Source organism: Schistocerca serialis, chromosome 5, assembly GCF_023864345.2.
Source record: "Schistocerca serialis cubense isolate TAMUIC-IGC-003099 chromosome 5, iqSchSeri2.2, whole genome shotgun sequence".
Lineage (NCBI taxonomy): Eukaryota > Metazoa > Arthropoda > Insecta > Orthoptera > Acrididae > Schistocerca > Schistocerca serialis.
The window spans coordinates 2,637,008-2,709,096 of record NC_064642.1 but is presented as its reverse complement, the minus strand read 5'-3'; the positions used below and the strand labels follow the sequence as shown (position 1 = coordinate 2,709,096).

Sequence of the window (72,089 nt, the reverse complement as noted above, 5' to 3'; positions counted from 1 at the left end):
TCGATCTTCTCTTGCTTTGTCATTCCATTTGCTCTTGTATAATGTCTGAAACAGATTTCAACTCACTCACATCAATTTCTGCAATGCTAGTGTCAGATCCTGCCCAGCTGCTTTGACCCGTGGCATCATCAAGATGGCAGAAACCCCTATTCTGCAGACCATAGATAACAGGTCTATGCCTATCCCGGCGTCACAGAACTACACTTTTCCCGGGTGAAAATCCACTTTTTTCGAATTAAGTGACAATACACTTTCCCTCGTGACTGTAAAACTTATCAATCCTTTGAATAGCTAAGGCTATATTCATGAGAGAAGACCTTACTGCAACTTTCAAAAATGAACCGCTGGCGATCCCCCCCCCCCCCCCCCCCCCTCAAAAATGTCTTGTTTTGGTAAGATCTTTGATGTGCAAAAACATGTACACTGCATACTTCCATATTAGGATACACTGCATATTTTTGTATTACGAAGATATATATTTGAATTACACCAAACAGAGCACATCAGTTTCTGAGGCATTGAAACCAATATTGCAATGTGCTTTTGTTGCCAATCATAGCTCATGTCATTAATTCTGCAATGTGATGATATCAGATAGTCAGAGCATTGGACACGTGATGGAGTCAGCCAATAACAACATTACTGCTAAGCAGCGTGAGCACACAAATACAAAAACTTGATGGTTTAAATTAATACACATAGTGTACCTACAAAAAAAGATAAGCTTTCACATATAATATTGCTCTTTTTTGCATGTGTTACACTTTGTGATACATCATAAAAATGAGCCAGTAAAATTTTAAATAACAACATAAATGTCTGGTCTTCTGAGCTCAAAATTTTTCAAAGTTGCTAGTTCCCAAAGTGTTAAGTTTTAAAAGAGAGTCGATCATTCTGTGATTTAAGAAATTCAAAGCACATTTTCACACACAACATAATTCTTCTTGTATAAAATGAAATTTACTTTGAAAGCAATGCTTTTCATACCACCATTCACACTATTTCCTACGACCTGTTAGATTTCATTCCAGCAGTTGCCAGTGAGCGGCAGAAAACAGGTGTTACTTTGCCTGCGCAGCTATGACGATGTAGGCAATCCACATGTTCATTCTCATATAGCATTAACCCGGCATTGAGGAGGTGAGAAATTGTTACACCAGTTGTGACGTGGGTATGAGATACTCGAAACTCTGATGACAAATTTTTGATACAATAATTGAGTATTAAGTAATTTTTTACCTGTGATATTAATAATGGTGTCTGTTAAATAATATGAATATGTAACATACTGTGTTTATGATACAAAACCTTTCTTTGGGGGGGGATTAAATAATTAAGTGCCTTTTTCTCAGGAAAAGTACAAGTTTTAGAAGTTAAACATTTTTTCATACAAATTTACTGTTTCTTTGATTAATTAACATAACAATATTATCTTCTAATCATAAAACAGAAAATAAAAGGTCTTGTGAGATCAAGTAACCTCAAAACCAACATTACACCTACATATCAGTACATAAAAATCGTGTGCTCCATAAGTATTGGCTTCTCACACTTCGAACAACAATGTATTGTTTTCCTGTCTTTCTTTCTTTTTTTTCTTTCTGTCGCCACACCTGACATACCAGTCATTTTCTTTGGAACTGGCGATGAAGTTTCTCCCAACCAATCAGCAATCCTCTTTCGAATTTCCCTTGGAAGACATATGTTTTCTTGTCTAATGCGAAGGCTATCATTTATCAGATTCAAACCTAAATTACAAATGAAATCTCGAGACTTCATACGTGTTTTTCCATCTTTGTTATTTTCTCTGTAGACTCTGCTGGCATTTATGGCAGCCATATTCAGTATACCATAAAAAATTGTCATAGACCAATGTTTGCTGTTGCGGGCAAACATCATAAGTGGCACTCAGTTCATCTGCAACATTGATACCAGCTTTAGTTGCATTGTAATTAGTAATCATTTCCTGTTTTCTTTTATCGCCTACTGATTGATCTATGTTTTTATCATGGTGTAAAGTTGGCATAACCAAAACAACTTTTTTTTTTTGTATGTAGGACACCAATGTAATGTCATTCTGGAACCCAACTCAAGAATTATATACTTCTGTTCCTTTTTTGAAAATCTCAGGTACATTTGTCTTGTTTTTACAGACTGTGCCTAAGAAGCCAATGAATGTTCTTTCAAGAGATGGATCATAGGGGGGTAACTAGTAAACCAATTATCAAACATCAAATTCTTATTTGTTTTCAATATTGACTCCACTAAATGGTTTACAATATCATATGCTTTATTACTAGGCTGTTAAGGTCCTGGTGCGCTGATATGAAACTTCCCCAGGCTGTGGCTAAGCCATGTCTCCGCAATATCCTTTCTTTCAGGAGTGCTAGTTCTGCAGGGTTCGCAGGAGAACTTCTGTAAAGTTTGGAAGGTAGGAGACGAGATACTGGCAGAAGTAAAGCTGCAAGGATGGGGCGTGAGTCGTGCTTGGGTAGCTCTGTTGGTAGAGCACTTGCCCGCGAAAGGCAAAGGTCCCAAGTTCGAGTCTTGGTCCGGCACACAGTTTTAATCTGCCAGGAAGTTTCAAGTCAGGCTTCGTTTGAATAATTTTACACCTGTTGCATCTATTTCCCATCCTTCTTTTCGATCCGAGCTCTGGACCGGCACTGGCGAAGATAAAAAGAGATTTACATTTTTGCTTTTTTTTTAGTAAGTCATTCAAAAGTGTCAGTACATTTTCTCAGATTTAGTTCCCAATGATTAGTAATGATTCTTTGTATGGTAAGTCTCAAAGCAGGGTACAGCACATAATGGAACATTGCAAGTTTTGCATTGGTATCCAGCTTCCCGGTGCACTTTTCTGTTTCGTGCAAACCGTGCACCTGCGCATTAGCATACTTTTCTATGAGTGTGTGTTTGAGGTTTACGGGCGCTAAACAGCGAGGTCATCAGCGCCCTACTTTTCTATGAATGTTCACTCACAATAACAGCCGTAAAATGTCTCTCAGTGAATCGCAGAGGATTCTTGTCATTGTAGCGCCTTCCCCTACCAGCTTTTTTGTGTTCTGTAGCATATTTTTCTACAATCTCTATTACGAGAGAAAGGTGAAACTCTGCGAGTGCCATTTTTTGCCCTGTGAGCAACCGGTGGAGAGCATGAGCATTTAGAATGCACAAATCCAGAATGTGAAAAAAATATTTCTTGTACCATTTCACAGTCTTACGCACTGATCCCTTTGAGCTCAGTAACATGTCACAATAGTCAACTGCACCCATACTAGAATTGTAATCTACAACACATTGTGGTTTCTTTATTCTTTCGCCAGTATGTCTGTCAGTCTTCTCTGTTTCGACCATCTGTGTTGTGTGACTTGTGGTCAACGTGCACACCTCTCTCTTATCGCACCACTTGATAGCAAGGAACTTGTCAGTGGACTTAAACTCAGTTTTTCCTCATTTTAATTTCTTCTGCAGTTTTGGCATGTTGCACCTGTTCTTACGAACAGTGCCACATGCGGCTGTTCCATGGTTGTGAAGCGAGAGGAACAGGTACGGCCTGGAGTACCAGTTATCGACATACAGAATATGATCCTGTTCCAAATACGGTACCGTAAGAGTTGCCACTATGTCGCCACATTTTCCCAAATTGTGGAACCCAATTTCTGTTGTTACGCCTGTGTATGTATATACAATAAAATCCAAAATATACCCACTCTGACAGTCACACAGTACAAATGTCTTTATTCCGAATCTGCTTCGCTTGGTTGGAATAAATTGCTTAAAAGATAATTGTCCTTTGAACGGCAAGAGACTTTCATCTAAACAAGGCTTGTGATGTGGGCGAAATGAATTATGAAATGTCTTATGAATTTTGTCATCAATTGTCCTAATTTTAAATAGACTGTCGCCTCTAGTACTCGCAGAGTTATCACTGAAGTGTAACATTCTCAGAAGTAGAGAAAAATGGTCTCAGGACATAATATTGCTGACTGGTGTGTTCAAAAGTGTATCTCTGGACAAATAATCACTTAATTTTAACTTCTTAACTTGCGCCATTAGAAGGCAAATAGCAACAAAACAATACATTTCCTCAAATCCAGTGTCTTTCCACTTTGACAGTCGAGAATTCACAGATTCTGTAGTATTTCCTCTGGTGTAAACGTAAAAATGGCTTGTTTTGTCTGCAATAAATTGCATCAGTTCTTGAGACATAAATATCACAAAAAATGAAAGAATGCTTTGGTCAGTATCTTTTAGTATCTAATTGACATTTGCGTCCTGAACTCGAGTCATCGAAGTAATGGTTTAACGGCTGGAAATCAGTTTCTTTCCAGCCAAATGTGTCACTTAAGCACGATCTTTTCCAAACCGTTTCACTATCACTTTCTGATTCCTCGGATTCAGAGGAACCGATGACTGTGTAGGGGTAATTTCACTACATAAAGGAAAACGCTTGCGTGGCTTCTATACTGGGAATAATCACTTTTATTGTACCACACAAAAACAATATATACATACGTGAACGCGGGAAATGAACACACTGTTTCCTCCAAAGAACCTCACCGCAAAAAGAATGTTTCAGTGTCCTGTCGACTATCGACTTGTCACTCCACACAGTCCCCCCACCCCCCTCTTCAAGTGCGGAGCACCCGGTATGGTGGGGTACTTAAACTTCACCTCTCGGCCTGCCCGAGTGCGGATAGTGCGGGTGCGGGTGTGGGTGCTGCTTGCTGGTTCCGCTGCTGCATTAGGTCCCCTGGTGTGGAGCTCCGGTGGGTCACAGCTGTCTGGCTCTGCGGGAGGTGTGGGTTCATTGCGAGTTGTGTCTGAAGTTGTCTGTGAGACTGCAGTCGGTGCTGTCATTGTCCAAGTGGGTTTTACCTGCTCAATGGAAACCTCGGTCAAGTTTCCTTGGAGGAGGATGTCCATTGTGTGTGTGCCTCGCCCTAGCACTCGGTACGGTCCAGTGTACGGTGGCTGTAACGAATGACGTACCAGGTCTGTGCGGAGCATGACGTGGGAACAAGTATCGAGGGACTGGTGTACAAACACTGGGTGCGTGCCGTGCTGAGACGTCGGGGCTGCACGTAGCGTCTCTACCTGCTTCCTCATTTGTTGCAAGAGGTGGGGTAGTTGTGTCTCATCTGGGAGAGGAACTGGTGCAAGGAATTCTGCTGGAACATGTAGTGGTTCTCCATATACCAACAACTCTGCCGAGTAACAACTGATGTCTGTTTTTAATGCGGTCCGTAACCCCAACAAAACCAATGGCAACACTTGAGTCCATGAGTCCTCGTGGAACATCAGGGCAGCCTTTAAAGTCCGGTGCCACCTTTCCACCAAACTGTTGCTGGCCGGGTGGTAGCTAGTTGTCCGGTTTCGTTGGAAGCCGCAGACTTTCGACAGTTGTTGGAACAGTGTCCACTCGAATTGGCGTCCTTGGTCAGTGGTAACGAAAAATGGGTGCCCAAAACGAGCCACCCAAGTTTCCAAGAATGCCCGTGCCGCAGTCTCTGCAGAAATGTCCCTGATTGGTGTGGCCTCTGCCCACCGCGTGCAACGATCTACTGCTGTAAACAAGTACCTGTAACCTTCCGAAGGGGGGGGGGGGGGGGGGGTCCAACCGAGTGAATGTGTACATGCCCAAAACGTGCTGTTGGGGTTGGGAATTGTCCTATTGGAGTGTGAACATGGTGTCCCACTTTGCTACATTGACACTGATAGCAGTTGCGGGCCCACTCCCGTGTATCTTTCTCGATTGAAGGCCACACAAAACGGTTCGTCACTAACTTCACTGAGGCATTGGTTCCTGGGTGTGCCAGGTTGTGAATGCTGTCGAATACCTTTCGTCGCAACTGGGGAGTGATGGGTATGGTCTAACCGTGAAGTTGTCACATTATACCTTAAATGGGCTGCAGGGGGTGTCCACAAGTTGTAAACATAGGCCAGTGGACGAGTCCACCAACAAGGACTGCAGCTGCGCATCTAAAGCCTGTGCCCTTGCCAATTCAGAATAATCCAACATTGGACTTATCCTGTTAATGCATGAGAAATAGTCTGCCACAATGTTGTCAGCACCATGGATGTAATGCACGTCTGTCGAAAACTGGCACATAAACTCGATATGGCGGGCCTGGTGGGGGAACATGAATCACTGATTTTGTAGAAAGCTCCCACGACAGGTTTATGGCCGGTGTATAGGGTGAATTGCCTGCCCCCAACGAAAGGGCGGAAGTGCCTGACACTTTCATACATTGCGAGGAGTTCCCTGTCGTATGCACTCCAACGAGTTTGACCATCTGTAGTTTTTGTGAGAAAAAACTTAGTGGCTACCAATGACCCTTCACTCTCTGGTGCAGTGCTGCACCGACTGCGACTTGGCTTGCGTCCACTACTAGGGCTAGCTGAGCTCCTGGTGCAGGGTGTGCAAGCCCCACTGCGTTGTGAAGGCTGTTTTGCAGTGCCTTGAAAGCAGAGTCCATCTCGGGTGTCCACGGGAGTGGGCGCTTGCCAATTTTGTTGTGTCCGGCCAAGGCATTGTTGAGTGGCGTCTGGATTGCTGCAGTCTTTGGTATGTCCTGCTCTGCCATCGGGATCTGATTATAAGCCTTACGGCAATCTAAAACACTGAATGTGGGCACCCCGGCCTGTGAATGGGTGAAATCCTGTATATGTGGCACAGGGTATCTGTCCGGAACAGTTCGGGCATTCAAAACTCGACAATCACCGCACAGGCGCCATGACCCATTCTTTTTACGGGCAAGGTGCAGAGGAGAGGACCACGGACTGTTGGATGGCTGTGAAGTTCCTTCTTGCAGCATCTCGTTGAAAATGGCCTTGGTTTCCCGCAAGCGATCAGGTGCAAGCCTGTGAATGTGTGAGGAGACTGGTGGGCCTGGAGTTGTACGGATGTGGTCCACCGTCTCATGCTTTGTCCTGTTCTTTCTTGTTCCATGTTGTGGCTTGGGTGTCGCCTTTGCAGTTGAAACAGCATGAGCCTGTTGTGCCGTCAACTGTTTTGGTGTCATTTGAGCCACCTGCAGGTCAGATTCCTTCGTCGCTATGGTGTCCACCCAGGTGGGTGCGCTGAGGTTATCTACCCTCGGGCATGCATGAGAGGTCGGACATCCTTGTATTCCCAGAATAACCCATCTGTTGGCAGAATGGACAAGTTGTGACTTGCATAAATCCACAGACAATGCATGTTTTGCCAGGAAATCATGCACCTAGTATAGGTTGGTCGATATCGGCCATAATGAAGGTCCAATTGCATTTTTCTGGTAGCCCAATGTCCGTTGGCAGTATTTTCTGTCCATATGTGTGGATGACTGAATTGGTGACTGCTTTCAAAGTGGTCTCTCCAGCACGTTTGTCTGAAGGGAAGAAATCTACAGGCAGAGTGCTGACATCTGAGCCGGTTTCAACCAAAAACATCCAACCTGTAGAGCGATCAGGAACGAAAAGTCTTTGTGAAGCTGCGTACCTTACAGCAGTGGGAGAAGTCGATCCGCATAATGTAGGCTCGTGCTGAAACAGGGGTGTTCTCCTCCCATGCGTCTGTGAGTTTAGGGGCAGTTGCTTGTTGTCACGGTCGGCTGCGCCTAAAGCAGGCCGTAGGATGCGTGTGGGTGCGAGCACAGCGTCTTACACTTCGTAGCTTGCGCACCACAACGCTGGTGGAACCAGCAATACCAGTGCCATTGTTTGCGTACTGCGGCGGACGCGTCGGCTGGCGACGCCGCGTGTGTGTCAGCCGCCACAACGCCGCGTGGCTCTAACTGCTGCAGCTGTGCGGTCAGCTGATCGATGGCAGCACGGAGAGATCGGAAAGCTTCGGTCGCGTCCGGCGCTCATCGTGGCAGCACAAGCTGGAGGCGTCGTGTCAATCGGCTCCGGCCGTGCTCGGCTGGTGTCGTTGGCCGAGGTGTTTGTGGAGGCGGCCACTGTGGCGCGCGAGTCGAGCAGGCAGTGCGCTCTATCGGCCACTTGCAGCAACTCGCTTAATGGCCGGCCCTCGTAGGCAGTTAAGGTTAAGCACACTTGCGGAGGTAACTGCTGTTGCCAGATGTGCGCAAGTAATGTGTCTGAGAACACGGAAGCGTCCACTATAGCACGTAAATGCCGGTAAAAGTCTGAAGGCCACCTGTCGCCGCGTTTCTCGTGGTACAGGAGCTGTGTTATCCGCTGGTCCACAGGTTTTGTGCAATGCAAAATTAACGCCTTCTTGAGGGTAGCGTAGGCTTGTTGTGGTGGGGGTTGCATAATTATATCCGGTATCACTGACGACGGATTTTGGTCCAGGTTGCATATCACTAGCGTGAACTGTTCAAAACCATCGACTATTTGTTGTTGCACGAAAATGTTCTCCATAATAGTGAACCAAATTTCCGGATGTTCGGGAACACAAGGCGGGGGCCGAATTTGTAACCGCGACGAGGGTGGGCAACGAGAGCCGGCGAGTGGAAAGCTTGAATCTCGTGGGAGTGGCACCAACGCGGATGATGAAAACGCGAGCACATTTGGTCCGATATCGGCGTGTCCTGCGGGCTGGTTGTGTGGGGCAATATCCTGTGGCGGTGGTGCAGGAACCACTGGTTGGAAACGTAACGTCGTGGATGAAGTCGGTATGAGATGTAGGAATCCGTGGCACTGTGTACTGAGGGGTTTGCTGCATCATGTCGAGCTCCTTCTTGATATTCTGGATGACACCGTCGATGTCGCGGAAGAGGTTCTGTGCAGATGGCATGCCGATACGAGACGTCACGGAAAATATCTAAAGAAACTCGTCTACTGTCACACCACATAGTTACGGGGTCTCCACTTACGTAGGGGATAATTCCACTACATAAAAGAAAACACTTGCGTGGGTGCTATACTGGGAATAATCACTTTTATTGTACCACACAAACACAATACATACATACGTGAACGCGGGAAACGAACACACTGTTTCCTCCAAAGAACCTCACCCGCAATGGAATGTTTCAGTGTCCTGTCGACTATCGACTTGTCACTCCCACAACTGTATTTCTTGCTCTCCCTTCTGATGTAAAGGGCTGAGGACTACAGCTTAAAGATTCTGTTGAAGACTCATCACTGCTACCAACTGTTGAAGACTCATCAATGCTACCAATGTCAGATAACTCCCACTCACTGTTGCTCTTAGTGAGCATATCCAGGATTTCTTTATCTGTGCAACCACGGTGACGTGACAATTCTCACATAGAAAACTGAAGAAAACACAGGAATCGAATTCTGAAAAGAGGAAACACAGCAACAAACATACACGAACTCTTGAACTATACAGTCAGACCACTGAACAGCTACTGGAAAAGCGGGGCAGAAAGACCGCTCTGCATGTTTAAACATCTGTAGCACTCAGGCAGCTGTGACTCAGCGCGCCTAAACTCGTCCCTAGTGGTGGAAAGGCTAGTGGAGCAGCACGCGTCAACACGTTCTTAGTGCTGTAGGGAAGACCCGAGGGCAGCGCTTATGCATGTCAGGCACACCAGGGGAACGGCGAGGCATGGCGAGTTAACACGTCCCCAGCAGTCAGAGGGTTAAAGAATCAATTGAAAAGTGCCTGTTTCCCTATGAAACACGCACTGCCACAAAGTTAGCCACTTTTTTTGACCCACGCTTCAAGAAGTTAGTGTTCCAATCTTCCTTGTGTGCTGAAGACGCGAGAACTACGGTGATGTCAGAAATACAGTGCATCTTGAAGAAGCAGGAAGAGAAAGTTGTACAGACTGTGCAACCAGTTGCTGGCTGTAGTTCCTGGGGTGCAGGATTACTAGATTTTATGGCAGACAAATTATAGACCCAGAGGCCATCATCAGCTGCAGTTCATGCCACAATTTGTGTACATCAGTACGTTGAGAATCCATGTATGCCTCAGACTACAAATCCTGTGGAATACTGGTGCAGGGAAATCGCACGACAGGGCTAAGCGACAATGCCAAGTGGTACTTGAGCATTCCAGCCTCAACTGTACCAGCGGAAAGGGTATTTTCAAAAGCTGGAAAAAATTATTTCTGACAAGTGTAATTCCCTTCACCCAGAAACAGCCAGAAAACTATTTTTCTGAGCGAAAACAATAAGTATTTATAACTTATTTGGAGTTTAATCAATTACACATTATTATTTAATGTAGTTACTGTTAGATATAACAAAATTATTTTTCCTTTTATATGAAAAAATATATTGGCCTTTCTTCGTTATTCTCAATTTCCCTTGCTGCCTCCCATCACTCCAGACTCCACTTCTTGATAATGATTGATAATTCTGGATAGAGGAAAGGATAATAATTACATGTAGGGATAGCTGCAACGCTTTCTTTAGAAATTGTTTGATGTAACTAGAACAAACAGAGCAACAAGAAATGATGAGGAAACAGAACACTAACAACACTCCCTTGTTTCCCACATATATACAGTTTTTGGAATCACTGCTGTGGACAGACTAATCAACAATGTAACAGAAGGTCTAAAGTAGCTTTGAATGTGCTATTTTCGTATTTAATGTTGTGATGTGGATACGCTTGTCTCCGGTTAGACTTCCTTCACACAGGCCTGCTACACTGTCTGTGTTCCCTATCCTCAAATTGATTTCACAAAACAAGTGACAAATTTAAATGAGGATGGGACACTGTGTAGACGGTAACTCGATAGTTTCTAACAGAAAGCTATAAGGACAGCCCTTGGTAAAAGGTATAAGACATGTGCAATAAAGCTTTACAAATGTGTTACCTTCTAGAGGGGAAATAAAAGAAAAAAAAGCCACCCTTTTGTAGTAGAAGTTTGAAAGAAAAAGAAATTTTAAACATTTATGGAGAATGTTTCCCATTGGGTGGAATCAAACTTGGAACCTTTCACTCCACGATCTACAACTCTACCAATAACACTACGATGCCAGCCGCTTTATAAGGTCCAATATTTGAACGTCACTCTCCGTATAAGGCTGTTGTACAACTTTTATCAATAAATGTGCAGTTTCACAACAAAATCCTATTAGAAAACTTCAATCATTGTTTGTGTTAATAGAATTTATGCCCGGAAACAGCGCGTTTTCACGCTATGCAAATTCTACTGTAAAATCAAACAAATACGGCAAGATTCATCTGCAATATGGCGTCTCCTCAATTTGACCTGTCGAAGCGGAGGAAGCCAGAGGCTCCGAATGGAATGGCGTGAAATCTCTATCTCCAAAACAACCGCTCCGTTACCAGCACTACGTGTTGGTCATCTTTTTTTCGTCCAATCTGAAATACTTGCATCTCGTAATTGTAAAATTCGTAGTCATCTCTTATGAATAATGTATGTCTTCATGTTTCTAATTACACATTCCACACGAAATTCCTGTTTCCATTTCATATATAAATTCTTAATTATTGTTATTTTATGAAAGACTGTTAATAAAGGTTGCTTCAAGTTAACAGATTTATTGTCAGGAATTATAACAATGTTAAGCTGCCACACGTACTGGAACTAACGCACGCAGCTTTTACACGCGTCGCTGCTGAACGCTGGTGGGATATAGAATGGCTCGTCATAAAGAAGAGGAGAAAATGCGACACCTGTGTGGCTTCTGTTGTTGATCAACTAGTTATCAACGTAGCAGATGACCTGAACTCGAATGTATAAAGAGCCAAGAGATTACCGGACGACTGACTGTAATTAATACCTTCAGCGGCTTCAGTAATCAACAATACAGTGAAATCTGCAGTATGCTGCTGCACCACGCACAGCTCGCTCAGAAAAATTACCGCATACTTAAGACAGGAATTTTCACTACTTGTTTGCAATTACAATACTGTATTACGTGAGAACGGGAGCATTTTATGCTTTCCGTCTTGTCACCTAAGAGGCGTGTGGTAGTGCTGGGGTTTGCAGATTATTATTTCATTCTCTTTAAAAAATAAATGTCATTCGAAGCTATAGTCTTGGCTAATCCCTTTTACGTTTGAACGCAACTGCTGACATCACTGCTGGTTGGTTGGACCAGCTGGCTGGACAAAGTCGTCCAAGTTAAATGCGCTGGTAAGGCAGTTGTCCTGCATTATCCCTCAGTCTATGTGCGTGTAACACAGCATAAAACATGTACTTACAATTGTACTTGATTACACTTGACACAGCTTGGCTTCTGCTCCATGTGAAACAAAATCCAGTGAGTTTCAACCAAATGACGAACAACACACGCTGTGATGTTTACATCAGATTTATTCTTATGATGGTCACGGTACGGTAAATTTCGTAAAATCGATTGATAGTACCAAACAAAACTTCCAAAAAATAACGTTTACAGTATTGAAAACATGATGAACTAACAATTCAAAAGCCAAAAATTAATCGATAGTAAATAACATACTGCCAATGCAGCAAAATACGAACTTCCACAATTCCAATAACACTCAGTCCAATACCACACCAACATCAAACAATTTAGAAACAGACAACCCTATACGCCCTTCGCAAACAATCCATTTCACATGCCGCACCTCAATGACATCACAGTTGTCACGGGTAAAAGCAGACGAGTGAAATCGGACCCTTCCATTGACCATACATGCCCATTCAAAACAGATGTTCATCCACATCTCTTCCTTCAAATCAGAACTGAAACAGATTTGTCGGAAAATGTTGCCCTTACAGATTGGTACACATGCTGTAGAAGTTGCTTGCTGCAGCCAACACCTGAACATATGTGCTACGGATGATTGTAATCATATGGCCTGCAGTGACATAGATAAATGTGGGTGAATTGCAAATAAAACAATGTTGTCTTGATTTAGAGTCTAATTATTTCTGAATTGACACTCATATGACTCTTAGTATCATAAATTTCCCAGGCTGTTCAGTTTAAGGTAAGCCAACTTCCTTCTAATTTTAACTTTCTTCCATGAAAAATCACACAAGTAGACCATAAATTAGTGAACATAAATGTGGTGGTTTCTGTGAGTCCCTGCAGAACAGTTATCTGTGGTTTTTTATTGCTCCATTTTTCTTATTGCTGTTCATTTGAGTTCTACTACTACTTTTTTAAATAACTTTATGATTCAAAATGTAATAACTCTGTTAGATAGTTGTTCATTTATAGAAAACCAATCAATAATTTTATAGAACATTCCATGTTTGTTTGAAAACTTGATGTTCTCCATTGTGTGATAATTTTATTGTTTATATCCTGTGTTTAGTACATGACAAAGTGATTAGGAACCAGCTAAGCATCAAGCTAACCAACTGTGAAGAGCAATTTTTCAACTACACCACTGTTTGTTAATACAGCACGTGGATTCAATCTGGTTTTAATGCATCACTCTCTTGCAAGCTAACACTTTGCTAGACCTCATATCACTATAAAAAAAATTCAAAATATTAAAGTCAAATGAAACAGTGGAAAGCAAACCAATACACACAATTCATTTGGATATAACTGAGTGGCTTTAGATGCACCCAGTTTCTAAAAATAAACATTTAGTCCTCACATGTCAATCTCGCTTACAACAGCTTCATCCCATGGACCATATATGTTATCCTTGTGGCACTGCCATTTCACAAAACATAATGGACACACTGCTGTGATAAATATCACAGAACAGATAAACAGGAAAGTCAAAATTGATGACACAGTAAATAAAAAATAAACAGTTACAGTGACCATGCTACCTACAGTGATCAGAGATCCTCTCACATTTGACAATAACATTGGAAGGAGTGCGTATAATTCAACTGCAACTGTTAACAGCACAAAGGCATGGAATGGTGAAGGCAGTCGTGACGCTAAGCATATTGAACCAAATATGGCCGCATTCAGAGACAAGGCGCTAGATACAACTGCTGCAGGCACACCATAATCGAAAAATATCAAGTGAACACAACTCATTATCGTGGTCATCGCATATATTGTGTCTGTACTAATTGTCTCGGTAAGTGTTTTCAGAATAGGGGACAGCACGTAGCCAAAGGAAAGAAATATTAGAACTGTGTGCAAATCTCCCCAAAATACTGTGCTATAATTTACACTCGTATGTACTGCTCTGAACAGCAGGTAACCTATTCCTGTCAGTATGCTGCTGCACACGAATACTTTCTCCGGTGTAATCCATTCGTTGTTGACGTACACGAATATTAAAGCAAACCATACAACGATGCATAACTGGCGTGCAACTAGTCCACCCCCTCTGATCGCCTCTCCATACGACACACCTCGAGAATGTACATTTTTCTTCAATTCTTCCAGAAACGATGCATCTGTGTAATTGTCTGGATAGCCTTTGTTTTCATACAAATTCTTCTTCCACGCAGATCTTGTTGAACTTTTCTTAATAGTCATCGAATGTCGTTCAGATAAAACGCATTTTAGTCAATTACCTCACAAAACACCAAATTCCCACCCATGACTTGTCAACACAACACAGTTAGCTAAACGCGCATCCAAAGACCTGCTTTACACTTACCACACAGGCGTCTAAAGCTAGCGAAATGAGGGATGCTCAACTACCGGACCTACCGATAGATGGCTCTTCCAGCTGATTACTATCGTCTGTATTGCCCGCCATATTTGAATTTGCCAAGAAGTTTCTCTCGGTCTGTACGGTGTATAAGGAATTAAGGATTATCGAAATGGTGATTTCTTGTTCCGCTTTCAATTGTGCGAAGCGATGGAGTAAGGAAAGTGACTTACCATTTCACAGGTGATAAGACTGCCGATACAATACGACAACAATACAGACTTAGTGCGTTTGCTAATTCGATGTTTTTGAACAGGTTTCCTCTAAAGCACCCAGAGCTGCTAAAGAAGTGGATTACTTCCGTGAAGCGGAAAGATTTTAAACCTAAGTCTTGCAGTTTTCTTTGCGGAAACCTTTTCCCACAAGATGATTACGTAGTGAGCCCTGGAACGTGGAAGAAACGTCTCAGATCCGAAGCAGTGCCATCAATTTTTGACTTTCCGACACATTTGATGCCACCAAATAAGCAGCCACGACGACATTTTAGGATTTTGAGTGACTACGATGCTTCTCCATTTGAGGTAGCTAATTAATTTCCTTGCTATGTGTGTGGTTTTGACTTTTGTGAATTTATTTCGTACGGACACAGATGGGCTACATAGGTCTACGCAATGTTGTAATACAGTTCCATATTTTTGTTTTTAGCGTTCTGTCCTGGAATCCGTGCTTGATTTGCCCTCTGCAGAAGCTACTGATTTCGTGGAGAACGTTGTCAATGAGAATTCTTCCGTGGAAAGCATGTCCCATTTATCCAATGCAGAAGCTACGAATTGTGTCGAAATCGTTAGTATAAGGATGTTTTCACACCCCCAAAGTTTACTTATAATATTTTTTCATCAAGCCTTGAGTTATTTCAATCATATATAACGAAATTGTTTCTTTATTTCAGAGTGCAGTTGGTTCTCAAGTAATTGATTGTGGTATACAGCCGAAAGTAGAAATGGAAGACAAGCGACCGAAACTTGCAATTTTTTCTCAGACATTGTGCACGAATTAAAACGTAAACTGAAGTGTGTCCGTGAAAAACTTCGAAGAAGAGAGAAGAAAGTGTTTTCCATGGATGACATCATAAGTTCATTGAAGGAGAAGGGGCATCTTCCTGAATAGTTACATAACTTCCTCAATCATCAGAAAGGAACACAAGTGGAATTAGTGTGCAATTTAGTGGACAACTCTCTCTCGTCAAAGGGTAATAGATACACAACAAATGTGAAAATGTTTGCGATGACTGTGTACTTTTATTCACCAGCAGCATATGAATACCTGCAAAAATTAATGCCTCTGACCCATAAATCATTGATTCCCAAAAGGGGGGCAAGTGTCGACTGTGAAACTGGCTTCTTGAAAGATGTTTTTAAGTAGGCCTACATTGATTCGAACCCAATTGTAAGGGACCAGTTCAGCAATTCATGTCTAATTATAGACAGTGTGGCACTTAGGAAGCAAGTAGTTTGGGACCAAGGAACTAAGCAATACACAGGTTTTTTAGAGTTTGGTGGGGAAGTGCCTCAGTCAAAAGAAGTAATAGAGGCATCTGAGGCTCTGGTTTTCATGCTTGTCTCTATTAAAGGCAAATTTATATGCTCGATTGCATATTTCTTTATCAACGGTGTACAGGCAAATAATCAGGCCACACTGATAAAATCCGCTTTAGAGAGGCTGCATAGTTCTGGCATTAGGGTTTGGTGTGTTACATGTGATGGCTGCAAGGTAAATATAAGCACTTTACGTACACTTGGCTGTACTTTAAATTTTTCCAAGGGTGATTTTAAGAGCTACAATGTTTATTGTATCTTGGGCATGTCATATGATTAAGTTTGCCAGAAATGCTCTAGCAGAAGTATCTGCTATTGAGTCTCCAACTGGCATTATTAGATGGCATTTCGTTGAGCAATTGAACAAGGTACATCATCTCCAACTGGCACTATTAGATGGCCTTTCGTTGAGCAATTGAACAAGGTACAACAAGAAGAAGGTATGACATTTGCCAACAAACTATCAGGACAACATATAAGTTATGTAAATAGAAAAATGAATGTTTCATTAGCCTGAGTTCTAGTGTGACAGATAGTATAGAGTGTTTGAGGAGGGTTGGTGATCCAAATATTAAAGGAAGTGAAGCAACAGTAGAATTTTTGTATAATATTGATAGGATTATTGATATTCTGAACTCCAGAAATCCATTAGGTAAAGGGTATAAGAGCCCCCTGAGACTTGACAACAAATCTTATTGGCTTGGTATTTAAAAAAAAAAAAAATTAAATTAAAAAAAAATGATTCAAATGGCTCTGAGCACTATGGAACTTAACAATTATGGTCAACAGTCCCCTAGAACTTAGAACTACTTAAACTTAACTAACCTAAGGACATCACACAACACCCAGTCAACACGTTGGTATTTTCAGACACACTGAAAATTATATCAAAAGCTTAAAAATCATTGGTGTTCCATTGCTGCTCCATGCAAGAAATATTTTTGCTTTTGGGATAATTTTCAATGTGCAATCAGTAAGGCACATAGCTCTGACAAGTATGCTTCGTGTTGAATCTCCTTTGAAGTATTTGCTAACATATAAACTGTCACAAGACCACATAGAGCTTTTTTTCCCCTGCATTCGGTCCAGATGTGGTTGGAACAACAATCCAAAAGCATACCAGCTCAAATGTGCCATGAGAAAGTTGCTCTTGGGTAACAGTGTCACTGCAATGAATGGGAATTGCTCAAATTTTAATGTGTGTTGTTTGCCACCTGTTTATGATTTTCATGCAAGAAAGCATGTAGTAGAAAGTGATGAAAGTGCTGCAGAAAATGAAGTAGAGGAGTGGTGTGCACTTCTTGATGATAAGATTAAGTTCTCATTTCACAAGTAAAACATACTCAATTATATTGCAGGGTATGTGTCATTGCGCCTTTCAAGGCAGATCACATGCAAAGACTGTCTTCACATACTGAAGCCACCAGTAGTTAAATCTGCATTAGAATGTGATTCTCTCTATGCTTTTCTCAATATGGCCAATAAAAATGGATATGTAAATTTTGTTAAACGGGGAAAACTGGTTAAAACAAGTGACTGCATGTACTCTGTTGTAGAATACTCAGAAACTCTTTCAGATGATTGTGACTGCTGGGGATATGTGACAAACATATACAGGCCAAGATTTTGCATTGTGTTAAAAATAAATTTGTAGATTACCCATTTCCTGCTCTTCATGATTACCGTTATGAAATTAGGATTGAGGACTTACATCAGACTCAACTTGTTTGTAAGATTGCATCCCTATACTCCTGCATACGCTTAAAAACATGTGGAAAAAAAGCCTGCTGAGAAAATTTTAAACAATAAATCAAGTATAAGGCAGAAGTTAAATAAACTCATATTGTTTAATCATGTATAGTGCTCAAATTGGAAAAATTATGTAATGGGACATTCCATGCAGATGGGTGCGACATTTTGACAGATTTTTTAAAACTATTTTGTCCATAGATTTGTTGTTGTGTAATGATGAACTTCAAAAGATGAATCACATTGAAGTAAAATTAAGTCTTTACATCCTGTGTAGATATTGTAACAAAATTATAATTGTTTATTATACAAGCTTATTTTAAGATGTTTGGTGTTACAAAATATGCACTTGCATTAAAAACGGGTGATTTTTGTGAAATTAATGAAAAAAATGTGCTGAGACTTATTTGACAGATGGCTTTCAGTGTGAGAAAATATGTCCCTCAATAACTATGTTAACTTGAATTTTTCACTTTAAGAAAACAGTTTAATCACAGGATGGGTGTGATCTAATGAAGTATGCAGTGGCCCTATGTTTCAAACAGTAATGTTTGTGGATACTCTGCAACATAAGAGCAATAAAATTGTTACTCTGTTAATTCTTGTTTTAATACTTCCTATAATGAACACAATGTTCCAGTTGATCATAAGCATTCTTATTACTTTATAACCATTCTAGAATAAGGGGACCTGAGTCAGGCAAAACCTAATTTTCTGAATTTTGTCCTTATTTTGTTAGGATGTCTTTCTATTATATTTTCCTGTGGAAAGGAGTGGGGGGGGGGGGGGGGGAAGAGAATGCAAATAATCATATAGAACTATCTTTCTAGCATTGCAAAGTATAGAATACAGTGATTACAGGTACACGTGGAAATTTCAGTATTCATGTTACATGCCTAATTTTCATTAACATTTACCTTAATTATACGGTTACACTTTTTGCTGATTTGAACTGTGTACTACATGTTAAAAAGATTTTGTTTGGTCATAGTAATAAAAGCATTTCATTTTGTTAGTTCTTATGTCCCATACGGAACTGAAATTATCGAGTTATGATGACAAAGGAAGGAAATAACATTAAGGAATCTTACTTCACAGAAATTATGTAACAATGGTTACACTTTTTGCTTGTTAACTTTAACATAAACCATTTAGTTTTCCATTAAGAGTGAAAGCAGTTGCACGAGTCACATAAAGAACAAAGTTTCCCATAGGGAACTAAAGTATTTTACGTTTGAATTATTGCAGACCCAAAGTATTGTGATCTTCATATTTCTATTTAAAAAAGTTTGTAACTCAAATTCACAGACATTTTGGAATCTGTACATACACGTGTGTAGCAAGGTACTTTTCATGTGCCATGTGGAACCTTTAATTTTCTGGCTTAAATATAATTTATTTCATGAATTACCTTTAATACTAGCACTGTCTGAATGCATTATTTACCATTTAGAAGAAGAAATATTAGTGTACAGAATAACAAACCTCATGAAAAATGCGAGAGATTGTTCTGTACAGAACTTGGAATGGCTCGTAATGAATAGCAGGTAAAAAAGAAGGCTTCTATTAAACGTTCAAAGAAACCAGTCAGTACCTCTTAATTCGCCATAGAGGTGATACAGTAATAAAACAATTTACTTTTTTCAGAATTTCTGCTAAGTATTAAAAGTGTGAAGACCTATTCAATTAGTATTTGCTTTACCAATAACCTGTAGTACAAGCACACGTATAAGCAGATAATTATGGGAGTCAAGAGTTATGTTAAAATTAAAGATACTGACTATTATTACTTGCTTACAAAGCATTGTAGTTGCTGTACAATTTATGCTGTATGTGGTGTACCCAATGTGATTCCTGGAGTACATAATATTCTGTTATCCTGTGGGAGTGCACTGGTACCACACCTACTGAAAGTACGTTTTGTTGTGGAATAGTTGTATCAGGTGTCTGTACCACAAAACAGATCTCCACTGTGACACCCTCATGTTCTTGGTATGCTATTAGCTATTATTACAGGAATACTCTTCACATGGAGGAGGAAGCATAGTGAGATTTTCTTTTTCATCATTTCCAACATTGTACACAACTTTCTTGCACTTTTATGTTATCACATTTTTCCCTTGATAATCGAAAAGAGAGAGAGGGGAAAAAAATTTAAGCGAGCTTATTAACTGAGAACTCTACTTGCGTCATTTGTTATTTTCAAAATGTTACTCTCTTTCCCAATACTGTCCTATTTCTTCAAACCAATTTTGAATTTCTCAGATTATTACATATTATTTACTGTACATTGTCCACCAATACTTCTGTTGTTACCAGATAGTTTGTAATGTGGCACTACGTTTGTGCCACTGGTATTGGCTAGTGCACTTTTGCAGATAAGAAAATCGACTGGACTAGATTGTCCTGTCAGTATAGGACAAATTCAGACAATATGGAACTTTTTACAATAAATTTGCAATATAATGTCACCCTTGTCTCACACTGATTGTAGCAGCCATTGAGGTGCCTGTCTGGCCAGCTTCTGCAGCTTTCACTTTCAGGCTTGTTTTTTGCTTGGGCCGTATACTGACAACCACTCATTCCAGTGATTGACACCATGGCAAAGACTGGAACCAAGATTCACAGAAATAGAATTCTGTGGTTGCAAGGCAAAGTGTAATTAATTTTGCTCACTGACATGTTTTGAATTCAATTTTAAATTTGTTTGGGTGTCAGACTGGAAAATTAGTTTTAAGACACGCCAACCTTAAAATTAACAGCTGTGATCGAGGTTATTTTCAACAACTTCCTTCACTCCCTACACCATCATGGATCAGTCCAATACAAGTCATGCATTTAAGAGGAGCCTTAATGTTGGGCTTTGAGTTTATCTCATTCAAATGTATTTCTTGTCTCGTATCAAAGACTGAAGCACTGTTAAATACTGGTGCTTCTACCATATCACTCAGTTTAAATACACCGTGTCATGTACAGGCGTTAATAAAATCATGGCATTTAAATTACTGATCAAAGGGAGAGCCAAATTCGTAAGCGCATGTTGCAATTACAGTGTCAGCATGGCAATGCATCACTTCAGATAAAGAAAAATAACATTTTTTTCTGTTTATACGTAAGTAATACTTTAATAGTTCAGTTGTAATTTCTGTTGTCAGTAAAGATACCCCTCAGCAAACGATGTCAACTTTTTTTCAAGAAACGTCTTCACTGTTGTCCACACTTGATTTTCCGAATTATACCAGTAGTTAAAAGTTTCGGCAAGTAAGGTAATTTGTTGACCTCCATTGAATCTTAAATAGTGTTTTAAAACGGGCAAATAAGTAAAGCACTCATAAAATGGTAAACAATTTATAGGTCCGCTTGTCAAACTTTCAAAACACACTCGAATTTAGGAATTTCATAGCAGAACTGTCACTGTTTTTTCTCGCTAGATTAGAAACACTTCATTATGTTGATGTGTAGATATCTAGAACATCCAATATAAAATACTTATGAGGGCGCAGAACGAAAAACATTTTCATCCGTGTTTTGACACTTCGTTTGTTTGCCAAATTCAGATATGGCGGACACTCAATTATACAACGTCTTGCCGGCACGCGCTAGAGCCATCTATCGGTAGGTCCGGTAGTTGAGCATCCCTCATTTCGCTAGCTTTAGACGCCTGTCTTACCACACGCTACGTATTCATTTGTTGCGACGAGCTTGTTATCTTTCGTATGAACTTCTTTGTTGTGAAATGTGAACTTCTGCCTGTGTGTCACATGGACTCATGGAATATTTGTAAGGGTTTGAAAGTTTGGTTGTTATTCTTGTGGAACTACTAGTAGTATATGAAATGAAATGTCTTTCTCCGTGACCAAGTGCTAATAACAGTACGTAAAAAAGTGTCCCTGATATCGCAACATACCAGTAGAACAACTGTTCGGAGACACCGGCGTAAACCTTATATTTGCAACAGTTTTAACGCAAACTTGAAGGTTTGTACATATGATGTAGGGAGCCTTCTGTTTGGGATAGTGTGATGTGTTACAGGTAACCAGAGATGCAAAATACAAACGAAATGGGTTGCTGTGCTCTGAACTTTCTGCCACATACTAGCACTGAATATATGTAGTAGCAATGATAATGTTACTAACGTGTGTAGAGCCACGTAACTGTTCAGAAACCAGAATCTGTAGTTCATTATATTCGAGATAACGATGCTGATTATTATAAACAAAATTGTTAATATAAACATTCTCGTATAGTCAACTACAGTATGTAAACTTTTCTTGGTTGCTTATAGGAGGAATTGGGATGGATGGAGAAGAGTAGTTCTAACTACAATCTAGACTACTACTGGGAGAGGACGTTTTGTCTCAGGTTCAGCAGTCGCTGCAGCCATGCTTTGTGCTACAAACAGAACATCTGCCCTCAGGGTGGGCCCTGAGCCTACTTTTTCTGTGTAGTACCGTAAACGGGGAAAACTTTGCCACAATTTTTTTTCATCCTACCAGCTTTCATAATGCAAAAGACGTATTTCAAACTAACCTAAAAGATAGGTGTTCGTCGCTAGTATCATATTATGGTTACAGACAACAATTTAGGTATGTACTTATACACAAAACCCGTTTGGCAAAGTAATCTGACAAGTCGGTCAACTTTGTCAGCTGTTAAAATAAATGGAAATCATCAAAACACTACAGAAAAAGAAATTTAAAGCATTGAAAGCAATTTACACATTAGTAAGAAACACTTTAATGCAAAGATAATTACAGAGAAGGTTATACAGAAAGGTACACATAAAAATTCAAATCTTAAAAATTAAGTTTGACTTTTCATCAGAAAAGAAAGTTTTGCCCTATAGAAGAAGTAGATAGACTCATCACTGATGTAATGGCAGTTGCTGTGTGTGTTCTGTTTCAGTCCCCCCCCCCCCTCCAGTTTGGTTTGTTGCAGAGGTACTCTGAAGAAATTGACAGTTCATAAAGTGTGATTTGTCGAACAGATTCTCCAGGTGCCACATCAGTTCTCCTCCTCTTCAGCCAACTTTGACTACAATTCTGCAACAGGCTTGAATGTAATTCAAGAGTGTGCCATTACCATCAGCTCTCCATCCAGGATTCTAGACTAAGCTTCCTCAGAATGTAGTGGCACAATACCACATTTCTTGACTCCTGAAATGTTAGATTTCATTTTCTTCTCTTCATCCAAATCAATGAAAAGTTTAGCCAAGAGTTTGGAAAATGCAATTTTTTCAAGCGTCTTGGAACTAGATGAGCGTTTGTCTTATAATCTGTCAGTATGGCTGTCTATTTCCTTTTATATGGAGCGAAGACTGAAATGTCCAGAGGTTGATATAAATGAGTTGACACTGGGAGCAAGAACACAAAGTGGATGTTGTGAGTTATGCATACCTTGATAACTGTTACATTTACATGCCTGCTAAGATTGCCCATGGCAAAAGTAAATGGAGAAAGCACGTTTCATAATGCAGAGCATCAAACTTGTCACATTTTGCTCCTTTTGGTCATCCTAAATTCACATATCCCAAAACTGCTTTGAACAATAAAACAAGCGAGAAGGAAGCAGTTCTCATGTTGCCAAAGCTGCAAATATTAAAGAAATATCTGTTTTGGTAGAATTTATAACTCTTTCTGGACACTTGTATCATCTATGAAATATTTTTTTGGACCCTGGTTCATCAGTCAATTTTTTCTCATTGTAGTTTAATGTGTAGGATGGAGGTGCTCCTTCTAATGAGTCTTTCTAATGCCTAAACTATGTTTTAATTTGAACTACTTCATTAGCTCTAGTGCAAGAAATATTTTGGCTTTATGTCGATTCGTGAAAGAATGGCACCAGCCATCACCAGGTAATGTATTTTTAAATTGTGTAACCTGCTTCCCAGTCAAATCCAAGAGGTTTTTCATGATGAGCTGTAGATCAAGAGCATCAAGAGGCATTCCCCAATCTGTACAAATGAAGATTTGTTCAAGGATCTGTTCTTCTTCACTGCACTGTGCAGTCTGACACCGTGGTCTCTGTAAATGGAAACACTGTACTTTGTTTTCAATTGTTCTTCAGGAGATATTGAACTCTTTCTGCTGCTGTTCCACTGCTCATTTGTTTATTAATCACTACAGATATAGCTGTTCTATTCTATACCTACGTGTTCCCTGTTTGGGTCTAATGAGGCTTGTCATTTTAAGAACCTGTACAGAGACACAAAAATGGGGTCTAGTGCAGCAGGGGATACAACCCGTCGACTTTGAACAATGACGTCATTCCTTAGTCATAGATCGTAATGTCTTCACTTCGAGGAATAGATAATAAAGCAGTTCTGTGTTCTAATAAGCACTATCATTAAAATAATTGAATGTAAATCTAAAAGCGATCGCTTGATATTGGGTGCATTATTAAACGTGTGACTCAATTAACTTAATTATTTGTTTCTTATTCGGCCGGTACTTAATATTTTTCGAAATGATATTAAGGTAATGTGGATTATTAATTTTTTGTTGTAGAAAAGTTGTAGTGTCTTATTTTCGTTTAGCTTTTGCTGTTATGTTTCAGTTTCGTTTCTTTACTGATTGCTTAATGAAGTAGGATCAGTTTATTCTATCTCGTGAGATTTTTTTTTAAAAAAGCCAAAAAACTCTTATTACGTACTGAAGGGAGCTAGAACACTAAGAAGAATCGCTTCTCGGCTTTTGACAAGATATTGCTTAATAAAGTAGGATCAGTTTATTCTATCTCGTGAGATTTTTTTTTTTTTTTAAAGTCCAAAAAACTCTTATTACGTACTGAAGGGAGCTAGAACACTAAGAAGAATCGCTTCTCGGCTTTTCACAAGATATTGCTTAATAAAGTAGGATCAGTTTATTCTATCTCGTGAGATTTTTTTTTTAAAAAGCCAAAAAACACTTATTAGGTACTGAAGGGAGCTGCTTAATAAAGTAGGATCAGTTTATTCTATCTCGTGAGATTTTTTTTTAAAAAGCCAAAAAACTCTTATTACGTACTGAAGGGAGCTAGAACACTAAGAAGAATCGCTTCTCGGCTTTTGACAAGATATTGCTTAATAAAGTAGGATCAGTTTATTCTATCTCGTGAGATTTTTTTTTAAAAAGGCCAAAAAACTCTTATTACGTACTGAAGGGAACTAGAACACTAAGAAGAATCGCTTCTCGGCTTTTCACAAGATTTTGCTTAATAAAGTAGGATCAGTTTATTCTATATCGTGAGATTTTTTTTTTCAAAAAAGCCAAAAAACACTTATTAGGTACTGAAGGGAGCTGCTTAATAAAGTAGGATCAGTTTATTCTATCTCGTGAGATTTTTTTTTTAAAGTCAAAAAACACTTATTACGTACTGAAGGGAGCTAGAACATTAAGAACAATCGCTTCTCGGCTTTTGACAAGATATTGCTTAATAAAGTAGGATCAGTTTATTCTATCTCGTGAGATTTTTTTTTTAAAGTCAAAAAACACTTATGCTTTTGACAAGATCAATGTTTATCTCTCTCGCATTCCTTTGTTTCTCAACATTCTCCTCAGCTCTTTCATCTCTGTAATACATGCTCTCTGGCGACTTGTGACGTCATTGTTCAAAGCCGACGGGTTGTATCCCCTGCTGCACTAGTCCCCAAAAATGCTAGGGGGAAAAAGAAAAAAAAAGTGAAAGAGGCAAGAAAAAGGCAAAATTCTAAATTGGCAAAGTTGACCCATTTTCACCAAGCTTCCTGCTGCAACATTGCCAAGTTATATTACTATACTACATACACCACACAATTTTATTTCTCGCAGTGATTCTGAAATGTAATTATATACTGCACGGAACAGAAGAAATAGTTTTCACTTAAATTAGAATGGATAGACAGGACAAGACACTTCTGTAGACTACAAGAAAATGCACGGTCCACAAACTGAAAGAAAGGCACCGACAAAGTACAGGAAACAATGAATAAACCTAAAATGTGCACCAGATCTGTTGTTCGTTGTTTCCCCTGTGCAATGAAAGCATTGGCACCTTTACTGGAAGTTTAAAGAACTTGGTGGGGTGCCCAGTATAATCTTATTCTAAAAGTGACAAAATTTCTCTGCTTTGCAAAGTTGTTCCAGCTTACAGTAGTTGTTGGTTTCACCCACAATGGATTTAGTACTACCTCATTGCTCTTTCTAGCATTGAACACGACAAACTGGAATGAAACATGTATCTCGGTACTCAATAGCTCTGTGATACAGCACACAGTATTGTTTGATCATTAATGTTGTCAGTGGGCAGAAACAAAATGCTATTGGTCTGAAGTCTTCTTGCTTCAGAAATTGGGAGCCCAATGCTCCAGAAAAGTTGTACAATTAGTATCCGTAATAAAGTTAAAATTATACATGTATTATCTCAATACAAAGCGTAGACCACCCCATGACGCCATGAACAAAGTACGCCAATATGTCATTTTCTATGGTATGTAGCAAGGTGAGACTGAACAGGCAAACAGCCAGTGACAACTATATCCCACATAAATTAACCATGTTAGGCAACTGCCTTAGTAAAGGGTCATTCCATGTCAAAACACAAAATAATTCAAGGATTTGTAACCCTCTACCTCAGATTTACACAAAACTTTGCATATTTGCTTATACTTACAATGTAAGAACTTTATTTTATATTGAATTTTAAATGTAGTGATATTCTGATAACTGGGCTCTGCAAGAATATCAATGCAAAATGGCACTTATCTACATAAATGCCCAGATGTTTATCAAGCTTTTGATATGGATTATTCTTTTTTTTTAAGTTAAGTATGGCATATAGTTAACTGATAACCAGTTATTGAAGCAATAAAGTTACAAGGAATATTTTTAAAAAATATTAATGAATGTCAGTTTTCAATTTCAGGTTAATTGCGACAATGTGGAAAAATGCTTATATCACGTTTATCCAACCTGCCGGGAACCTGATTTTGGTCTTAAATAATCCCCTAGATTGTAGGTTTTCAAATAAAATAAAAATTTTAACGGGTCTTCAGCTAATTGACACGCACATCTGAAATCAAAATACATTTGGCTGTGATGGAAAAGGGTCATTTTAAGTAAGTTCATTCACTCACTGCCTCAGATGCAAGGGTATTAAATTAGAATATTTAAGTATAACTCATTCTAGGCAGGCAAGTTAACTTTAAATGTAAAAATTTATTTCCTTTCATTTGACTAATTCAGTAATTTGTTAAGGACCATAATATATATATGATTTACGTGGTCAGCTAGTCACCTGCTCACAGTGACAAAAAAATCCTTAGACAGCAGTAACTTTTATAGGCATAAAAAACAATGCAACAATTGCTGAAATTCGTTGGTGAGAATAACTGGCTTACAATAATTAGTCTATTTGGCCTCAGTTGCTCTTTGTCTTTCTGTGAGACAGGTCGTATCTGTTTGTGGTGCTCCCCTATCATTCCACTTGTATAAAGCATGTTTTAAGTGAATTAGTGCTCATTTAATTGCAACATAAAATGTGAATTCATGCACTGTTGAAAAATTAATAAAAACACCATGTCATTTGGCAATCTATACCTTAGTAAAAACTCTACAAAAGACAGAAGCGTTGCGTGAAAGCCAATGAGATTTGATAATTCTGCGATCCAGTATAAGCTATCCACAAGATCAAGAAACTGCTACTATATGTAGACATCAAAGATACTATTACTTAAAAGTTTTTGAAAGTCATCAAATAACTTTTTGTGATCCTTTCAAAAAACAGACAAACAGTTAAAAAGTCTTTGAGGTCAGTTTTCTTGTTGTCTAAAACATTAAGTGCTAAAAGAATCTATGTAAAACCAGGTCAAAAACTGTGCACAGCATGTCGTAAGATGTGTGAACAGAAAACTGACATCAGTGACAGAAACAGAAGTGATGCAGGTGACTTGGATGTGACATTTCACGAATCAGTACTAAAATGTCAAAGTATTGAGGGTGCAAATAAAACTTTACATGATTTTACACTTAAAACTTCTCTCCATTCCAAATCACAGGAAGGCTATTGCAAAAAGAAGTTTGAAAAAGAGAAGCATGTGTCCACATTAGATTGCAGTATTGAAGATTCAGACTGCGGAGGAGAAAAATTTGATGATGAAATTGTTAAACAAAGGCAAAGATTCTGATGCCATGATATTGTTAATGAAAGAAAAAGTGGCAAGTGTAAGAGTACCAGAAAAAATTCAAATTTTAACTTTAGCTCCACCCTCTTGGTCAGAAGAAAACATAATGTCAGAATTTAGTGTTAGTGAGAATGTGGTTTGACAAGCAAGGAAACTGAAAACAGAAATGGGTACAGAATGAGATTTTCACTCTGCAGCGGAGTGTGCGCTGATATGAAACTTCCTGGCAGATTAAAACTGTGTACCGGACCGAGACTCGAACTCGGGACCTTTACCTTTCGCGGGCAGGTGCTCTACCAACTGAGCTACACAAGCACGACTCACGTCCCGTCCTCACAGCTTTACTTCTGCCAGTACCTCATCTCCTACCTTCCAAACTTTACAGCAGCTCTCCTGCGAACCTTGCAGAACTAGCACTCCTGAAAGAAAGGATGTTGTGGAGACATGGCTTAGCCACAGCCTGGGGGATGTTTCCAGAATGAGATTTTCACTCTGCAGTGGAGTGTGCGCTGATATGAAACTTCCTGGCAGATTAAAACTGTGTGCCGGACCGAGACTCGAACTTGTGACCTTTGCAAAGGTTCCGAGTTCGAGTCTCGGTTTGGCACACAGTTTTAATCTGCCAGGAAGTTTCAGAAATGGGTATTTTATCAATTCCTAAACCAGAAAGGGGAACACTATTGCCCATGAAGTGGCAAAGATGTACCAAAATGATGCATATACTCAAATGTTACCAGGAGCAAAAGGCAAAGTTAGCATTCAGAAGAATGTGCATATGCAAAACAAGACTCATCCTTTGCAACTTGAGAGAGGGTACTCTTGTTTTAAATAGGAGAATCCAAACATTAACATTTTATATGCTGTTGGTGTACTTAAATCAACATCATTAAGCAGAATGTATTGCTTTAATGAAAAAGATATGAAGTTAGAATATAATTCGTCACAGTGGATTAAAAACAGAGATTCTCTTAAGAAGTTTCATTGATAGTTTCAGGGATCTTCACTGCTGAATATGTACTTTTTAAATTAATATCAGTGTGGCTAGAATAATTGCTGTTTAACGATGCTAATTTGACATCCTAAATAAAGTTAACCTGTGTAATGAATTTTTCAATTGAATTTATAACTTTTGGCTCTTTACTTTCATGAGGCAGTCTTACTGTAGGTTGTCAGTTTACATAATCTGATTTGAATGATCTTCTGAACAATGATGTGATGTATGTTAAATGAACATCAAATACCTATCAAAACTCGTGGTGCTTCTTCTTTTTTCTTTTCCTTTTAAATAATCTCAGAGTTTCGATATAAATACATCTTGTTTCAGCTGTCAGAAAGTGTTTTACATTTTGAAAAATCATTCTTTGGTCCAAAACAGCTTAAGTTTGTTTTTTATATTCCCATATGTCAAGAATAGTTATTAATTTTTTTTCGTTAAAGAAACATCCCTTCTGTGACATCTGAGGAAATATGACAGTGACACATTGTAAATAAGATACTTCCTATTATTATTAATATTATTATTATTATTATTTTGTTGGAAGTAATGCAATCCAAATGTCAAACTTTAGTTGTCATTTACGCTTGTAAAAAATTTCCATTTTTTCCCCCCTCAAACTACATGAAGTAAGTACGTGGAGAAATTTTGCATTGATTGTTGCCATGCAAAGGTAACAAGTAGAAAAAGTTGTCAAAGTCAGGAGCAGTGAGTGTCAGGTGTGGATGATTCCCCCCCCCCCCCCCCCCCCCCCTCCCCCCCCATGTCATAATACAGAGTATTGTGATTTCAGATTTATTTGTGTGTCCATTTGTAGAAAACCCATTAATAGTTTTATTTTTATGACAATGGGTACTGTATTGGGAAGTATTTAAGATCAATTATAAGTTCCCACTATGTTGGATAAATTTGATATACGCATTTTACAATATGTCTGTACTTTTTCCAGAAATTGAAAAGTGACACACATTAATTTTTTTTTTTTTTTTTTAACTTTATGGCTTAAATAATTACATGTCTGTTAAGTATGTGCTTCTCTTAACTTATGGAAAAAAAATTCAAACCGGAAGCTTCATGAACACCTGCGTTATGGGCATTTATGTAGATAAATACCATTTCGAGTTGAAATTCTTATAAGAATATCACTAAATTTAAAATTTGATGTAAAAAAAAAAGTTTTAGTCTGAGAGCAAAGAGAGTTTGCTCAAGTCTTATAAGTATAAGCAAATGTGCAAAATTTCATGAACTTCTGAGATGATGGGTGACTCGTCCTGTGTGATTTTGTGTGGAAAAGCTAAAGGTATGAAATTTATTTTCAAGTTGGGAATGCATTTGATATGAAGATATTACCATTGGTAACACATGAAATTTGTGCCAGGCTGGGACTCGATCCCAGGCTCCATGCTCTCAAGTGGTCACCTTAACCACTTCAGCTATTCGAGCATGCTTCCAGGTCCGACCCAAACTTCCGTATGTCATACTCTATAATCCCATTGCTTGCAACTTTACTTGAGTTCCCGCTACAGTGTTTCAAGGAGACAAACTTATTCAATGTTAGTATTACAATTGTCATTTTGCCTATCGAGGCTTGCGCTGATAACCTCACCGTTGGGGTCCATAAGATCCCTACCGCTATCGAGGGTTGTAATACTTATATGGAGGGTTGTAATACTTATCTTTAACAATATCTGAAGAAACAGACATTGGTTACAATCTTACAGCTGGACTAAATTTATTAAATTTATTCACAATTGTGGAATCTTTCTGACATCAGCTGTGTTAGGTATGAAGGTATTACCTATTGGTGACATAAAAATGTATGCCAGACTGGGACTTGAACCTGGATTCCCCACTTGCCACAAGCAGTCACCTTAGCCACTTCAGCAATCAGAGCAGGCTTACGGGACTGACTCAACTGATGACTGTAACACTAATGTTGAATACACTTGTCTCCTTCAAACCCCATGGCGGAATCCAAGTAAAGTTGCAAGCAATGAAGTCATAGACAGTATGACATGAGGAATATCGGGTCAGTCCAGGAAGTGTGCTCAGATAGCCCAAGTGGTCAAGGTGACCGCTTGTAACCAGCAGGAAACCTGGGTTCAAATCATGGCCTGAGACAAATTTTTACATGTCACCAACAGGTAGTATCTTTATACCTAATCTTCATACCTAAACATATGAGCTATTATTACTTAGTTTTTCTGGAATTAGATGAACCACAGCTATTTGCTCGAGGGGCAAGTCACGGTGTGTAGTTTGTGGAATCTGGTAATAAAAATCATTAAACAGAAGGGGCTGTTCAGGTGATATAAACATACAAATGTTAAATTAAACTAAGGCTAGGATCTGTCCAGAATAAAAGGTATCTCCCAGAAAGGCGCCTTTCAAGTGAAATTAGTACATTTGAAGATTGATATTTTCATTCCCTATACAAAGCCTATCGAAAATGGAATACTAAACACATTTTGGTTTGAATGCAGTGGTGTTCCCATTGAAATCTTGGCTGTTGTAACACTGATCTGTGATAACCAAGCCCTAGGCCTTGGTTATGTTGTAAGGTGAGAGTGGTGAGTTGACAAAGGAAAGGTTATGGTAACAGATTGATCTGTAGCCTGATTTCCACATTTGTGCCATGTCTAACACACTTTTTTTGTTATTTAAAAAAGTTGTGAATTGTGAAAAACTGTAGCACATTATAGACAAATCTCTGAGTATTTTGGTGCATATCATTTACATACATAGTGTGTTGACTGGGAAAATTCAAGTGGGCACATGGTACTTTATACTGACAGTTTGTTTGTAAATAGGTGAAGACAACAAAAGTGAATACGATATAATAGTTTCCGTAACAGATATATCTGTAGCATAGCCTGAGAGGTTTGTTTTTACACTATGTTGAAGAAACTTTGTTAAATGACTGACAACTCCCCTGCAGGTGCTTTGGTTCATTTTACATGCATGGTGATTATAATTAAAGTTAAACTTTCAAACCACTGTAGGAATAATATCAGTGGTTAGAATGACATCAAATTGCAAAGGAATATTACCAGAGAAGGGGGGAAAGCATACGGCAGAAGAAACCACGACCACAAATGACAAATGAGTCATACAACAATGCCTGAGATGTATGCTTAACGTTAAGCAAACTACTACTGAGGGTGCATAGGTGTGCAGGTGTGATACTGTTAGTTACATAAGCCCATCCACCAAGGCAAGGTCATATCACATTGGATGGGCAAATAGGTTTTCAGTTGTCCTGAGGCCAAAAACTGCATAAAAAGCATCAATCACATTGGTTTTTAATTGTTCTGAGGCCTAAAACCATATAAAAAGCACCAGTCAAAATCAAATCAGATTATTAATTTCCATGTGACTGGCGCAAAATATGTTCAGTATGCTGTCCACCATTTTCTGCAACAAGTTGAAATCGAGAAACAGCATGTTGCATGACTGATCGAAGTGCTTCTGGGGTCACATTCAGAATGTTTTGCACAGATCGTGCCTTCAATGCAGCTAAGTTTGCAATTGGAACACTAAACACAACATCGTTGAGATAGCCCCACAAATTAAATGGCAGCTGATAATTCTAGAATTTCTGAATAGTGGTTCAGCAGTTGCTTAACTTGATTTGCAATGTGCAGATGTGTGCCACCTTGCATTAAAATGATATCATCCACACATCCAAGCTATTGAGAGCTGGAAAGACGTGGTTGTGCAAAAGACACTCATAGCACTTACCAGTGATAGTACAGTAACAGGACCAGAAGCACCTCTTTCGAAAAATATGGTCCTACGGTATATGACGCCGTAAACCTGCATCACACAGCGACCTTTTCAGGATGGATTGCTATAGGTTGAATTGGGTGTGCATTTTCTGTTGCCCATATTCAAAAATTCTGTGTATTGACATATCCTGTCAGATGGAAGTGGGCTTCATCTGTCCACAAAATCTTCCATGGCCAATCATTATCCACTGCCATGCGAGCAAGAAATTCTGAAGCAAAGTTGTCTCTTGCTGGCAGGTCAACATTAGGCAAATCGTGCCCACGGGTTATTTTGAATGAATAGCAAAGAAGGATGTTTTGTAGGATCTTACGCTCTGTGCTCATGGGTGTGTCCAATGTTCGGGCAATTCTCCGTGCACTACATGTTTGCACACCACCACTCGTCTCCCCCTGCATTGCTGTGGCCACTGCTTCCACTGACGCGAAACAATTTGTTTCCTCCCTCTACCAGGTTGCACACTAAAAGAACCTGTCTTTTCGAATTTCCGAATCATTTTCTCCAGACCCATGGCAGTCATCAGACCAACGCCTTTTCTCACACCCTTCAGTGTCTGGAACTTCTGCAGAGCGATGTGTGCACAATCATCATTCTTGTAGTACAGCTTTACAAGCAGTGCGTGATCCTGCATTGAGACAGTCATGGCAAACATCACGGACACGAAAGGAGGAAAAGCCGTGTATCCAGCATGTTTATACCAACTTCAGTGGTTCGTGTGCATGTCAAGTGTTTCCATTTACATGTTCTGATACATACAGCGCCCTCTCTTGATCAATTTTCACACTATTTTTTTTTCCTTCTGCCATACATTTTCACCTTTATCTGATAATATTCCATTTCAATTTGACGTCATTCTGGCCAGTGGTGTTATTTCTACAGCATTTTGAAAGTTTAATTATAATCACCTTGTGCATATCATATATCAACTATAAAAAATGCAAGGGGAAATTGTTGTTGTTGTGGTCTTCAGTCCTGAGACTGGTTTGATGCAGCTCTCCATGCTACTCTATCCTTTACAAGCTTCTTCATCTCCCAGTACCTACTGCAACCTACATCCTTCTGAATGTGCTTAGTGTATTCATCTCTTGGTCTCCCTCTACGATTTTTACCCTCCACGCTGCCCTCCAATACTAAATTGGTGATCCCTCGATGTCTCAGAACATTGTTTGAAAGTTAAAAAGTGCATCAGAAAAGCTGTGTTACGTAATATATAAACGTATCAAACAAATACTATGGTGCATATTTTGTACATACATTTACTTAAACTACAAAAAATACAGGAGCATGGAGCTGCATAACTTTTGTCCCATTTTATGTACTGCAGCACCCATGTTTTGTGTGTGAGTACTCTAAACACAGTGCTAGAATTTCTAGATTTTAGAATTTCTTGAGGTGTCAGAAGTGTCCTGTACAAAATCTGCAAATCAGTGCTGGATATTGTTCTTACAACCCTTCTCTTGGACAAATATATACTTTGGTGATACAGTTGTATCAAAATATGGGATAAACCAGGGGGTCTGCTGCCATAAGTCAGCTTTGACAAATGACATCATGCCAAACACCAAGTTGGAACACAGATATGATTTCAAAATGGCGACCAATAGCCTCAAACTTTTCCATGGCATAAAAATATAACTATTGTGTACAAAATAGTATAAATTCATTATAATTAATATTGAAGCTAACATCACTATTGCTAGAAAGTGGATGTATTGGACGAAGACATACTAAAATCTAACAAAACAACCTCTGTCGAAAAAATTGTTCATCTTTTGAAGCGATCCATGAATTGATCCAATTTGTGACTTCTTCATGAGATTGGAAGTGATGGTCAGCCATTGATTTAAACAGGTGATTGTCAGAGGTAGCAATGTCTGGAAAATATGGCGGGTGGGGTAGGGCTTCCCATTTTAACATTTCCAAGTACATTTTGACCTCTTATGCAACGTGGGGTCGTGTGTTGCCATGCTGCAAAATCACTTTATCATGCCTCTCACTGTATTGCGGCCATTTGTCTTTCAATGCTCTGCTCAAGCGCATTACTTGTGTTGGATAACGAGCACCTGTGATTTTTTTCACTTGGTTTTTGCACCTCATAGTACACATTGCCGAGCTGGTCCCACCAAATTCAGAGCATGATCTTGGAGCCGTGAATATTCGGTTTGGCCATCATGTGGAAGCATGGCCGGGATATCCCCATGATTTTTTGCGTTTAGGGTTATCGTAATGAACCCATTTTTCGTCCCCGGTCACAATGCAATGCAGAAATCCCTTCCGTTTTTGCCTCTGAAGCAACTGTTCACAAAAACACAAACAACCATTCAACGTCTCTTGGTTTTAGCTCACATGGGACCCAAGTTCCTTCTTTCTCAATCGTGCCCATAGTCTTGAGACGTTTTGAAATGGCTTGCTGTGTCACTCCCACTAATCGTGCCACTTCTTCTTGAGTTTGACACGTGTCTTCACTCAGCAATGTCTCCAATTCTGCATCTTCGAAAACATTCTCTCTTCCACCACTATGCCGGTGTATGACGTTAAAATCACCATTCTTGAAGGATTGAAATTACTCACGACACGTTCTTTCACTAATAGCGTCCTTACCATACGTACTTGAGAGCATTCGATGAGACTCGGCCGCTGTTTTCTTCACATTGAAATGAAACAGTAACACCTCCCTCAAATGACGAGAATTAGGCTCGTAAACTGACATTTTCAATCAAGAACAACTTTATGATGCAGACACAAATCAACTAATGTTTGAATGAGGATATGTTGACCGAGGTCCAAGCTCACGGCCTGTCGTCTGCGATCTGTTTCTTTCGACCGGTACTTACCATTGTCGCCTCCTATCGGCAAATGGTGGAAGCAAAGTTGTACACCTTACAACCAACAACGCAACACAGAAACCATAAAAATTTGCAGTAACATCAATTTCAATACACAAGATTACTTCATTGTCACAATAACTAACAAACACCAAAACATAAATTTAAATCTCCAACCATAAAAAACACACAACACTAAAAATTCTAAACCATAAAAAGAACCTATTGCCTATAAATGCCAACACCAAAATAACTCACTAAGCAACCACCACAACCTCTTCCAGGATTACTATAACAAATAGCTTTCAAGGTGTCGAATATCAATAACAACACTCACAATTTAGAAACACAAACTTCCTGCACTAGAGTTCACCACCAGTTACTTCAACAAGTCCTCTGTAATCATGATACATTATAAATACACAGTGCCACTATGACTTCACTGTTATGTCACAGGTCAAAGTAAACAAGTGGTACTGAAGTCCCAGTTGACCTAAAATAAGATCCTGACGACATGAAAACACACAACATAGCACATTATCAACTGAGTTATGTAGCTAAAGTGTATAATGTAATATGGATGATATAATAATATTGGTGATGAAAGCGCTATATTGCTAATGTCACGTAATCTATTTTGGAAAAGTGTAGAATACAATACATTTCAAATTAACTGCTAAATAATCATATCCCAACCTAACTACAGCCCTCCTCATCTGCTACATTATGAAAATAAGCTTTAGACACGGCATTTAAAAAGATGGTCCATGAATTTAACTACATCCAATAATCTATACTGCATAGTGATCAAACCATCAATTCTTGATGTATTAGTTATTGTAAGCAAATTCAATCATACAGACTGTTTTCCTTTCAAAATATTTTTGCATGCCACAGTGTACATCTCACCTATGTAGCTGAAGTGAAGTTGGCAAAGCAGTTTTCGATTGTATTTAAGCGATGCATTTTCTTTACTGAATTTTTTTCATCCTTCCTTCAATTTTGATGCAATCACATTCAATACTTTCGCCGTATAACTCAAGCAAATAGGGTTTATATTATTGCATATGTTTTTTACCTCATGGCACCATTTGAGTGCATTCTCAATTGAAGCATGGAATACAATGCAGGGTGTCTTGTTACTGGCTCTAAAATCCAGGGTGGAATAATGACATCATTATGAAAAGGATAGTTGCTACTCACCATATAGTGGAGATGCCGAGTCACAGATAGGCACAACAAAAAGACTGTCACAAAATAAGATTTCTCTGGCTTCAGCTGCCAGACTGTGGTCATCCATGTGTGAGTTGCGTTTGTTTGTTTCTTTGTGTGTGTGTGTGTGTGTGTATTTTGACAAAGGCCTAGTGTGCCGGAAGCTTATTTTGTGACAGTCTTTTTGTTGTGCCTATCTGCGATTCAGCATCTCTGCTGTATTGTGAGTAGAAACTATACTTTTCATAATATTGTTACTTTCCATCATGGATTTTCCACTGTTAGTACTATGAAAAGGATATATTGCTACTCACCATATAGTGAGGATGTTGAGTCAGGCAGGCACATCACATTTCTTTTCGAAGAATTTCATTAGTTTGATACACTTAGGATGGAGGCACCAGTAGCCCAGTAGTCTGATCCCTTAAACCCATCAATCCAACCCAACCATTCTTTGGCTTTACATGTTCCATGTATTGTTGCTTTTGTATCCAAACTTAGTCTAGTAAATAAAAGCACCCACAAAAGCGAATTTTACTATGTTTTGCATCATGCATTGCATTAGCGGGATGCATAAGTGACTTCATGACAGACAGCATAAAGCAGTCTAGACCATGCTGGGCATTTCATCTGCCGTGTAGACAGGGGAGGTAGTACCAGTGACATGTTACACTTTTATCATACCATCAGATATTCCTTTGGAGCCACTTAAGAGTTCTTCATCCACAGAAGGTACTAATATATGCCAGGAGAATGTCAATATGTGTAACATTAGGGCTGGAGTAGAACTTTGAATAAATTATGTAAAATTAAGAACATTTTTCTGTATTAGCAAAATGGCTTATTATCATCATCATCATCATTATTAAATAAATTCAGTAAAAGCTTGCTGCAAACAAAATTCATTTTTGTGATATTGATAACTGACTAGCAGACAGTCATTTCTTTGCAAATGAATAATGTGTGTCACATAAAGATAATTATGTTCTCAACCTGAAGATCAGCTTGAACACTGCAGTGGGCATGGTCCTATTGGATGTGGTAAACCCTTTTAATCATCCTATCTCTCATGTGACTTACCCAACCAGTTACCTAGGAACCAGCAGGTTAATGTGGATTTGAGCCACAATGCAACACCATATTTTTCACATATACAAATTATTTCTCGAGGTGAAGTATGTTGTAAGTGACAAAATCCTAAGACCTATTGACGGTTTAATGCTGAACCTGTGGATTTCTTGTCTGACATTTGTCCACTTAGCAACTGACATAGGCACACTTAAAAAATCAGAAATTCACACAAGGTCCTGAGCTTAAGATTTGATATTGGTTGAAGTTTCGCATGTTCACGGTACCTCTTGGCTCTGATGCAATGCTTAGCAGCCATTCAGACTGTTTGTGGAGGAAATGGTAGAATCTCCATTGCCAATGTTTCAAGGGCTCTTCAAATGTTGCTCCCTGGTGATGGTTGGCAAACAGATTTATTTATTACTAGGCGTTACTCGCATATCAGTAGTTTTGTTGTGGTGAGTGATGGTGACCAAGTGAGCTGCTGTATGTGCAATAACATCAGCTGCCCTCGTGTGTCTGCCTGTTTGGGTAAGCACAGCGCATGACGTGCTGAGCAGTGTGTACAGAGGGGCAGGGCCAGGAGTGCACATCTATGCATCCCTGCTATTGAAGTAGTGTGAACGTATAGATTAAACACACTGAAGATTGTATTCATTGCTTGGATAAGTTTCATGTAGCACATATGAACAAAAAAAAAACATTTTCACATATATGATGAAATTCAAAAGTAAAGAGTAAATTTTTTCCCCTAATTCACGTAATATTCTTCAAGCCAATAAGTATCGTGTACTACAAACTTCCCAAAGTAGGCTGTGTTCTTCCTCAGGGTTCGAGCTATTGTGTTACCAAAATTCATCGAAATCGTATGTGTCATACAGTGGCATGATTTTGCAGGTACAGTACAATGACATAATTTTTCAATCACATTCAATGATATATGTGAACATTCGTCTGCAAAATGTTATGAATACAGTTAGTAATGAAAAAAATGTCAGGTAGTTGTACTACATGAACACTGAAAATGTAAGTGATTAACTTCTTTCCCTTTCAAAATTTTGTGGCGGGTGTCAGCAGGAAAAAGTTTCGTAGGTTTGAAGTTACGTGTAAACTTTGTAGCAAGTCACCAATTGCTCTCTTTCTCAAATACTGGATGAATAAATTATGGGTATTTGTGTATCTTGTCCTACACTTCTTTTTCACCCCCCACCCCCCCCCACCCCTTTGATAGGTAGGTTGTTCTTACCCCTACAGTTGACTTTTTCCTAACAGCAAGCAAAGTTTGTACTAAGTTTGGTTGAAATTAGCAAAGGGGTTTCAGAGGAGATGTGGAACATATATAAATTTTTATAATATGTATGGATATCTTTTTTCTGTTACCCAGTTTGATGAAGTAAAGCCTATACATTGCCCAAAGCTGTATTCAAGTTACCTGCAAAAACTGTAGTAGCTTTGAAGATAAGCATGTTCAAAGACAGAGACACATTTACGACAGTGTTACAGATCTGTTATTAGCATGGATATGCATTATCATAATAACTTGAAATACTGTTTATACAGTAACGTGTTATAAATTTGGTTGTGAACAAGCCCTTACGTAGCTTCATGTAAAGTTGTGTTTGTGTGACCTATATAGATAAATGATATCGCGTGACCTCACTGTTCTCTATAGACAAATTAATATATGACTTGACCATTTTTTGGCCTCATCCTAAATGGAGCAAATTCTAATTGGAATTTTATTCCTTATGTGGAAAATCTGTGAAGCTTAGAGAGCAGTACCTAATCATCCAGCTTTCAAATTAAAAATACTGTAGCCATCTGTTGTAGTAATGTGTATATTTTAATTTATAGTATATTTCTCTTTTGTTTCAGGAGACTGGTATAAGGAGGGACACATGTAAACAATTTCACATCAAGAATGATTGATCAAAATAAATTAATTGAAACTTTTGTATCTCTGGGGCTCAGTGAGCAGAAAGCAAAGGAAACAATAAAGAATGAAACAATAACGCAAAACTTGAAACAAGCAGTTGATGAAGCAGAGAAATTGGGTGGTGTACCAGATGAAAGTAAATTGCTCCTCTACCAGCTAGCTAGTAAAATTAAAAAACAAACTGCTCACCATATACCCATGATTGTGAATTACATTTACTCCAGAAAAATTGATTCGAATGAGAGACTTGATGCAGCACTAGAGTATTTACTGTCTCATCTCAAAGATGAATTAAACCTGTCTTCCTTTGAAGAAGCCTGTGGCGTCGGTGTGGTCGTAACTCCAGAAGAAATTGAAAATTCAGTCGAAGAAATCATTGCTGCTCATAAAAATGAATTATTAGAAAAGAGGTATCAGTTCAATTTAGGAATTATTATGCAAGAGGTGAGGAAACGCTTAAAATGGGCTGACGGAAAAGCACTTAGAAATGAAGTGGACATTCAGATTTTAGATTTATTAGGCCCTAAAACAGAAGCTGACTTGTTAAGCCACAATAAATCAGATAAGAAAGTTAAAAGCGCAAAAAAGGGAAGCAATTTGGTAAAGACGAAAGAAATTGAGAAGACTGCTGATGCAAAAAATGAAATTGAAAGTGCTTCTATAGGAGATATTATGAAAAAATTAAATTTCCACAAACCTGGAGAAAATTACAAAACAGAAGGCTATGTCATTACACCAAACACTTTCAACATTCTCAAAGATCATCTGAAGGTTACCGGTGGACAAGTGAGGACAAGGTTTCCACCAGAGCCTAATGGAATTTTACATATTGGTCACGCAAAAGCTATCAACATTAATTTTGGTTATGCTGCAGCTCACGAGGGTGTTTGCTTCTTGCGATATGACGACACAAATCCAGAAAAGGAAGAGGAGAAATTCTTTGTGGGCATCAGAGAAATGGTGAACTGGCTAGGATACAAGCCATTTCAGATTACTCATTCGTCCGATTACTTTGATCAGTTATACAAGTGGGCAATAGAACTTATAAAAAAGGATTTAGCATATGTTTGTCACCAGAGTTCAGATGAGATCAAAGGCATTAACGCCCCACTTTCTCCGTGGAGAAATCGGCCAGTTGAAGAAAGTCTTAAACTGTTTGAGGATATGCGTAAAGGAAAAATAGATGAGGGCAAAGCGACACTTAGAATGAAAGTGACATTGGAAGAAGGGAAACAAGACCCAGTCGCATACAGAATTAAGTTTTTGCCTCACCATAGAACAGGAGACAAATGGTGCATATATCCGACATACGACTACACTCACTGTTTATGCGACTCTATCGAAAACATAACTCATTCTTTATGTACAAAAGAATTTCAGAATCGCCGTTCCTCGTATTACTGGCTTTGCAATGCGCTGGACATTTACTGCCCTGTGCAGTGGGAATACGGACGCTTGAATCTGAATTACACCGTAGTATCCAAACGTAAAATTGCAAAGCTAATTGAGGAGGGTATTGTAAACGATTGGGACGATCCACGTCTCTTTACTTTAACTGCACTGAGAAGACGAGGGTTCCCACCGGAAGCTATAAACAATTTTTGTGCTCAGGTAGGAGTTACAGGTGCGACATCTGTAGTCGATCCTCAGATGCTCGAGGCATGTGTCAGAGATTCTTTAAATACTACTGCTCCACGAGCTATGGTAGTCCTGGAACCGTTGAAAGTGAAGATCCTCAACTTTCCATATTCTGAGAGTACTCAAGTTAAAGTTCCCAATTTCCCCAGTGAACCAGACCGAGGAAGCCATTTTGTTCCATTTGATAAGGAAGTGTTTATTGAGAGAAGTGACTACAGAGAAGAGGACGAGAAAGGATACAGAAGACTGACAAATTCTCAACCGGTCGGCCTGCGACATGCCGGTTACGTTATTTCTGTGGTAAGGGCCATTAAAAATAGTGTCGGCAATGTAACTGAATTGGAAGTACAGTGTCAACCTTCGACAGAATTTAAACCGAAGGCGTTTATTCATTGGGTGTCGCATCATATTCCTGTGCAAGTTCGTTTGTATGACATGCTGTTTAAACATAAAAATCCAGAAGACCCCAATGAGGTGCCAGGAGGGTTCCTATCGGACTGTAACAAAGATTCGCTGAAGATACTGAATGCATATGCAGATGTTTCTGTGTCAAAAGCTAGAGTTTTTGACAAATTCCAGTTTGAGAGATTGGGTTTCTTTTCTGTTGACCCAGATACAAAAGATGGTTCTTTAGTTTTTAATAGGACTGTTAGTTTAAAGGAGGATGCTAATAAATCATAGGTACCATTCATCTAAATTCAATAATCTTGATGTGTTTGCAGAGTCAGTTGAAGAAGAAATAGTGACTGTACGGTACAGAGTGAGAGGTCTTTCGGGTGGAAGCAGTATGACAGATACGTGGAATGCGCGAGTGCTAAGAGTGTTTACCCTTGAGTGGAGCCTCTGTCAAGCATAACTGGTGTGACCAGCACCATGTGCCATACTGACACATTTTGCAGCAAAGTGGACTCATTGTGAATGTATTTTTGTGAATGCATGCTGGAGAGGTTAGAGATGTGGCCTGTTTGAGGAGAGGTGAGCTGACGTATAGCTCCATGGAAGAGTGGTAGAATGAAAAGCCAGCATAACAGAATTGTTAGATCAATTAAGACAAAACCAGAAACTTCCTGTAATCCGAAAGATTTCAGAAAAGGAGGTGGTAAGTTTCTTTGTCCTGTGGCTGCCTTTTGAGGACTTCACAATGGGTGTTGTGAATTCCTCCAAAAATGGGAGCTGGAGAAAAGATAGCCAATTGTGGTGAATGAAATTGATCAGCAAACCCTTGACGTGTGATCCATATTGGTCCTGGTCTGTTGTTATTGTCTTCCCATATCTCAAGGTCTTTAAATCATTCACCCATACCTTCTTTTCTGTGATCTTCTGTATTAATTACAGTTGCATATTTTAACTGACCTACCAGTTCCACTTAATTTCCTTTTGGTTCCACGCCGCTTCTCCAGAGTTCATGAGTCACCTCTCCCCTCCCCTCCCCTCAAACAGGCTGCAGCCGTAACCCCTCCAGCAGGCATGTTGAGTCCACTACAGTATAACTTGCAGCAGTATGGCACACGCCACTGGACACAACAGTTATGCTTGACAAACGCTCCCGAAGATCCGCCCAAGACCATACCAGTTTCGCACTCACTTAGTCCCACGTATCTGTCATACTGCTTCCACCCGGAAGAACTTGCATTCCGTACCATAAAGTCAATCCTAACACAGGTCTGCTGCAGTCACTTGGCTTAGTCCACATATCAGCTTGGCAATGCTGTTGAACAATGGTGCCAACCTTTGGGGCACAGTAAAATCACTCAGACTTGGAACTGATTATTTTTGATGAAGTGGTCTGACATACGTACTGAAATAATGGAGCAGGTGATGTTTAGAACAAGTAATAAAGCACTGAAAATGAATTCTTACATGATTTGTAATAAAAGACTAGCATTGACATAGCAGCTACTGATGACGACGGCGACACACTCACTCACAAGTGTGTTCAAATTCATACCTTGTAGAAATATAAAAAATATTTATATGGGTTGCCTCGTGGCATAAACTGCTTGAGAAATTAAGCACCAGTGATTGGGTGTGTCATCTGTTGATCCTATATGAAAGTGGATTTTTATGCAAAAGCACCTTCTCGTCTGTTAAATAAAAAATGGTTGTTATTCAGAACAATTATTACATAAAATAAACAATTTCTTGTATGGTTTTTGTGAAGAGTGAAAATGTTTTTATAGAAACTAAAATTCCATTATTCTTGAAATTAACTGGAAAGTTATGGATGCAATAACTTTTGTAGGTGTGTCACTTATGAATGAAGCAATAAAAATCAGGCAAAATTAATATAATATAAACTTGACATGCATTCAGTTTTAAACTTTGCTTTTGGTAAATTTTATCAATTATCTCTCTCTCTCTCTCTCTCTCTCTCTCTCTCTCTCTCTCTCTCTCTCTCTGTGTGTGTGTGTGTGTGTGTGTGTGTGTGTGTGTGTGTGTGTGTGTGTGTTTTTTTTTTTTCTTTTCTTTTCCTTCAGGTTTCGTCCTAGCCCCATGGTTCCCAGAAAACCATGATCATTATTTATAATGCCCCAGAAGTGTGATGTAATTTATTTGTAATTGTTGTCTAATTAACATACTGAAATATATTTTTAATATGTGAAATTAAAAGATTGTAAAAGAAAACTGCCTTTGTTTTTCTATGTGGTAGAATTTTCTAGTCAATGTTAAATTTTTCTTCGCATAAAAAAGCACTTATAGTTGTTATTAAGGATGGCAAATGCAGGCACTTAGTTCGAGAATATAATCAAATACTATATCACAGTTCTGTGAAACAGTCTTGCTCCGTGGGGCAACAAACTCAACAGCAAACAAATATCTGATGAATCATAGTGAGTAATATGTTTTGTCTAAAACACTAATCATCATAGGAGAGAAAACTGTTATTACATTTTAGCTTGACTCAGATTATGATAATACAAAAGATCCATACTGAGTTGTGTGAATGCCTCTGCAGTTTGAACAATATTATGAATGTCTTAAGTCCAGTCTCTGCTGCTTCTTATTTTCATGCCATACAAAATTTAAGAATGAAACCCTCTGCACTTTGGAAGGCAAAAGGAGTATCTGTTTAGGAAAATAAAGCAGCAAAATTGAAATGACAGTTGCTGAAATGTCAATGCTTGCACTGTGCAATTATGTTAGAGCATACTGTTGCTTGGTAAGAGAAAACTGAAGACCTTGGCGTGTTTCATGGATTTCCTTGGAAATGATGTTTTTGTTAAGAGCTGCATTTTCAGTGTATACTGTTTGTCTTATACTTAACAGAGGAGACAAAGAAACACACAATCACACTTACAAAGATTAAATAATGATGTGATTGATTGATTGTGAATAAAGTTAGTGGCAAGAGCAAAGTCCCGTTATCATTTCAAGAAAACATAACTTTGAAATTAAAGTTTCATGGTTTGTTGTAAATTTTTTAGCAGCACTCAGTGTTTTTCCTTTGTCAACAAAATTCTTCAAGGTGTGTGACCGCATTGTGTATGTATAAAATTCTCCGATGTACTAGACCCTGTTGCAAATGGCCTCCCTCATCTACATCTACACACTGCAAACCTTTGTGAAGTGCATGTCCCATTATATCACCTATTAGGGTTTCTTTATGTTCCATTCAGGTATGGAGTGTGGGAAGAATGATTGTTTAAATGTGTCTGTGTATGCTGTGATTAGTCTAATCCTGTCCTCATGGTCCATATGTGAGTGATAATAGGGGTTTTAGTAAATTCCTAGAGTCAGTCATATACAGCTGGTTCTTGAAACTTTGTAAAGTAGGTTTTCTCAGAGTAGTTTACTTCTATCATCCAGTCTGACAGTTCAGTTTCTTTGTCAGCTCACTTCCAATTTCCCACGGATCGAACAAACCTGTGACCATTCCTGCTGCCTTTCTCTGTATACATTCAGTCCTGTTTGGCACCCATGTCACACACTTCAGCAATATTCTAGAATACGTCACAAAAGTTGCTTTTAAGCAATCTCCTTTGTAGACTAATTGCATTTCCCTAGTATTTTACAATAAACCGAATTCTGCCACTTGCTTTACTCACAACTGAGCCTATGTGATCATTCCATTTCATATCCCTACAAAGTGTTACATCCAGATATTTTTATGAGTTGGCAGATTCCAATTGTGACTCATTAACATTATAATTATAGGATATTACATAATAATAATGATAATATAATAATAATAAAATAGCAAAATACACAAAGCAATCACTGATATAAATACATCGGCTACACCACTGCAATTTCATAACCGCTTCTACAACCCTTTAGATTACGTAACATCAACAGATACAAAGAAAGTAAATTGATACATGTTCAATTACCCGAAAGTTCCTAAATGCAATGTAACATATACCATACAATTAAAAGGAAGTCGTGCTTCATCAAGGTCCGTGTCACTTTCCATTTTTAACCAGACATGTTGTTGTTGTTGTTGTTGTTGTGGTCTTCAGTCCTGAGGCTGGTTTGATGCAGCTCTCCATGCTACTCTATCCTGTGCAAGCTTCTTCATCTCCCAGTACTTAATGCAACCTACATCCTTCTGAATCTGCTTAGTGTATTCATCTCTTGCTCTCCCTCTACGATTTTTACCCTCCACGCTGCCCTCCAATGCTAAATTTGTGATCCCTTGATGCCTCAGAACATGTCCTACCAACCGATCCCTTCTTCTAGTCAAGGTGTGCGACAAACTTCTCTTCTCCCCAATCCTATTCAATACCTCCTCAATAGTTACGTGATCTACCCACCTTATATTTAGCATTCTTCTGTAACGTCTGAGAAAGGAAAGAAATAATAATTAACACTGTGGAGGCCCGGGAAAAGAATAGGCCTCTGGTATATTCTGACAGTCTTAAAAGGTGACAAAAAGAACAAACCACTAATAGGGCTAACCCCCCTTTTAGTGTGATTAGTTGGTTCAGGACAGAACTAATGACGCCTCGGACAAGCACTGTCATGGTCGGGGACGACGCTTGAACCCTATGCCCATCCACAATGGTAACAACACTGCTAGCCACACGGAAAATGATTTAAATCCAAATAGAGGTGTTTTGCAGGATATGCTTCCTGCAACCACTCTAGAAGGAAAACAAAGACAGAGGATGAGATGGTCATATGAAGTTAACCGACACCTCATGTTATGTTATTACCAAGCAACAAACTTAGGAACCAGCACAACTGGATACAGATCACAAGTATACACAACATTTATTACCAGACACCCAGAATTAAAATTTTTAACAGAACAACGACTGGCTGATCAGATCCGTGTAATAATCAAAAATAACAGGATACCCCCAGTCAGAATTAGAAACCATCAAACAACAAGTACAACAAATACAGGAACAAAATAATGTGCAATCAGGAAAAGAAGAAGAAAATACAGTAATGGACTCAAACATCCCAGAGCAAACAAACAAAGAACAACACGCATCAGTTAAACAATCAGAGGAAAACGAAATCTTAAGACAGCCATCAGAACAAGCACAAATAGAACACGAAGTGACACATGTTAGATATAGAAAAAAAATTTCAGCTGACATATATAGAATACAAAGACACAAATACAGACATTAGACCATTCTTGCATAGACCCCCAAATAACCCACAAGTCGAAACAACTATCAACACAATCATAAACAACAAAATAAATGAAAATACAACTATGGAAGAGTTACAACTACTGGTTTATATAGGAGCACTCACTATACTAAATACACACACTAGGCGGAGATCAGAACCAACCAACACAGAAGAAACCAACATGGCAACACAGGCTACAGATCAGAATAGAAAAACTGAGAAAGGACATCGGACAGCTAACACAATTTATAAGAAATGAAATGTCAGAAAAAAAACGAAAAAGGTTAGGTAAAATCTCACAACAAGAAGCGATAGAGCAATTAGATGAAAAGAAGCAGAAATTACAAGCATTGGTCAAATGACTTAGAAGGAAACAAAACCAAACATTCAGCACAAACCAAAAGAAATTTTATCGGAAAATAGATAACACACACATTAAAATAGACAATCCACCAAACATAACAGACATGGAACACTTCTGGAGCAACATATGGTCAAACCCGGTACAACATAACAGGCACGCACGGTGGATACAAGCAGAAACAGATACGTACAAGATGGTACCACAAATGCCTGAAGTGATAATTTTGCAACATGAAGTCACTCAAGCAATTAATTCTACTCACAATTGGAAAGCCCCTGGAAAAGATAAAATAGCAAATTTCTGGGTAAAGAAATTCACCTCAACACATTCACATCTAACTATATTATTTAACAGTTACATTGCAGACCCATAGACATTCCCTGATACACTTACACATGGAATAACTTATCTGAAACCTAAAGATCAAGCAGACACAGCAAACCCAGCTAAATATCGCCCCATAACATGCCTACCAACAATATACAAAATATTAACTTCAGTCATTACACAGAAATTAATGACACATACAACACAGAACAAAATTATAAATGAAGAACAAAAAGGCTGTTGCAAAGGAGCACGAGGATGTAAAGAGCAACTGATAATAGATGCAGAGGTGACATATCAAGCTAAAACTAAACAAAGGTCGCTACACTATGCATACATTGATTACCAAAAAGCTTTTGATAGTGTACCCCACTCATGGTAACTACAAATATTGGAAATATACAAAGTAGATCCTAAATTGATACAGTTCCTAAACATAGTAATGAAAAATTGGAAAACCACACTTCATATCCAAACAAATTCAAATAATGTCACATCACAACCAATACAGATTAAGCGTGGAATATACCAAGGAGACTCATTAAGTCCTTTCTGGTTCTGCCTTGCTCTGAACCCACTATCCAACATGCTAAATAATACAAATTATGGATACAATATTACTGGAACATACCCACACAAAATCACACATCTGCTATACATGGATGATCTAAAACTACTGGCAGCAACAAATCAACAACTCAACCAATTACTAAAGATAACAGAAGTATTCAGCAATGATATAAATATGTCTTTTGGAACAGACAAATGTAAGAAAAATAGCATAGTCAAGGGAAAACACACTAAACAAGAAGATTACGTATTGGATAACCACAGCGACTGCATAGAAGGGATGGAAAAAACAGATGCCTATAAATATCTAGGATACAGACAAAAAATAGGAATAGATAATACAAATATTAAAGAAGAACTAAAAGAAAAATATAGACAAAGGCTAACAAAAATACTGAAAACAGAATTGACAGCAAGAAACAAGACAAAAGCTATAAATACTTATGCTACACCAATCCTGACCTACTCATTTGGAGTAGTGAAATGGAGTAACACAGACCTAGAAGCACTCAATACACTTACACGATCACAATGCCACAAATATAGAATACATCACATACATTCAGCAACTGAAAGATTCACATTAAGCAGAAAGGAAGGAGGAAGGGGATTTATCGACATAAAAAACCTACGTTATGGACAGGTAGACAATTTAAGAAAATTCTTTCTAGAACGAGCAGAAACTAGCAAAATACACAAAGCAATCACTCATATAAATACATCGGCTACACCATTGCAATTTCATAAGCACTTCTACAACCCTTTAGATCACATAACATCAATAGATACAAAGAAAGTAAATTGGAAAAAGAAAACACTACAGCAAGCACCCATATCATCTAACACAGCCACACATCGATCAAGACGCATGGAAGAAAAGGCAATATATACAGTGAGAAGGAAAGATTCATGATTGCGATACAGGATCAAACAATAAACACCAGGTATTACAGCAAGCATATTATTAAAGATCCCAATACCACAACAGATAAATGCAGACTTTGCAAACAACAAATAGAAACAGTAGATCACATCACAAGCGGATGTACAATACTAGCAAATACAGAATACACCAGAAGACATGACAATGTAGGAAAAATAATACATCAACAACTTGCCATACAACATAAACTAATAAAACAACATGTTCCCACATACAAGTATGCACCACAAAATGTACTGGAGAATGATGAATACAAATTATACTGGAACAGAACCATTATAACAGATAAAACAACACCACATAATAAACCTGGCATCACACTGACCAATAAAAAGAAGAAATTAACACAACTAATCAAAATATCCATACCCAATGCAACAAATATACAGAAGAAATCAGGAGAACAAAATTGAAAAATACATCCAACTGGCTGAGGAAGTCAAGGACATGTGGCATCAGGATAAAGCTGACATTATACCAATTATACTATCAACTACAGGAGTCATACCACACAATATCCACCAGTACATCAACGCAATACAGCTACATCCAAACGTATATATACAACTAGAGAAATCTGTAATTATTGATACATGTTGAATTACCCGAAAGTTCCTAAATGCAATGTAACAATACCATACAGTTAAAAGGAAGTCACGCTTGATCAAGGTCTGCATCACTTTCCATTTTTAACCAGACATAATGTCTGAGAAAGGAAAGAAATAATAATAAATTTTACATTTCTGAACATTCAAAGCAAACTGTCAATCTGGGCATCACTTTGAAATCTTACGCAGCTTCTTTCAGACAGTACTTCATTATAGGAAACTGCATCACCTGCAAAAAGGTTTAGGTTACTATTAGTACTGAGTGCAAGTTCGTTCATTCATTCATATACAACACGAACAACAAGGCTCGCAGCACATTTCCCTGAGGTACACCCGGAAATACTTCTACATCTTTCCATACTGTGCTACATCCTCCTTACCGAAAAATCCTCAATCAACTCACAAATTTCACTTGATACCCCATATTACAGTACTTTTGATAATAAGCATAGATGTGGTAATGAGCCAAACATTTTTTTGGAAATCAAGAAATACTGCATCTACCTGACTGCCTGATCCAAAGTTTCAGTATGTCAAGTGAGAAAAGTGAGAGTTTGGTTTCGCATGATTGATGTTTTTGGAATCCATGCTGATTGGCATGGAGGTTATTTTGTTCCAGACATCTCACTATGTTTGAGCTCAGGACATATTCTGTGATTCTACAACAAATTAATGTCAAGGATTTTGGATGGTAGTATTGTGGATCATTCTATTACCCTTCTTGCAACAAGTGTGACACTTCCTTTCTTCCAACTACTGGACACAAGTTTTTGTTTGAGGTATATATGATAGATTACTGGGCTGCCAGTTCAGTATGGAATCTGATAAGAGATTAATTATTCCATCAGGACCTGGAACTTTGTTCACTTTTAACAATTTCATCTGCTTCTCAACACCGCTGATACTAATACTTATTTTCACTCATCTTTTCAGTGGTACAAGGAGTAAATTGGGGTAGTTCTCCAGAGTTTTCTTTTGTAAAGGAACATTTGAAAACAGAGTCAAGCATTTCATCTTTTGTTTTGCTATCCACAGATTCAGTCCCTGTCTCATTCATAAGTGACTGGACACTTAACTTTGATGCCAGCAACAGCTTTTTCATATGACTAGAATTTCTTCAGGTTTTGAGAAAAATCATTTGGCGGTATTCTGCTAGAGGAGTCACTGAAGGCTTCATGCATTGCTCTCTTGGCAGCCAAACACATTTCATTCGCCATCTCTCTGTCTACAGCTCTCTGTTTGTTTAGAAGTCTATTTACAGTGATTATACCAAGGATGGTGCCTCCCATTATGAACTGTTCTACTGGATATGTATCTATTCAGTGCATAGTCAACTATTCTTTTAAGCTTGAGCCATAGTTGTGTCCTGATCTAAATCAAATCTAGATCAAGTTTACTTAACAAATAAATCTTTCTACCACTTTTAGTTGTCCTTTGTACTTAGGTAAATATTGCTGCCACAACTGCCTCATAGTCATTGAGACCAGTTTCAGTGATGACATCCTCAAAGAGCTCAGGTCTACTTGTTGCCATTACATCCAATATATTTTGATCATGAGTGGGATTCTGAACTATCTGTTCTAGGTAGTTTTACAGAAGTCTCCAGTGATGATTACAGTATGACAGGGGAACTTAAGTACATGCAAGCTGAGATTTTCTCTGAAGATTTTGGTTACGCCAGCAGATGAGTCCGGTGGCCGATAGAAGGATCCAGTTACAGTTTTATGGCCATCCTTGATACGGTCTTGCCCAAACAATGTCGTATGCAGCTTCAACATTTTAATGTCTCATTTCCTATGACAAATACACCATGCCAGTTACCACCAGCTTATATGTGAAATTAAATTTTCCCCAGAAATCTCACTGCCATCAATCAGCTTTTTGTGCCTAGTATTATGTGAGCTTGTGGTGTTCAGGAACACTTCAAACTCTGGCATTTTGTTGTAAATGCTTTGGCAGTTAACTAGTAGCAGGATTTCATTGCTCAAGTCTGGGGGGGGGGGTCATTCTTTTGGACCTTCCACTTACACTTCTGGATCTCGTACAGCTCTTGTTATCTGGACTGCATGCAGAGTTGTGTAATCTAAAAAGCCCTTTTGTGTACCCCACCTGGGTGGCAACCTCTGATGCACAGTACATCCCTGACTGATTTTGGGGACCCTGCAATTCTCAAGTTCAGGATGTTGCAGCCTATCTTGGTACATGAAGCAACCTGAGAAAGGCCATTTGCAACAGTGGCTGAAACTTGGAGCATTTTATATTCTGACAATGCAGTCACATACCTAGCTGTGGAAGCTGGAGTGCATAAAAATAGTGACAGACCATGAGAAGGCATAATGGTTTTATCTGATATTTAGAATGCACATTTGTGACAACAGAATTATTGACACCAGTGTGGGAAGTTACATTAAGGTGATATGCCCATTTTTTTGTCACAGAGGAAACCTTACCTAAACATGTCTGAACAGTTCCCGCTACCACAGATCAAAGAGCTGCCTCCATCCATCATCTTCCTACATGTTGGTGCACCCCCACATTGAAGTCTGCACATGTGGGACATACTGAATGACACATTTCCTGTGAAGTGTGTTTTTTTTTGCCGCCCAATGCTGGTGGGAAATATGTCAAGGATTTCGTGTACACGCGACCAGCCAGTGATGTTGCTACCCTTCGGGCACATATCAGTAAAGCAGTCAGAATTGTTGACGTTATAATGCTGATCTGTACAAGAGCAGAACTCTTTAATATCACCTTCATGCTCTGTGGTCAATGAGTGGGACATCTATTGAAATTCTGATAAACAGGGGGTGGGGAGGAACAACAAATTTGAGAACTGCTAAACATTTAACAGCAAACCATGATGCTCTCTTTCTCTAATAGTTTCCAATTTATCAAACAATGGAAAATCCAAGATGGAATGTAACAATATTATGGATGGAAATTTGCTACTCACCATATAGCGGATATGCTGAGTCGCAGATACGCACAACAAATAGACTCTCACAAGTCGAAAGCTATAATTGTGAGAGTCTTTTTGTTGTGCCTATATCTGAATCAGTTTCCAAGTTATGTTTTTTGAAAAGGTAGTGGGACTCTGTGGACACCTTGTATAAGCTGAAATATTCCCAGCAATAAGCGTCAAATATTCCTCCTCCTCGACACTGTCACCAGTCATTATGAGTGCATAGGCACAAGGGCTGTTCAATAAGTACGGTGACTTTCAAATTGCACAGCCAATGTACATTTGATCACCGATTTTTTTTGGTACACATGTCCTGAACATATGTTGACAGTTTCAAGTGTACAGCATACTTCATTTGTTTTTGACAGATACAAGGGTTAGATGTGTCTTAGTGTGCTCAGCAATTTTTGATTATTACAAAAAAATGGAGCAAAGAATTTGCATCAAATTTTGTGTCAAAAATGGAATCAAGTGGTCTAAAACACTTGAAATGTGAATCTGCTCTAACTAAAAAAAAAAGTTTACGTGTGGTACAAGCTCTTCCAAGATGGCCGAGAAGATGCCAATGACTATCCTTGCTCTGGATGCCCCAGCACACCAACAACAGATGATAAACATCAAAGCTGTGAAGAAAATTGTTTTGGAAAATTGGCAAATTACCGTAAGAGAAGTTGCTGAGGATGTTGGCATCTCAGTAAGATTGTGTCGTGCAATTTTTCAGATGCTTCGGGCACGATATGTTTGCCAGCAAAGTTTGTTCCAAAACTTCTCACTTTTGATCAGAACTGTCAGATGAACATCACTCAGGAGCTGTTGAATGACATCAATGAAGATCCTACTTTGCTCAAAAGGGTCATAACTGCTGATGAAACATGGGTTTATGGTTATGACGTCAAAACCAAAGCTCAATCGTTCCAATGGAAGCATCCCAGAGAGCCAAGACCAGAAAAAGCACACCAAGTTCGATCAAATGTCAAAGTTTTGCTCACTTTTTTTTCCATTACCATGGCATAGTGCAGCATGAATTTTTGCATCAAGGTCGTACAGTCAATAAGGAGTATTACCTTGAAGTTATGCGCCACTTGTAAGAAGCAATCTGCAAAAAAATGTCCAGAATTGTGGGAAAAAAAAACAATTCTTTCAACAACTGACTACTTTAAACAAACAATACTCTGAAGGGGACAACATGAATATTCGTCACTTTTTGCACACACAACAATGTACCCACTCAATCATCGTCACTTGAGAGATTTTTTTGCCCAAAAACGACACGACAATCATGTCTCAGCCACCGTATTTACCAGATTGGGTCTCCTGTGACTTTTTCCTGTTCCCAAAACTGAAGAGACCTATGAAAGGACGAAGATTTTCAGCAATTGAGGAAATAAGAACTGCATCGCTGGAAGTACTACAGGTTGTACCAAAAAGTGCTTATGAGAAGTGCTTCAAGGATTGGAAGATGTGTTGGCATAAGTGTATTGTACTTGAAGGGGATTACTTTGGAGGGGACAACATGAACACTGATGAATAAATAAATATTTTTTCATAAAAATATAGTAACCTAACTTTTTTGCACACACCTCGTATGTTAGTAAACACTTCTGTCTCAATGAGTGTCCAATCCACTTCTCATACCTTTCAGTTACAACCTACAGTCGTCTCTCGCCGACCCTTTCTAACTCTCTTTCATCACTCACTCTTTCCATCCAGATTATCCTCTCCATTCTCATCCACTTCTCAAATGCTTCTACAGTTCACCCAACAGGGAAGGGGGGGAGTATACCAGGAGGCACAGCCATTTTCCAATAATATACTATGTAAAGGAGCAAGAAGTAGTAGTCACCATGATGACAGCTACCTGTGATGATAGTCTAAACATTGGTATTTTCATCACCTATGAGATGGTTAGACATACATTGAAACTGAAGTTTGTTCTGTGAATAAGCTATTTTGTTCATATTAACCTATTAGCTGTATTGGGCCACACTTTGCTGTGACTAAGTCTCCTTAAATAGAGAAGAAGAAAAAAAAGAGAAAGCACACGTCTCTAAAACATATGAGAAATGGATATACATTCTTATCTCCCCTGTTTCTGTCCATCAGTCTGCCACCTTCCAGCTGGTCGGCGATGACAGAACCGAGGTGCACGCCCTGCAGTCTTTCTCAAACAACTTTACATAAATTATTCAGTAAAAATGTCATTTTTGCTTTACTTATAGTTTTTTTATATGCCATTGCTTGTAGATTTATATGTCAGGTTCATTACAATAAGCCATTATTTTGTCAATGGTCATAGTTATTGTGATATTTATCTGGAAGTAAGACACAGCATGAAATTCGAAAAAGTTTGCAACGAAAAATATGGGTCACGGTGATTTTGCATTTGGTGCATATTACATAAAATGTTACTGCGTATGAAATTTAGCTAACATATTGAATTTTCTTTAGATTTGGGTCGAGGTCTCTATCTGCCCCCAATGTCGAGCAAATTTCTCTGACATTGCACATTCATTAGCGGTCATGCCGCACCAGCAATAAAGCCAGAATGAAATATCCGCAGCATTCCTGATCTTACTTTTCCTCAGTTCTCATTAATAAACCACTGTTTCAGAATTCTCTCGCAGTTGCGTCTGTACAGCATGTTTGTGAGGTGACACTATGTAAATTACCCACTGTATTTTGGAAAAAGAAGCAAATTTTAACATGGCAACAAGAGAAATTTGTAGATTTTTCTCAAAATTCACCACTCCTGAAACTTCTCTGAAAGTTACAAATGGTTAACAAGAAAGATGAAAATAAATTACCGCATTTTCGGTAGTCTTTAGATCTTAACCAAAGCAGGGGTGACAGATATTTTAGAATGGTCACCATCCAAGTATGGGCGTGGAGGGCCACCCCTCAATAATTTTAAAAAAAGTGTAGGCTTCAGTTTAGAAAGGCACTTCCCCTCCAGCATTTGGCATTTCCCCTACAGCGCCTGCCCACAGACCTCATGGTTGCCCTGCTGTCTGCGAATCTACCGGTCATGGTAGACACTTATTCGGGGCCACAAATTGTTGGCCAATAAACATATTGTAATAATACTTGTAAAGTGTATTTTTTGTGTAAATGTACACATTCTTAAATGGAAAATGCCTATTGACACTAACAGACTTAAAATGAGGGTAAATTAGAATGTCAGTGGTGTTCATTGCAGAAGTCTTAGAGTCATTTGCGAGGTATTATACACTGAAAAAGTTTCCATACTGACACTTGTTGGTGCCAATCAACCTGCATAGTTGCGATGTACAATATTACGTTTGCTTACAGTGTGCTTGTGTTTTCCTTGAGTGCATTGCTACTTTCTAGTCAGTTAATGTGTGACAGTCCAAGCAATAGGTCATAAATGGACAATGGGGTTTACCAGTACATAAAAAGCCGAAATGCTCTTGGTGTATGGAGAGTTTAGGAAGCATGCGTATACAGCAAGATATCCCAGTAGTCGTCAACCATCTCAGCAATTATTTATCAATTTCTTTAACCACAGACATGAAAGTAATAGTGCAACACCTAGACAACAGAACAGAAGGAAACAAGTGACGACAGAGGAGGTAGAAATTAATGTTCTAGCTGCTGTTGCAGTTCATCCACACATTAGCTCCCACAATCACACGAGGAAGTGACACGAGTCAGGCAAGTGTCCTACACATTCTCCATCAACATAGGTTCCACACCAACCACATCTCTCTCTCACTCTCTCTCTCTTGCTCCCTCCCTCCATCACCAGCTGCATGGAAACAATTTTGAGGATCATGTTAACTTTTGTACATGGGCATTTAGACAGGATAGTCCAGATGCGTCATTTATCTTGTTTAGTGATGAAGCCACATTTACCAAGCATGACCAGGTAAATTGCCAAAACATGCACCACTGATCTGCTGACAATCCGCATTGGCCTTGCTAGGTGCAACGTCAGTGTCCATGTAGTGTAAATGTGTGATGTAGGATAATGAGCCATCAGCTCATAGGCCTATTTCTCACAGACGGAACACTGAACGTGCACAAGTATCTCGGCCTCCTAACAGACCATCTTCCATGGATGCTAGAAGATGTTCCTCTCCAGACTAGGAGGAACCTGTGGTGCCAGCATGATGGCTGTCCAGCCCCTAGTGCATGAAGTACTATAGCATGTCTAGTGCATGGAGTACTATAGCATGTCTTCCTGAATTGTTACCAAATCGTTGGATTGGATGCAGAGGATATGTACCTCGGCTAGCCCATTCCACGGATTTGACGCCTGTAGATTTCTTTCTGTAGTGAATGCTGAAAGATGCTGTTCCAGTGTCATACCAACTGCACCCGATGATATGCAATGACATACTACTGCAGCCTGCTCAGACAGCTCCACTGAAATGCTAGCAGCTGTGCTGCAGGCATTCAATACCAGACTGAAAGCATGTATTGCCACTGCTGGTGGTCATTTTGACCACAACAAGTGTTGGTGTGGGAACTTTTCAAAATAAGATATGTTGTAAATGACTCTCACTAGAATCCTGCAACAAACACCACTGACATTGCAATTTATCCTACTTTTAGCTTGGTAATGTCAGTAGGCATTTTTCCATTTAAAAAAGTGTATGTTTGCACAAAAAATACAGGAAGTATTATTACAATCTGTTGACTGGCTACCAATCCATTCTGCGAAAACCGTTTGCACTGGAACTTTCCATTTCTGTAATATTTGTGGTGCACATTTTAGGTGAACAAACAAACATTAAAATTTTTATTTAAAAACATGAAAAGGACAGCTGCTACTCACCAAATAGGAGAGATGCTGAGTCACAGATAGGCACTAGAAAAAGACTGTCAGAAAATGATCTTTTGACAAACAAGATCTTTGGCAGAGATAGAATGCGCGCGCCCACACACACACACACACACACACACACACACACACACACCGCCATTGGCACTACCAGAGAATGTGAGCGCGTGTGTGTGTGTGTGTGTGTGTGTGTGTGTGTGTGTGTGTGTGTGGCGCGCGCGCCTCTGACAAAGGCCCTGGTGGTCGGAAGCTTATTTTCTGACAGTATTTTTGTTGTGCCTATCTGCAACTCAGCACCTCTGTTATATAGTGAGTAGCAGCTATCTTTTTCATAATACTGTTACAGTCCATCCTGGATTTTCCATTGTTAAATTTTTATTTATACACATAAAGTTCATATGGTATTGGGAAGTCCTGGCAGACATTCAAATAATGGAAGGAAAATAGGTAACCACTTACCGTAAAGTTGAGTTCCGTAAACGCTGTTGAGTCTTCGGCCTGATGTTCATAAGGAGTTGTGTTGGCTAAAGTAGCTCAGCAATGTTTTCAATCTTCATCTTTCCTGTTGACCACTTGTGCCTACATTATATAGTGAGTAGTTAACTTCATTCGTTTAGTCAATATAGCTATGCTGCATTCACCACTCAAGTCTCCTATTCGCCGATTTACACCAATGTCAAGCAATAAAGGAAACTCCAATGGAAAGCGCCTATTTCCACCAATGACAACACTCAATGCAAAGACCAATAAAAGAACAGCAAATACCCTTCCTCCTCACCTTCATATCCAATGACTGCACTTCTCCATAGTATATATGTAACCAAATTAGTGCTCATTCAGCAGTTAGCAGTACACCCTGAGGAAGGGATCTTGCAACAGTCGTCGGAATTTTATAGTTGACAATGCGGCCTCAAACCCAGAAGAATTTTATTGACTGACAATGGCCGCAGTAGCCTACGTTTACATTTACATTCATTCCTTTAGTTACTTAACTTAAAGCTCTCCACACCCTACAGTAAATGGAGACCTTGACTTTTGTGCTTTAAGCAAGCATTTTACAGGGTGATGTGCATTGTACCTACCAATGCATTTGGCAACCCTGACTGAATACACATTGGATGCTGCGCATGTGTCAGTTGCTGAATAGGAGAGAACTATGTAATTAATGTGCCACAGAGCAGTGGCCTGTGTAGTCACAAGTGGTAGTGGCAGAAAGCTTTATCTGAACTGGTTCTGAGATGAAGGATCAGCAGCCATTGTGACAGAGCAGTAATGATAGCCACCTGGCTGTACCCAAAAGTCACAGTGTTTTCAGGAGGCTGAGAAAGAGGAGGGACAGACCAGGAAATAAGTGTGAGAAGCTGGAATGAGTTTGCATATCAGTTGAATACAGTCATAGACATTCAGCACAGCGACATATGCATACATTACAAGTGTCTTGATGTTAATTAGGCCACGTACTTAATGATTTGAAGCTTCAACCGCATAAGCTACAGGTGGTTCAGGAGTTGACACACAACAATAGAATAAACAGGCTTATGAACTGCCCTGACAGTGTTGCAGTGAATAACCGAGAGCCACTGTTTCTCCAGTGATGCAAACTTTCTCCTGACTGGGTACATTAACACATTCCAGTGGGTATGTTAACACATTCCAGCCAGCACTCTAAGAACCTCCGAGGCAGATTTCCAGGCTCTTACTTCACGATGTGTTATTTCTGAGCACTGACGGCTCGAAGTCAGTTGTTCGCTCTTTTAATACTTGAGAGAGCCGCTGAATGGATGCTCTTGCTTCCACAAAATGCAACGTCATTCAAAAAATATTACAAGCCCGATCAGTTCCTGTACTGTTGTCACTGCAGTGTGCTGTTGTAGTTGTCTCCATTGCAAAAGTTCATCGTAAAATGAAGGACAGTTTGACTGGTGAAGTTCTAGGGCTGCTCGAAGAATCTGGTTCCGAATTTGTGACGACAATTTTAAAATTGATGACAGTATTTCTGAAACAGATGGCAATATGCTTTTCTCCTTCATGTTATAAGCACAAGCCAAGCAAAGAAGCCAAGAAAGTTTACAACTTCTGGGGAACTGCAGCTGTCACTGTGGCCTGACTCGTAATGTGTTAATAAGCATAACTTCCAGTACTGGGTTTTCCTAAGACAAAGATATTTACATGAAAAGCTTCAGGTGAATCCAAAACTTGTGACACGGTGCAGTTGATATCCGAGATAATGCCGGGCGCTCTCCCCCTTTTCAGGGACGGCACCAGACACATAGTAACAATGTGCTGCAGAATGCAGACTTTCCTCGTTGCAGGTAAGAGGACTGCTGGATATTGTCTGGTTTCAGCAGGATGGAGCAAGAGCTCAGACAGCACGGCAGAGTACGGCTACACTCTGAAATGTTTCCAAACCATGTGATACCCCACTTTGGCAACATTACTTGACCATCCCATTCCAGAGATTTTATGGCTCCAGATTACTTCCTTTGGGGTTATGTGATGGAAAGGGTCTTTGCCAGTCACTTGCAGTCAGTCATTCCACAGGATACGTTAAGGAGTGTCAAGGAAGCCTTCCCATAGCTCCACAGCAGTGCTTCCCGGTAAGTGAGGGAAGTTATTTTCAAGGTGTAATGATGTTGCCAATTGTAATCCCCAAGTATTTATGTGATTTATCATGTAATTGAAATTTAGAAGTTTCCTTCTCGTATTCCTGTGTATGGCTTCAAACTTTCAATTATTTAGAGACACTTGCCACTTTTGCCCTATACAGATATCTTGTCTAAAATCATCATGTGTGTTACATATTGTAGATTAGATTAGATTAGTTTTTCGTTCCATAGATCCGTGCTGAGGAGATCCTCATGGATGTGGAACATGTTTTTTTCTTTGTTAGCTGAAATAACAATACTAATAGTATGAATACATACAATACATCATTTGTTTCTATTGAAAAATTCGTCAATGGAGTAGGAGGAGTTCGCCGCTAGTAAGTCTTTCAGGCTCCTTTTAAACTGATCTGTATCTGTAACTAAATTTTTTATGTTTGCTGGAAAATTATTGAAGATGAGTGTTCCTGAGTAGTGGACCCCTTTTTGAACTAAAGTAAGTGCTTTTAAGTCCTTCTGCAGATCATTTTTGTTCCTGGTATTGTATGTATGAACTGAGCTGTTTGTTGGAGAAAAAGATATATTATTTAGAACAAATTTCATTAAGGAGTAAATATATTGAGAGACAGTAGTTAGTATACCCAGTTCTTTGAAGAGGTTTCTACAGGACGTCCATGAATTTACTCCACAAATAATACGTATTACACGCTTTTCTTGAAGAGTTACCCCAAAATATTATACCATATGGCATTATGGAATGAAAGTAGGCAAAGTATGAAAGCTTTTTCATTTTTATGTCGCCTATGTCAGCTAACACTCGAATTGCAAATACAGATTTGTTAAGATGTTTCTGCAGTTCTGTGGTGTGCTCCTCCCAACTGAATTTATTATCAAGTTGTAATCCCAGGAATTTAAGACTGTCAACCTCTTCTATCTGCTCTTCTTCATACTTTATGCCCATGCTGTACGGAAACCTCTTACAGGTTCTGAATAGCATATAGTGACTCTTTTCGAAGTTTAATATCAGTGAGTTGGCTTTAAACCATTTATTAATATCCATGAAAATATCATTAGCAGATCTTTCTAGAACTACAGTCGACATACTATTTATTGCAATACTTGTGCCATCTGCAAACAAAACAAACTTTGCTCCTGGCAGTGTAACTGATGAGAGATCATTAATGTACACAAGAAAAAGCAATGGCCCCAAGATGGATCCCTGTGGGACACCACATGTAATTTCTTCCCATTCTGATGACTTAATTCACTAGTCCCTTGCACTGAAACCCTTTGTTTCCTGTTAGCGAGGTATGACTTGAACCATTTTGCAGCTCTGCCCGTGACACCATAGATTCTAATTTATTTAAAAGGATGTTGTTCACACAATCAAATGCCTTTGACAAATCACAGAAAATACCTGCTGCTTGTAACTTGTTATTTAATGAAGTAAGTACATTTTCACTGTAGGTGTAAATAGCCTTCTCGATATCGGAACCCTACAGAAATCCAAACTGTGTTCTTGATAATATGTTATTTGTAGTCAGATGGTTGAGACGCTGCCTGTACATTACTTTTTCTAAAATTTTTGAGAATACTGGCAAAAGTGAAATCGGTCTGTACTTTGATGGTATCTCTTTATCACATTTCTTGAATAGGGGCTTAACATCTGCATATTTTAGCCAGTCAGGAAATGTCCCAGTTATAATTGACTGATTACACAGGTAACTTAGAATTGTACTAAATTCACAAGAACATGCCTTAATTAACTTTGCTGATATTTCATCGTAACCACTAAAATGCTTTGTTTTTAAAGATTTTAGTATGGAAGTTATTTCTTTTGGTGAAGTGAGCGACATATTCATGTACCTGAAGGTATTTGTAAAGGCTGGTTTCAGATATTCAAGGGCATTATTTACTGATCTTGACAATTCCATTCTATCAGTAATGGATATAAAGTACTTGTTAAATAGATTTGCCACACTATGCCCATCAGTTACTAATGTGTCATCTACCCTTAATGCTGTTTGCTCCTGTTCCTTTCTGGTTCTACCAGTCTCCTCTTTCACTATATCCCATATTGTTTTTATTTTGTTCCCTGACATTGCTATCTTCTTCTTATAGAGCATTTGTTTAGATGTCTGAATTACTTTTTTAAATATTTTACAGTACTCCTTGTATTTAGCTAAATCGTCAGCATTGGAGCTATTTTTGGTCGACAGATACATTTTCTTTTTTGTCTTACAGGAAATCTTTATTCCTTGTATAATCCATGGTTTTATTAGACTTCTGTTTAATTTGAGTAACTTTTAGAGGAAAGCAGTTTTCAAACATAGTACTGACATTGTTCATGAATATGTTATATTTTTTAATCATGTCATGAGCACTATAAACATCTTTCCAGTTCATATCTTTGAGCAGTTTTCTAAAACACTCAATTTTTGGCTGATTGACTACTCTCCTGTACTCAGATTTAGCAGTCTTGATAATCTGCTTAGAATTTACATCTAAAACAAGGAGCTGCATGTCATGATCTGAAAGTCCATTTATTACAGGTTTTATGATATGATTTTGTTCCTTTGATTTGTCTATAAAAATGTTATCAATGGCTGTCCTTGAGGATTTAGTGATCCTAGTTGGAAAGTTTACAGTGAGTTAGATTGAAAGACAACATTACCAGTTGCAGTGAATGTTTACTGGAAGATTGCATTAGAAAACCTGTATTAAAGTCACCAGCAATCAAAATTTATTTGTTTCTTCCTGTTAAATAACCCAAAAGAGCTTCTAGATGATTTATGAATAGATTATAATTTCCTGCAGGTGCTCGGTAAATAATTACTATTATATAAGATCTGTTATGGAACTCTACTTCTGTTGCACGTGCTTCTAGATGCTGCTCTAAACAGAATTTATTAATGTCAATGTTCTTGAATTTATGGCAGTTTTTAAGAAATGTGGCAACTCTTCCATCCATATCTACTATGCAGAAGTATGAAGCTAGCTTAAATCCTGAAATGTCTAACATATCTATACCAGTGGTCACTTGATGTTCAGAGAGGCAGATTATGTCAATTTGGTTAGATGAACTCATTTCATCGATACAAATGCGTAGTTCGTCAACTTTATTTCTGAGTCTTGGAATGTTCTGGTGTAATAAAGATAACTGATACTGCATACTAATGGGATTATAACTGCTTTGGCGAAGATGAACTGGCAGCTTCTGATTACTTGCTGTTAAACATTGTTTAAATGGAGGCTGTATGCTAAAATCTGACTCCTGTTCATCTGTTTTCTCAAACTGAGTGTCTGCCAATCTCTCTTAAAACTCGTTTCCTTTCCCCCTTCCCTACCCTAAACAAGGCATACCTCTGACACCTGTGACCATTGGTATTTTACCACTTGTGACAGTGTCCCCCTTACGTTTTCTGCAATCAACCCAGACAGTTTTCCCTTCCCTTTCCTATTGAGGTGAAGGCCATGCCTAGTGTAGTCCCACCTATTGATAGCATCCACAGGAATCAAACCAATATGGGACCCTATATGCGTCCTAAGCAGCCACTACAACTTCAAGTTCATCCTCCCGATGGAAGAGATCAAATAAGGCCGATCGTGGCGTCTCAACACAGACACAAATCCCACACTCGTATGCTTTGTTGCTGATGCTATCTTCACCAGGTCACTCTCTATGGAATATTCAGAGTCTCTGTCAATGCTATTTCCCGGACCACCCACTAAAACCACGGCATCCTCCTCTGTGAAATCCTTGCATAAAGAACCTACATCCTATGTTACCTGACCCCGATCTGCACTAGGCTTGAAAAAGTTTGTGACCTGGGACGTAGATTTTCCTGCATTAATTTGCCAACACCTCTACCATAGGAGCTACCTAACAACAGAACTTTCTTTCTCTTTACAAATTTCCCTACCTTTTTCAAGTCCTTGAAAGCTTGTTGTGCCCTTTCTACAGCTTCAGCTACATGAGGCTCATCCGATTCTGACTGAGGCAACAGGTCAAATCTATTTTCAACATTTATGACAAAGCTGTCTGATGCTCTCCTTTGCCTGTTCCCCCTATTACCTGTTGCCACTTCCCACCTCTGTTCACCCTTCTCCCTCTTTAACCTGTCCAGATCCTCCCTTGCCTTGTCTAAGTCAGGTTGAAGAGCTGCAATTTTCCCTTTCTGTTCCAGTATTTTCCTGTCTCTACTGCAAATCCTACAATACCACTGGTGAGCCTCATTTATGTCCACATTTCCCACGCCACTACATTCGTACCAATGAAAGAAACTACAGCACCCATCACACCATTCCCGGAACTAGCGATCCTACGGCATGTCACACACTTCTCACTCATGGTAAAAACAGAAATCGTATAAACTGATTTAAGTAGTGACTAAAACGTAAACAAAGGACCGTAGAAACTATTCAGGCATATATAAATAAATTGAAAGAGTACTGAATAAAAAAAAACTGGTGATTACATATAAGTTTAAGTCACTGTTTACTTATGATACACGTGCGTGAAATTAAGCCTAAAATCCATTCTACAGGTGCGAGAAGGAAAATAAACTTCTTATCCCGTTTAATCTTCTTTAACACTTCACTAATTGCGTAATTGCCACTAATTGTGTAATTGCCAATTTATGTACTCTTGTTTCACAACACCATTAAAGCACTGCTAGCAGTCAAGATTTTCCTGTTACCACTTGAAGTTGGCAGATAGTATTACAGGATGGCACAGTATACTACGATTCGTATATCAAGATAGTACAGCCCTGTTCATTTTCCGTCGAAATTTGAACAGATTCTCAAGTGAGATATTCTCTTACCCTGTTAGAGAAAACAAACATTTTGACAGTCTCATAGTCACTTAACAGTTTCGGTGATATAGTAGTAGGTTTCATATTGGGCACATGCAATAATTTGAAATTATTTTTGTGTGTGGCCCTGTTTTGAGACATGCCCTCAAGTTTAATTAGAGGAAAATCCTTGATACAAATTGAAAGTTAACAATTGTTCGATTGCAACACAGGAGTTGCATGGAGAGGGAGGGAGGGAGGGAGGGGGAGAGAGAGAGAGGGGGGGGGGGGGGGATGATGATGAAAGGATGTCATAGAAGACCCTGTATTTGTGTGTGATTAATACTAAGGTTCTAAAATGAAATTGTTTACTTTTTCATAATGCTGAAATTTTAAATACGAGGGTATTTCGGAAAGTAAAGATACACCGTATGGCAGAGGAAGAGTAGAGTTTTGGCGAGCAAGTTGGCAACACTTGTGTTAACCCTGAACCGTTGGCTTTCTCCTCGCGGTCGTTCGGCAGTTGAACGTTGCTTCTGGTTGGAGTAGGTCGCGTTTAAAATGGCTGCGCCGATTCAGAATCCCGCCAAATGCGAAGTGCGCTCCGTCATATGTTTTCTTCATGCAAAAGGTCAGCAACCAGCAGATATTCACGAAGAGATTGTTTTTGTTTATGGGAACATTATGAATCGACATAATGTAACGAAATGGTGTCGTAATTTCTCTGAAGGTAGGACCGATGTTCATGACAAACAAAGAACAGGTCGGCCATCTGTGATCTCTGATGCCCTTCTTCGGAGAACGGAGGAAGCGAATAGACATCTCACATTGAAAGAATTGCATCAGATCATACCGGACGTGTCAATGACAACTCTTTATGACGTTGTGACTGTCAAATTAGGGTACAGGAAATTGTGTGTGTGCTGGGTTCCAAAACTGTTAACGGAAGAACACAAAAAAGAAAAGGATGGGCTTTGCACTCGACTTCCTCATATGCTATGCTGAAGCAGGTGATGAGTTCCTTGATCACATTGTGACAGGTGACGAGACGTGGGTTTATCACCATACACCTGAATCCAAGCAACAATCAATGCAACGGCGCCATTCGAATTCACCAAAAGCCAAGAAATGCCAAACGTCGATTTCAGCGAAGAAAATCATGGGTTCTGTTTTTTGAAAGAGACAAGGCATTCTTCTGTTGGAATTTATGCCTCCTGGAATGACAATTAATGCTGCTGCATATTGCCAGACTTTGAAACGTCTTCGAAGGGCAATTCAAAACAAACGCAGGGGAATGCTGACAAGTGGAGTCCGCTTGCTTCATGACAACGCTCGGCCTCACACAGCGCTCGTAACCAAAGCACTACTCAAACAATTCAAACGGGACGTATTGGACCATCCGCCATACAGCCCGGACCTTGCGCCCACTGACTTCCATTTCTTCAGTTACCTAAAGTCACATCTTGGTGGAAAATCATTCGATGAAGAGATCAAAGATGAAGTTGAAATGTGGTTCCGACAACAGGCGGCAACCTTCTATGACTGTGGGATACAAAAGCTTATGCACCGACTTAACAAATGTTTGGATAACGGGGGTGATTATGTCGAAAAATAACAAATAATCCAGTTAATAAGATGTAACTGATGTTTTCTAAATTAATGTTCTATTTAATGACTGCAAGCCATTGTATCTTTACTTTTCAAAATGCCCACGTATATATAATGTACAAAAAAATTATGAATGCAAGATCAAATAAAATAGCTGTCAAGTTGACAAACTAGTAAGTGGTCACAGATACTCTTGGTGAAGAGTTTTATTTCGTATGATGTTTTTCTTAGCCACGAAAACCACTTGCAGTACGTTATTACAATGGAATCGGCCCACCTACTTAAATTAATGTCAGAATAAGTTACATTACTGATAACATTTCCCTGTCCCAGGCAAAAATTCCTTTCCCATTCACAATACCAAAAACTATTATTTTTGGATAAAAGTTTCCATGATGCTAACATGCAAAAGATTACAGGGGTAATTGTGGGGTTTTCCTTTTTCCACTTATGAAGTCAAGACACAGAAGTAATTTAAAAGCTGGTTTGAAAATAGTGTAGAAATCATCAACATTTTTATTTAAAAAATTACAAAACAATGTACATTACTAATCACAAGAAAGTTACATTACTAACAAGCACTCTGTGAAATGATACAAATCTTTCTTATCCCGCAACATTACTTAACTGGTGCAAACTGTATCAGTCTCTTAATTCTTCTAAGCATTGCTTCTACAAATCCCCTCTCTATGGCAGAATGATCCTAAGGAGACAAAAAATAATTTTCAAATTATAAATGTTTAAGATATAAAACATACTATAAACAGCCATACTTTATTGTTTTACTAGGTCTACAACTTTGCTTCCACCGTTTTTTCTCAAAGTTCGGGGCTTTATTGTGAAAAACTTACAACAAAATTATGATTCATAGTATCACCCATCGCTGGCCACTACATTCTCCCATCTTTCAGATAGCATACGAATCCCGTGGCAGAAGAACTGGGTGTCTTTTGGAGGGGGGGGGGGGGTCCATGAATAAATTTAATTTTTCACTTGTTCATATGATCGTAAGTGTTGGTCAGCCAGACTGTATGCCTCTGATCGAAAAAGGTGGTAGAGAGCAACGTATGGAGAATACAGCGGGAGGGATAGGACTTCTCATTTCAATGTTTCCATTTATATCTTGACGGGTTTTGTGACATGGGATCGAGCACTGACCTGCTGCAAAATTGCCTTTACGTGTCTATCACTGTATTGTGGCCATTTGCGTTTCAGTGCTGGGCTCCAACGCATCAACTGCTTTCGATAATGATGTCCTGTGACTGTCTTTGCCTGTTTCAGTAGCTACGAAAACGTTCTGTCTTCCACCGCCATGTCGGACTTCAATATCAAAATCACTGTTCTTAAGGCATTGAAAAAATTCCCTGCCATTCTTCCACTAATAGTTCCCTGACCATTTGTCTTGCCCAGCATTTTAAGAGCCACAGTCGCAGATTTCTTCATGTTAAAGCAGAAAATTAAAACTCCCCGCTACACAATCAAGAATAACCTTATGACGTAAACACTAATATTTTTATGGCATTATGTTTACAGATGCCTAAGCTTATTGTATTACACCTATGACCAACCACCTGAACACCACTTGCCGTTACTGCTGTCTATTGCAAAACAGTGGAAGCAAAGTTGTAGACCTAATAACTTAAACATTGATCAGTTATCTCAAATGAGCCATCACTCCACTCAAGATACACCTTCAACACAGATATATACGAACAAAATTCCACATTTAAGAAATCTTGCCTTTACTCTTACCTCAAAAGCCAATCTACATCCCTCTTAACAAAAGTGGTAACGTTGTGATGAGACTGATACTGATGATGATTACCACCTTTGACACTGACTCTCATCCCTTCCTGTTATAGCTTTTGCACTCTCTCACTCTCTCTCTAACACACACACACACACACACACACACACACACACACACACACACACACACGTATCGTCTGATATTACCAGGGTTGTGTGCATAGAAAGTAGGTTGATGAATGATGTGCAGCAGCAAGAGGCAGAGAGAGAGTATCTTTTTCACAAGTAGGGATGAGCCAGCAGAGTCACTCTACGACATCTGTCTGTAGAGTAAGCTGCGAGGTGTACATTGTACATTGAACAATTCACAATGCGACATCACCCACTGAATGACAACTGCTTACCATCCTCACAAACTGTTTCACAGGACACTTTAATAAAATGCTGACAGATATGCTGTCAATGTATGTTCACATCTAACAAAGATATTGGGATACAATACCACATGTCACGACATTTGCATACGATGCAGCAAAGCGAGACACTACGGGCTTCACTCCATTCTTTCAGCTCACGAGACTGAAATGACAATGGATATTCGAACTGGCAATAGATATACTCTCCCAGTTTCAACTGCACAATACTCAGGTGCACTATGTGAGACAGCTTGTCACCAGAAACAAAGAAGCAAGGCAACTGGCTCACATATGGACCGTGTGTGCCCTGGTGGCCAAACACAGGCCAATGAGATACAGCCCACGAGACCTTCCTGTTTGGAAAGTGGGACTACTAGAAAAGTTAAAATTAAAAGGAAGGTTCAGCGTTGGCCATAATATTGATGTTTTATTGATAGCAGAATCGACTTTTGATCACATAGTGATCATCTTAAGTGCTGGAAGCTGTGGTGTACAAATTAAACTCTGACACTGTTATGTTATCAATAACCAAATCTGAGAATCGATCACAATAACTCATTTGTTCGCTTGTTGTAATCGCTTCTCAGTTTTGGTTATTGATGACATGATACCAGTGTCAGAGTTTAATTTGTACACCACAGCTTCCAGCACTGAAGATGATCAATACGTGATCGAAAGTTGATTCTGCTATCAATAAAACATCAATATTACGGACAACGCCGAACCTTCCGTTTAATTTAACATATATGGTCGCCGTGCGCTCAGCACTCCATGGAGTCACCAATCAATATTAGAAAAGTTATTACAGCACTACACTGGATGGTATTGTATCCTTCATCGCTTGTCAGACTTCAAATACGAAATTGAGGATTACCATCCTTTACTGAGAAGATAAAAGTGCACGTCTTCTGTATGAAGTCTTGCTTTGCAGATTGACAATGGGAAGTCCAAGGAAGCTGAAAAGCCACTCGGTGATCACAAAACTTCAACAGGACGGGCCAATCTGGTGTTCATCATAGTGAAGGAGATTTAACAGTGTGACCAGAGTGTGAGGATGAGGATCCGGCACCACTGCCATACACAGGACTCTTGACAAAATCTAGATCCAGTTTGCTAGTGTGGGTGGTGTAACAGTTAGCACCGCTGTCTGGCATGCTGCAGGTTGGCATTTCAAACCTAACCTGCAACAATTGCTTGTTATTTCGTATTTGATAGTTCTGGTAGGTTCTTGATATATCTCACATTTGTATATCTGCTAACTCAATCTTTGCAAAAATAATTGAACTCTCCACACAGATAATGTTTCTGTTCTGGATGTACATTGGTGTCAGGAATAAATGTGCTTTCAGTTAGTGTTGTACTTCATCGACAACATTCCCTTCAGATAAGAACTCGATCGTGCTTTCAATGTGACAATATAATGTGCTACTAAAGCATGGTCCTTTCCCAAAAGCATCACCATCTCTTTCAGATTCTGATGAACTATCAACCAGATCTGTTGTATGACAAATAGAGTTACGTGCTATACCATCCAGTAACGTGTAACACATATATCGATTAGAAGTAGGTTTATATTATGTAACTGTGTATCTGCAACTATGGAGTGCGTATTCTTTGTAATTTAAAGTCATAGATTTGTGACAGGAAATTAGAGTTTCGTAATGTATACATGGAAAAAGCAAAATAATTTGTTACAATAATAAATTTTTGTAATATATGTACGTTTATAAAAAACACAATGTTTATTGAAAGCTGGTTCATGCTTAGGGCACTTGTATTTGTTATATATAAAAGATGTAGTGAAGTCTCTCTGCGACAGAAGTGGCACGGTACGATGTAAAAGGTGGTTTTGGCGGTCGAACTTGGTGGTGTGAACGGTACGCAGTATGTGGCTACCCATAGCACAGTACACTTCGACGGTGCCAAGAAAGGCAATTGGAAGCTGTTTTGCAAAGGAATTTTGCCTTGTATGTGGATCAGGCTAATATTTGTTATTCTCGGCAAAAAGGAATTACTCTAATATGTTGAAAATGTGATGCCAAGAAGAGATCTTATAGAGCATTCGAACAACAAGAGCCGTGAGTACAGTTAGCCGCCATGTCGCTTGCCACCAAAACTTTGCCACTGCTTTACTAACTTCAGACATCCAGCTATGTATATGGGCATGGACCAGTTAATTTGTGTGTGTGTGGTTTTAATAATAATCCAAATGTTGTAAATCTGTGCCCGGAACAATATTTTCTATCCTGAACACAAACCTATGCAGGGTCCTCACCTAAGTGCTACTAAAACAGAGTATCCTGTTTTAAATGAACAATTCTTGTATTCAAGTGTTCCGAAGTGAATTTATTTATTTATTTTTTGTCAAATGTAAAAGGAGTAGCAAAAGTTAAAGTTAAAACCACAAAAGTGAAATTAAATAGGATTTTGCTAATGTACTCTTAGTTTATTGCAAAGTTTAGTTTTGCAGGAATACAGTGTCAGATTCTGTAAATGTTACTGTCTAACATACCCGCTTCACAGGTGGCAAAACAAGCTAAATAAGTTAAGCTCATTTTAAAAATAGTGGAGTTTTGATTTCTATCATGAATGGCTTCTTTTTTGAAATTAATTTAGCTCAGTGTTGAATTTTTTTGTCTTGCAAAGTAAATTATGAACTACTCCAAGTGAAGTGAAGGATTAGCTTTGTTTGAATTAGTCTTTTTTTTGCTGGAATAGTCATAAAGTATGACTGGTGACACTATACTAGTTTATGGGTCCCCACCATACTCTCCACATATTAGAAAGATAATTGGACTATTACTGCTACTAAGGAAAATTGACATATGCAGAGGAGTATAAACAGTTTATTTATGATATTATATATCTTTATGTGTGTGTGTGCGCGCGCGCGGGCGTGATTGATAACTGCTGCTACACACACAGGTCAGAGTGCCCTGTGTCAGTTTATATCCTGTGTGTTATTCAAAGGGAAACGCCAATGAACTTAACTTTAATAACCAATGTTCAATTTTCTTAAAAATATATTTCCAAATTAATGTGCCTAATTGGGCTGGCGACCATTCATTTTTTCACTCACATATGAATTTTACCACTTTCATTAATTCCCAAGGTTAAAGTCCATTTAGTTTTTCTGTTAATTTCACTATATTCAAAATTACAGTCGATACCCTCGTCCATTAGATACACGTGCGGTCAAAATTCAAAATCCTCTCAGAGCTTGTTTCGTGCTATGCTTGTGCATTATACGTGGCAAGATAGTATTATACGTGGCTTTTCCCGTGACAGGACTAAAGGTTCGGTGGGGAAGGGTGACACACGTAACAGGCTAGTGTTATAACTATTTTAAATACTGACAAT

At 38.9% G+C, this 72,089-nt stretch overlaps 3 protein-coding genes and 1 long non-coding RNA gene across 5 annotated transcripts in view; 2 read left to right on the top strand and 2 right to left on the bottom strand.

Moving 5' to 3' along the window:
* Nucleotides 1-12,776: 12,776 nt before the first annotated feature.
* Nucleotides 12,777-14,445, bottom strand: LOC126480839 (phosphatidylinositol N-acetylglucosaminyltransferase subunit C). The gene has a single exon (XM_050104184.1). The coding sequence runs from the start codon at nt 14,329-14,331 to the stop codon at nt 13,480-13,482; it is 852 nt and encodes a 283-aa protein (XP_049960141.1). The 5' UTR covers nt 14,332-14,445; the 3' UTR covers nt 12,777-13,479.
* An 87-nt stretch (nt 14,446-14,532) lies between these two features.
* On the top strand, nt 14,533-15,841 carry LOC126481401 (uncharacterized). Its single transcript, XR_007587551.1, has 3 exons — nt 14,533-15,030; nt 15,155-15,292; nt 15,399-15,841. It is a non-coding gene; the product is annotated as an uncharacterized LOC126481401 (long non-coding RNA).
* Nucleotides 15,842-21,490: 5,649 nt separating this feature from the next.
* LOC126481003 (probable glutamine--tRNA ligase) lies at nt 21,491-44,015 on the top strand. Of its 2 annotated transcripts, none has more exons than XM_050104457.1 (2): nt 21,491-21,573; nt 39,692-44,015. In XM_050104457.1, the coding sequence occupies exon 2, from the start codon at nt 39,738-39,740 to the stop codon at nt 42,069-42,071; it is 2,334 nt and encodes a 777-aa protein (XP_049960414.1). In that variant the 5' UTR covers nt 21,491-21,573; nt 39,692-39,737; the 3' UTR covers nt 42,072-44,015. The 2 variants fall into 2 exon arrangements, with proteins under 2 accessions (XP_049960414.1, XP_049960413.1); XM_050104456.1 differs by having other exon boundaries at nt 21,536-21,770.
* Nucleotides 44,016-67,057: 23,042 nt separating this feature from the next.
* LOC126481044 (nuclear pore complex protein Nup205) overlaps nt 67,058-72,089 on the bottom strand; it is a 313,396-nt gene continuing 308,364 nt past the window's right edge. The window contains exon 34 of the mRNA XM_050104525.1: nt 67,058-67,267. Within this exon, the coding sequence (XP_049960482.1) occupies nt 67,184-67,267 (84 nt within the window). The 3' untranslated portion in view covers nt 67,058-67,183. The remainder of the gene's footprint in view (nt 67,268-72,089) is intronic.

Bases quoted from the DNA above. Each gene is read 5' to 3' on its own strand.
- LOC126481003 (XM_050104457.1), top strand. From the start codon at position 39,738: ATGATTGATCAAAATAAATTAATTGAAACTTTTGTATCTCTGGGGCTC.
- LOC126480839 (XM_050104184.1), bottom strand. From the start codon at position 14,331: ATGACTATTAAGAAAAGTTCAACAAGATCTGCGTGGAAGAAGAATTTG.